The sequence below is a fragment of the Nomascus leucogenys genome, chromosome 7b, assembly GCF_006542625.1.
Source record: "Nomascus leucogenys isolate Asia chromosome 7b, Asia_NLE_v1, whole genome shotgun sequence".
Lineage (NCBI taxonomy): Eukaryota > Metazoa > Chordata > Mammalia > Primates > Hylobatidae > Nomascus > Nomascus leucogenys.
Genome location: NC_044387.1, coordinates 14,853,493 through 14,909,383, shown reverse-complemented (window position 1 = coordinate 14,909,383; position 55,891 = coordinate 14,853,493). Strand labels below are relative to the sequence as shown.

General features: G+C 53.5%; 1 protein-coding gene across 5 annotated transcripts; it reads left to right on the top strand.

The window, feature by feature from the left end:
- The first annotated feature begins 3,104 nt into the window (after positions 1-3,104).
- Positions 3,105-51,373, top strand: TOM1 (target of myb1 membrane trafficking protein). Of its 5 annotated transcripts, none has more exons than XM_030815671.1 (15): positions 3,105-3,281; positions 22,068-22,152; positions 26,093-26,171; positions 27,162-27,311; positions 27,638-27,772; positions 27,910-28,056; positions 31,173-31,289; positions 34,263-34,396; positions 36,885-36,918; positions 37,304-37,397; positions 38,234-38,354; positions 42,633-42,708; positions 49,075-49,134; positions 50,309-50,351; positions 50,434-51,373. In XM_030815671.1, exons 1-15 carry the CDS (start codon positions 3,230-3,232, stop codon positions 50,586-50,588), a joined length of 1,482 nt encoding a protein of 493 aa, XP_030671531.1. In that variant the 5' UTR covers positions 3,105-3,229; the 3' UTR covers positions 50,589-51,373. The 5 variants fall into 5 exon arrangements, with proteins under 5 accessions (XP_030671531.1, XP_030671532.1, XP_030671534.1 ...); XM_030815672.1 differs by having other exon boundaries at positions 50,309-50,348; positions 50,434-51,360; XM_030815674.1 differs by lacking the exon at positions 26,093-26,171 and having other exon boundaries at positions 3,163-3,281; positions 50,434-51,360.
- Positions 51,374-55,891: the final 4,518 nt, after the last annotated feature.

Here is a 55,891-nt window from a genome sequence, read left to right as displayed (position 1 = left end):
TAATTCATCAGAACGCTTTCCATTATCTCAAGTCCTGAGCGAATGTGATTGTAGGAATGCCCTCTGAGATCTTTGCATTGTTCAGATACCTGGCTGGCTTTCACTCTTGTCATACTATTGTCTTTAAATTTTGAAGGCAAGGTATCTTGATTTTTGTCTGTAAGCGCTTAAAGGATTTAATAGATTATATTTATGCAGATTGTCAATCTTAAGAAATTTGAACATTTTAACCCTCAGTAGGGCATGATACTAGTATTACTAAAACACTTAAAAAGTAAATTGAAACACTTTTTACTAAATGAGTTTGCTCCTTATTAGCACACTTTTTTAAGACACTTTTAATCAGTTTTGTACTAACATAATGTTTGCCATTTACATCCCTATCTACTATGTTGATAAAATCCATATACTGGCCAGGTGCAGTGGCTTATGTCTGTAATCCCAGCACTTTGGGAGACTAAGTCAGGAGGATCGTTTGTGGCCAGGTGTTGGAGACCAGCCTGGAGAATATAGCAAAACCCCATCTCTACAAAAACTAAAAGATATTAGCCAGGTATGGTGGCATGCATCTGTAGTCCCACCTACTCAAGAGGCTGAAGTGGGAGGACACTTGAGCCCAGGAGATTGGGGCTACAGTGAGCTACAGTTGCACCACTGTACTCCAGCCTGGGTGACAGAGAGAGGCTGTCTTTAAAAATAAATAAATAAATACATATACTTCCATTTCTGTTTGAATAGCTACATAGTAATCCGTTTGCATGGAATATTTTTTTTTTTTTTTTTTTTTTTTTTTGAGACGGAGTCTCACTCTGTCATCCAGGCTGGAGTGCAGTGGTGCAATCTTGGCTCACTGCAAGCTCCACCTTCCAGGTTCACACCATTCTCCTGCCTCAGCCTCCCGAGTAGCTGGGACTACAGGTGCCCGCCACGACGCCTGGCTAATTTTTTCTATTTTTTTAGTAGAGACGGGGTTTCACCGTGTTAGCCAGGATGGTCTTGATCTCCTGACCTCGTGATCCGCCCGCCTCGGTCTCCCAAAGTGCTGGGACTACACGCGTGAACCACCGCGCCTTGCCTGCATGGAGTTTATGATTCCACTTCCTGTTTGGGGGTATATGAGTTGTTTCTGATTTTTTTTTTTTTATCATGAAGAATAAAGTTTACAAGAACTTGCTAAAACCTTAAAGGAAGGGCCAGACATGGTGGCTCCTGCCTGTAACCCAGGGCTTTGGGAGGCTGAGGTGGGAGGATCACTTGAGCTCAGGAGTTCAAGGACCAGCCTGGGCAACACAGTGAGACTTTGCCTCTAAAAATAAATAAATAAAGGTTAATGGAAGAATCCAAAAGAAGTTCATGCTAAACACACTCCATATGACCAAGCAATAAGGTTAAGTGAAGAAAGACATGGAAAGTGCCTTGACCTGAAGGTCATCTTAAATGGCCTTCTCCCCGCTTATACTCCAAATACCATTACTGAAAGGTAGATTTATTTAAGCTTTCATATGCTAGTTACTGGGTTAGACAATAGTGGTGAGCAAGATAGAAATAGCAGCTCAGCCCCCAGGGACATCCAGACTCGTGGAGGCAAGGGCATTTGTGAACAGGTCTCATGAGTGTTGTGGAAACACTTCAAAGCGGTTTTTATATTGTACAGTAAAGACATCAGACCCCATGGCTGCTCAAACAAGTGAATCTACAGAGGCGATTAAGTTCTAATTTAGGTTTGTTTTTTTGTTTTTTGGTTTTTTTTTTTTTGAGACAGAGTCTTACTCTGTCACCCAGGCTGGAGTGCAGTGACACGATCTTAGCTCACTGCAATCTCTGCCTCCTGGGTTCAAGCAATTCTCATGCCTCAGCCTTCTGAGTAGCTGGGACTACAGGCGTGTACCACCACACCTGGCTAATTTTTGTACTTTTAGTAGAGACGGCATTTTACCATGTTGGCTAGGCTTGTTTTGAACGCCTGACCTCAGGTGATCTACCTGCCTCAGCTTCCCAAAGTGTTGGGATTACAGGCGTGAGCCACCACGCCTTGCTTAATTTAGGTTTTCTATCATCCAAAATTTGTACAGTCAATTTACTAGCCTTTCAGATTTAAAAACCCCAAACATCACAATAAATATTTAAGCACCCACAGTAGCCAGACTACTAAGGCCATGGTTATTGTATTTTTGGAGTACATGCCAGAAGAAAAGGTCGTAACCCATAGATAGGTATCTAGTGTGTAGGCGTCAGGAGACACACCACACACAGCCAGGAAGGCTGAAGAGATTAGAATCTCAACGCTGGGAAAGGCCTTTGAGATTCTTAGCTTGGGGTCCACGGTTGTACTTCAGGGACCCCAGAAACTCCCTGAGGTTATAAGCAAAATTGTATCGCTGCCTTTTTTCTTCAGAAAGGCTCATGGCTTTTGTCAAATTCTCAAAGGAGACTGTGACCTAAATAAAATATTTTTTAAAAATGGTTACGAGTCCTTGATCTAATTCCAGTATCTAGAGAAAATGGGAGCTATGTTTGGCTCACACAGTAAATTTATGGCACAGACGGGTATCAAAGCCCCACTCGTGACTACATCTGTGCTTTCTGCCATCCTGGGCGCTAGAGGGAATTGCGCTGCAATTCATTAAATTGCCTCTCAGTCTCGAGATGACAAACCCCTTGCCCTTGCCTCTGATTTAAGGTAAGATAATTTGGGCTGCGGGCAGGGTGCATCTTGGAACGGGGAGATCTTGACATCAAACAGGAAGAGTCCTATCGGGACAAGGAGACAACAGCCCAGAGAGGCTGTCACCCAGGGTAGGTGTGCAGTCACAGTGAGGTCCCAAGGACTAAGGGCTATGACACTAAGAGTCTCGGCTTCTGTGTAACTCACCCAAGTCACTTCCCTGGTCTACGACCCAGTCTCCCAAATGTGTAAAGGGTCCTTTAGACCTCGCCCTAAAAGGTCAGGGCGTGGCTTAAAGAGGACCGCGCTTCCTGGGCCCCGACCCCAGGCCCTACGTCGTGTGTGATGCCCGCCGCCGCCGAGGAAGCCGCAGTGAGGTCATTGCCCTCCACCTCGGGGGCGGGACCCTCGCGTCTCAGGGCGGGGCCTGTGGTCGAGCTTCGCGGTGCCACCGCCCCGCCCACGCCTCCTCGCCGGCCTCCGGGTGCGTCACGTGACGGGTCGGTGGCGCTGGCGGTTGCTGTCAGCTGATTCCCGGGGTTGGTGGCAGCGGCGGTAGCAGCAATGGACTTTCTCCTGGGGAACCCGTTCAGCTCTCCAGTGGGACAGCGCATCGGTGAGTCCCTGGAGCCCCCCACAGCTCCGCCCCGGTGCTCCGCACCCAGCTTCGGTCCCCTGGGAAGCCTCCGGGTGCCTAGTCACGGAGGCAGGGAGGGCAACGAGGCTGGCGTGTAGCTTTCCGACCTGGCCCCGCCCAGCTTTCCTCCCACTGTTGATTGACAAAAACTTGGGCCATTAGGAAGCCTTGGCTTGTGATAGATGTATACGAGAGCCAGTAGGTAAGGAGAGAGGGTGGGTCCGGATGCCCACGGCGCAGCCAATGTGCGTCTGCTGGGGTCCCCAATTGAGGGAGAAAGTTTTGGGGGTTAAAGGGACTGCGTGGTTGGCAGTGGCTGGGCCGCTCTGCTGGTCCCGCTGCCTGGGCTCTGGCCAGCTCCTTCCTGGCTCACCGGGTCCTCCGGACACGGACACCTGAGAAGGGCTAGAAGTCCCCTCTCCCAGGACCGCGAAGCCCGGGGCTTGGCGTCTTGGGGGGCGACTGGCCAGAGGGGGCCCAGCGCCGGACAGCCGGCGGCCAGGCCTCACGGACCCGGGTCTCAGGACGTGTCCGCCTGAGCTCTTTTCTCGACCCAGCCTCAAATGGACCCGCACAGACTCAGAACCTGAGCAGAAAGTGGTCAGAGAAACCCTCAGGGTCAGCCCACCTCGGTGCTCCGTAGGTGGGGCAGCCGGGCACTCGGGCCAAGCCGAGCCCACGGCACCTGGCGCCTGTCTGCTGGTCCGTGGTTCTTTGCACCCTGGTGACAGGATACTCACAGTTCTGTGACGCAGCCTCCCTGGGCCGAGGTTTCCTCACCTGTAATTGGCGGGCAATAATGGACCCCACCTCCGTGGGCTTGTTGTGAAGATTAAATTCCTTAATAAATGTGAAATACTTAGAACAATGCCTGGTACATGGCCAGTGCCATATAAAAAAAAACAGTTATAATGTTTATTATCATTGGGCTGGGCGCGGTGGCTCCTGCCTGTAATCCCAGAACTTTGGGAGGCCAAGGCGGGCAGATCGCTTGAGCCCAGAAGTTCGAGACCAGCCTGGGCAACATGGCGAGACCCCGTCTCTACAAAAAAAAAAACAAACAGAAATTAGCCGTGCGTGGTGGTGCGTGCCTGTGCTCCCAGCCACTCCGTAGGCAGATCTGGGAGAATTGCTTGCACCTGGGAGGTCAGGGCTGCAGTGAGCCCTGATGGCGCCACTGTACTCCAACCTGGACGATGCAGGGAGATCCCATCTCTTGAAACACATACACACACACACACACACACGCACACACAGATATAAATATACACATACATACATGTACATATTTATACACATACATATATATTATATGTATTTACACACACACATTGTTCGTGAGATCACCAAGTGAAGGTTAGGAATCCCTGGCAATCGCTGGGCAGTAGGTCTTATAGGTGCTCATTCTTGGACACCAACACCGTGAGAACCGACATGCCTTCACCCAAACAACCACACTTCTCAGGAGGATGGTCTGGGTGTTCCCGATTCTTGCATGAAGAAACCATCGCATTACTGTGAAATTATTCTTCATCTTTTTTGATGACGACTTTTCGTCTTAAGTCCAGACTGGGAAAACTTTTAAGATGAGACATTCTTTCCATTCTTACTGTCTTGCCAAACCTCACGAAAGCTTGTTGACCCGGCTCTGTGTTGTAATCGCCACGGTGGCTGTTGGTGGCTCTTCCGAGGTTTTGTAATCAATGCTCTCCAAGGGGGAGGTGGCAGTCCAGGATTTACACACCAGGAAGCTCCTGAACCAGGGAGAGGAACTGCCCTCTCAAAGGACCCCTGCCCTCCCCTGGACACACACCCACCCCACAGTGAGTCATGATTTTTTGGAGCTGCAAAGAGAAGGCAGCTCTCCTCTCATCTTTATTTCTCTGGCTACAGAAACCACTGCTTTTATCACATGCCAAGTTCAAGACTTACTACTTAAAAATAAACAAGTAAATAAAAGACCTGGCTTCAAAGTCAGCCACATACTCTTAAGGCTTTCTGGAAAAGCTCACCTGGGTTCTGGATTTCAGCTAGTCAAAGCAAACTTCTCTTCTTACCCTGAAGGGTTGCCTTTCTTGGGCAAGAAATACTTCTGTGCAAAGAGAATGCTACTAAATCATAATACCTTAGAGCACAAATAGAATTTTACAGGTAAAAGAGCCTTACCTGGGAATCTTCTAATCCAGTTGTTCTCATCAGAATTCCTAGGAGGGCTTGTTAAAACAAATAATATCTGGGCCTTAACTCCAGAGTTTCTGACGCTCTAGGTCTGCAGTGGGACTCTAGAATGTGAATTTCTTTTTTTTTTTTTTTTTTTTTTTGAGATGGCATTTCACTCTTGTTGCCCAGGCTGAGGTGCAATGGCACGATCTTGGCTCACTGCAACTTCCGCCTCCCGGGTTCCAGTGATTCTCCCGCCTCAGTCTCCCAAGTAGCTGGGATTACAGGCACACGCCACCACACCCGACTAATTTTGTATTTTTAATAGAGGTGGGGTTTCTCCATGTTGGCCAGGCTGTTCTCAAACTCCTGACCTCAGGTGATCCACCCACCTCGGCCTCCCAAAGTACTGGGATTACAGGTATGACCACCGTGTCTGGCCTAGAATGTGAATTTCTGATGAGTTGCCAGGTAATGCTAATGCTGTTCCAGCCCATCCCCTTCATTTTACACTGGCGGAGACTGAGGTCCAGAGAGGGGAAAGTGGAGGCTGTGACTCACCCAAGACCCCAGTGAATTGACAGCAAAACTGAGCCATTGAAATTTAAACCAAAGCTGAAGAGGCTCCAAAAGTAGAATTAAGAGTTTGAGTTAATCCCCTCAGTATTCCATATTCTTTTAGATAAAGAGGCGGAGGAGGTACTGCTCACTGGCTGTGATTACTGATGACGTAGTAGAGCTGCTTATAATTCTGTAAACCAGGCCCCCCTCCTTGCTGCAGGAGTACCATCTCTTCTCAAGCCTGCCGACTCCCATGCCCTTGTTGATAGTAGAGCTGTAGAGCCATATGGAATTGACATCCCTCAGATGGTGGGTTCTAATGATGCTAATCAGGAATGAGTGTCAGTCACCCGAATCACAAAGTTCTCATCCACCTCCCCTCCCAACACACACACACACACACACACACACACACACACACACACCCCTTTGTGCTTGCTGGCCCCTCTGCCTGGGTTGCTTACTCCTGTGACCCCACTGAGGAGCTCCAGATCACCCTTCAAAGTACAGGCCATCATCACCTCCTCCCTGAGGCCTGCCCCAAGCCCGACGTTGCTCTTTTACTCTCCCTTTATCCTAGGTCCTCGGTCCCCCTTGCTCTATGACCTTGGGCTCTGACTCTCCGCTTCCTCCTTGGTAGAATGTTGCTAACAGCATCTGCCTCACAGGGTGGTTGCTGGAATGAAACAAGATAGTCCTCTGAGAGTGCCTGGCACAGTGTGAGTGTATGGAAATATTAGCTCTTCCCGTCATCATCAGCATCATCATTTTTATTATTTCTTTTTTTTTTTTTTTTTTTTGAGACAGAGTCTTAAAAAAGGCTGGAGTGCAGTGGCACAGCCTCAGCTCACTACAACCTCTGCCCCCCGGGTTCAAGCGATTCTCCTGCCTCAGCCTCCCGAGTAGCTGGGATTAGAGGTGCACGCCACCCTGCCTGGCTAATTTTTGTATTTTTAGTAGAGACGGGGTTTCGCTGTGTTAGCCAAGCTGGTCTTGAATTCCTGACCTCGAGTGATCCACCTACCTCGGCCTCCCAAAGTGCTGGGATTACAGGTGTGAGCCACCACGCCTGGCCTATTTTTATTATTTCTACCCTCATTATACTAATATGCCACCACCCCACTCTGTTAGTGGTTGTGCATGTCTGTCTCCACAGCTAGGCTGAACTTCTTGAGAGCAGGAACTGTGCCTTATTTCTCCAGACCCTCAGCACCTAGCACAGTGCCTGGCACGTAGCAGGAAGGAGGAAGGGAGAAAAGGAAAGTAACATTTTGTGAGCAAACACCATAATAACTCTGCCAGGTATTCTGCTAGCGTCCTGGATATTAATCTCATGGTGACCCTGTGCGGTTTTGCTGTTTTTTTCCCATCTCACCAAAAGTCAGTCTAAGGGAAAGCATCGCTTTCCAGGGTTCCACAGCCACTCAAAGTCAGAATCCAGACCCAGGTCTTCTTTTGTACCCTCACCACACTGCCTTGAGCTGCCCAGTGCTTCTTTTGAATTGATGTCTGTCCCACCCTCCAAGAGCCACAACTCTTGTTCTACCCCCAGATAAGGACATGTACATGGGTCCTACACTTGCAGGCCCCTCTCCCTCATCGATGAGTGGGGGAGCTTCCCAAGGGCAGCACCCGTAGCTGAGAGGATTCCTGATCCTTTGTACCAGCTGGTGTTGTCACAGCCCTCTTCTTTCAAGGATTTCAAACCCGCCACCACACCTGGCTAATTTTTTGTATTTTTAGTAGAGACGGGGTTTCACTGTGTTAGCCAGAATGGTCTCGATCTCCTGACCTCGGAATGTAGGTTTTTCCCTTTGGTTTTTATCACTAACTGACACTGGAGTCAGAAAACTTTGCTATTTACTTTAAATGTCAGAACCATTTCTGGTAACCTAATAAGTGAGTTATTAAGGATTCTTTTTTTTTTTTTGAGATGGAGTCTCGCTCTCTTGCCCAGGCTGGAGTGCAGTGGCATGATCTCGGCTCACTGCAAGCTCCACCTCCCGGGTTCACGCCATTCTCCTGCCTCAGCCTCCTGAGTAGCTGAGACTACAGGCGCCCACCACCGTGCCCGGCTCATTTTTTGTATTTTTAGTAAAGACGGGGTTTCACCGTGTTAGCCAAGATGGTCTCGATCTCCTGACCTCGTGATCCGCCCGCCTTGGCCCCCCAAAGTGCTGGGATTACAGGCGTGAGCCACCGCGCCCGGCCTACTGGCTCTGTTTTATAGACAGATGTCAAGAATCCCATTTTCCATTTCTAGCTGTCAGCTCACCCCCAAGCACTTGGAGTCCATATCCTAGCTGATTGCCGACAGTAAGTTGCAAACAACAGAGATGGTAAATATGGGTCGTCCCTGGGGTTGAGCCTCAGTGGTTGGGGTGGTGGGAGCTGGGTGTGAGGGGAGAAGAGCCCAGAGCCTGAAGACTGAGCCCTGGAGGGGAAAAGTGAAAAAGTCAGAGAGAGCTGTCTTTGAATCCACAAAAGCCAAGCCGGGGGAGCCACAGGAAGGAATCACAGAAGTGAGAGACCACTTCAGGCCATTGGGGGCCAGTTGGGGAATGATGGGCTGGAAAGTGGACACTTAAGTGATGTTGAGGAGACACCAGGCTGGGAGGCGGGACACCTGGTTCCAGCTCTGGTTCTGCTCCTCACTGTGTCACGGTCCCTCTCCATCGCCCATCTCCCCTCTTGGCAACACAGAGGTGCTGTCATTCTCCTTCTGCTTCCCAGAGGATTGGTAAGGAATGACAGAGGGCATATATAGGGACAGGGAAGACTTGATGCCAGAGGGAAGAAAGAAACTGATGGCGGGCCAGGCACGGTGGCTCACGCCTGTAATCCCAGCACTTTGGGAGGCCGAGGCGGGTGGATCACGAGGTCAAGAGATCGAGACCATCCTGGCCAACGTGGCGAAACCCCGTCTCTACTAAAAATACAAAAATTAGCTGGATGTGGTGGTGCGCGCCTGTAGTCCCAGCAACTTGGGAGGCTGAGGCAGGAAAATTACTTGAACCCGGGAGGTGAAGGTTGCAGTGAGCCAAGATCACACCGCTGCACACTAGCCTGGTGACAGAGCGAGACTCAATCTCAAAAAAAAAAAAAAAAAAAAACTGATGGCTGCTGGGGAGGACTGATAGAACTGAATGTGCAAGGCTCCAAGGGCAGAGTGTGTGCTTACAGGAATAAGCAGTTCGGTTTCAGTATAAATAGCTATCCCTAGAGCCTTGCAAAGATGGAACTGGCTGCCTTGTTCGGTAGTGAGCCCCCCACCACTGGAGGTGTGAAGGCAGAAGCCGGGGTGGGGAGGGCGACTATAAAAAGGATTCCTGCGTCGGTTAGCAGAGTGGACTAGACCAGGGTCAGTGAGCTTTTTCTATAAAGGGCCAGATAGTAAATACTTGAGGTTTCGTGAACCAGATGGTCTCTGCTGCAACTACCCAGTTCTGCCATTATAGCACAAAAGCAGCTACATAGGCCATAGGTAAATGAATCAGAATGACTGTGCTCCAATAAAACTATTTATGGGCAATGAAATTTGAATTTCATGTAATTTTCACATATCATGAAATATTATTCTTCGGCTTTTTTTTTGCAACTATTTAAAAATATAAAGACCATCTGTAGCTCAAGGACCATACAAAACAGACTGAATTTGGCATATGGGTTCATAGTTTGCTGACTTCTGAATCGGAGCAGCTGGCCAGAGGCAGAATGATGGAGCACACTGTTCCTCAAAGTGGGGTACCAGAGCACCCACCCCGGGGATGCTTGAGGGTGCTTATCCCCACAGTGTGCCTGCGAGAGCCTTAATATCTTGAAGCTTCTGTTTCCTGATCCATAAGTACAGGACCCACGTTTCTGTCTTGAGGATGGCAGAGCTTTGTCTAGAAAGGGCTTTGTATCAGCTGTACACATATTAGTAGAGCCCAGGGTGAGCTTGAGTCACACTGAATGGTCTGAGGCCTGGTTCAGTCCTCACCAGCTTTGTTACCAGGAGCAAGTTACTTAACCTCTCTGTTCTTCGATTTCCTCATCTGTACAATGAGGATAATAATAGCACCTATCAGATAGGGCTGTTGTGTTGTTGTGCTGTAAAGCACTTCCTGCCAGACGGGAAGTGTCTGTAATTATTAGCTGTTGTGATTTTTCACTGGTGTTATCATTCCTGGGACCCAGTCTAAGTTAGTAGCCAAGCTGAGTGCCAGCCCAAGATTCTGACTCCAGTGCAGCCTTTGTGATGGTCTTTGTGTCCCTGGCAAATGAGCAGTCACTGGCTGGGTAGCTGCCACATTCACAGACAGGTCAGGTTTCAGGCTGTGGGGAGGAGCAGATTCTTACATGGAAATTAAGGCCTTTGCCTGCCCCTATGGATAGAACTGGTGAATAGGTTTTATTCCCTTAGTGAGCTCAAAGAAATAAGAGTATGGTCTCAGACTTCCACTCTTCTGGTTTTAGAAAAAAAAAAAAAAAAAAACCAAACCCTCAGTGTCTCCTAATTAGCTTGAGGCCATCACCCCATGAGAAGCAGGGGGATTCAGGACAGTTAACTCTTTACTGCCTTACTAAGGAGATCTTGATCTAGGTCAGTGCGCTCCAAAATTCTGTCTTTTTTTTTTTTTTTTTTCTTGAGATGGAGACTCACTCTGTCGCCCAGGCTGGAGTGCAGTGGTACGATCTTGGCTCACTGCAACCTCTGCCTCCTGGGTTCAAGCAGTTCTCCTGCCTCAGCCTCCAAGCAGCTGGGACTACAGGCGCCTGCCACCACGCCTGGCTAATTTTTTTATATTTTTTTAGTAGAGACAGGGTTTCACCATGTTAGCCAGGCTGATCTCGATCTCCTGACCTTGCGATCTGCCCACCTTGGCCTCCCAAAGTGCTGGGATTACAGGCGTGAGCCACTGCACCCGGCCCAAACTTCTGTCTTTCATGTAGCTCCTTTGTGATTTGTGTCTACCCCCATGCCACCTTCATTAATATTTTCACAGGGTTTTCTTTTCATTAGCTTATCTGTTAAAATTTGACCTCATCTTATGTAATTATATCCATGAAATCATGGCTTTGATGTTTGTGTTTTTTTCCTATCCTGCATTAAAGTAAATAATGCAGGAGAGGAAAAATTTAATGTCCCTCTAAAACTGTCTTTAAGTTTGCCCATGAGCCCACCTGGTGTGATCCCAGATAGCTCATTTTGATCACTGGGACGTAAGCAGCCTGAAATGGGGTCACAGCTTAGTCTCTGCATCAGAAGAGCTGGGTTCAGGTGCCAGCTCCGCCCCTTCCCGGCTGCGTCCCCCAGGTCTCCACCTCAAGGGACACGGGAAACTTACAAGTTGATAGAGCACTGCAAAGTGCGGTGGAGAACCACCATGCAAGCCCTGAGGAGGGGAACTGGGCCTCGCTCCTGCTGGGGAAAGTAGAGAAGGGAAGGATGGAGCCAGGGGAGAAGGGAGGGGGAGAGAAGAACCAGCCAGACCGCAGGGGCTGAGACAAACAGAAAATTTAGGGACAGACAGAGGGGTCTACTGTTTGAACTTGTTTGTGTTGGTGCAGTATAAACCCTGTAGTGGTTAAGTTTATGTGTCAACTTGGCTAGGCCACGGGAGACAGATATTTGGTCAAACATTGTTTTAGATGTTTCTGTGAACGTATGTCTTAGATGAGATTAACATTTAAATCACCAGACCCATGTAAAGCGTATTGCCCTCAATAACGTGGGTGGGCCTCGTCCAATCAGTTGAAGGCCTGAATAGAAAAAGAATGACCTCCCTAGAACAAGAGGGAATTTGGCCAGCAGGCTCCCCTTGCCCTTGCACTGGGACAGCATCTGTTCCCTGGATCTCCAGCCTGCCAGCACACCCTACAGATTTTCAACTTGCTAAGCCTTCACACCTGCATAAGCCAATTCCTTAAGTGCTCGCTCTCTTTCTCGTGTGTCTCTCTGTGTGTGTGTGTGTGTGTGTGTGTGTGTGTGTGTCTGTCTCTCTCTTTTTCTTTCTGTTAGCTCCTTTTCTCTTTTTTTTTTTTTTTTGAGATGGACTCTATTTCCCAGGCTGGAGTGCAATGGGGCAGTCTTGGCTCACTGCAACCTCCAACTCTCAGGTTCAAGCAATTCTCCTGCCTCAGCCTCCTGAGTAGCTGGGACTACAGGTGCATGCCACCACACCTGGCTAATTGTTATATTTTTTGTAGAGGCAGGGTTTCACCATGTTGGCCAGGCTTGTTTTGAACCCCTGACCTCGTGATCCACCCACCTTGGCCTCCCAAAGTGCTGTGATTACAGGCGTGAGCCACCACGCCCAGCCTAGTTCCTTTTCTCTAGAGATCCCTGACTAATACAAACCCCACTCCACCCCTGACCATCCAGATTGTCAGCAACACCTTTTACACTCCCAAGTGGGGAGTGAAAACAAATGCCATCTATACCTCAGCCAGCCACTTCAAGCCTCTGCCTTCACAGCCTCACTTCTTCTTACCTGGGGAGTTTTAGAAAACCTTTCTTTATCTCACTGACATTTCCTTTTTTTAGGTACTATACTTAGTTACATCGACTTTAAAATTGTGGGTTGCAGAAGCAATACCCTCTGTAAGGTATTTTAGGGTTTCTCTTGTGGTTATGGTTAAAAAAAAAAATAACAGGGGAGAGGCAGCCAGGGTTTTGAGGAAGGGTGGCTCAGCAAATTAGGAGATGGATGGAACTTTCCACGCTGGGTCTGGAAAGAGTTATTCCTTTGGAAAATAGTTTTCAAGACAAGTTTCTGGCTGAAAAAAAAATGGCTTCTGCATATTTGTGATTTAAAAATCTCTTATGGGGTTCTTGAAATTCTCAATCATGTTGTGGTTGATATGTTTGTAGAGGATAGCATTTATTTTGGTGCTTGAAATGTATACTCTCCTCCTCACATATCCCTGGAAAGTGAATGCTTTGGTCATCTTTATTCTATAGAGGAGGAACTGAGGCACAGAGAGGCCCAGGAGTCACCCAGGCTCACACAGCTTGGTAGGTGCCGGAGTCTGGGCAGGATTTGTCTGTGTCTGCATCCCATCCTCCCAACTTTTCCATCTCACTGATTCCCCCTTAGAACTGAAAGAGGCCGGGCACAGTGGCTCACACCTGTAATCCCAGCACTTTGGGAGGCCGAGACAGGCAGATCACCTGAGGTCAGGAGTTCAAGATCAGCCTGGCCAACATGGTGAAACCCCATCTTTACTAAAAATACAAACATTAGCTGGACGTGATGGTGGGCGTCTGTAATCCCAGCTACCCTGGAGGCTGAGGCAGGAGAATCGCTTGAACCGGTGAGGCGGAAGTTGCAGTGAGCCAAGATCGTGCCACAGCACTCCAGCCTGAGCAACACAGTGAGACTCCATCTCAAAAAAAAAAAAGAGAACTAAGAGACCTACTGGGTTTCCCTTTGAGTGAAAACATCTGTGTCCACCTAGAATGAATTCGTTCAGCAGTGGCTCCTTCTGTATTTCTGCCTAACCTTCTTCACCACGTTGGGTTCATCCTCGTGCTTGTGTTCTCACGGTAGGAAGCACAGGTGAAAGTACCAGATGTCTGTGTCTCTGTTACCAAGAAAGCAAAACCTTCCCCAGGAGCCGCCCAAGAGACACCCGCTTCTGTCTCAGCGGCCAGAAGTCCCAGGGCTACTTCTGGCTGCAAGGGGGTCTAGAAAAGCTAAATGCTGGGAGCCCGGGGGGAGCAAGCGTCTTTCACAACTATTGGAGTCAGCTCCATGTGGTGGGGTTAATAAACATTTCACATAGACACTGAGTGCAGTAATAGAAATACAGTATCTAGCAAGGACAGGTAAGTGTGGCGTGTGGGTTCCCACACTGCATTTCCAGATGGACAGCACGGCTGGCCTATATCCAGAGGGGTCTGTCAGAATAGTGAAGGCTCCGGAGATCATTACCAGAGTGGAGTGGTCACAGGTCCTGAGGATGTTGGAGGACAGATTAAGGAGGGACGTGGTACTTTTTAAAAGTATTCAAACGGGCACGGTGGCTCACGCCTGTAATCCCAGCACTTTGCGAGGCCAAGGCGGGCGGATCACGAGGTCAAGAGATCGAGACCATCCTGGCCAATGTGGCGAAACCCTGTCTCTGCTAAAAATACAAAAATTAGCCAGGCATGGTGGCGCACGCCTGTAGTCCCAGCTACTCGGGAGGCCGAGCGAGGCAGGTGAACTTGAACCCGGGAGGTGGAGGTTGCAGTGAGCCGAGATCGTGCCACTGCACTCCAGCCTGGGCAACAGAGTGAGACTCTGTCTCAAAAAAAAAAAAACTATTCAGAGGATTGCAAGTTTGAAGAAAGATTAGGATTTCCACACAATAGCTACTAAGGGATCAATGAGTGCCAAAGTGTGGAGGTGTTTCATTTCATTTACACCGTTATAAAGGTTTATTGTGCTGGTGAATACGGCCTCATCTTTCATTCAGTCATTCAGCAAACAGGTACTGCAGGTTTATCATGGGCCAGGTCCCAGCTGGGGTAGACAATTGGACCATTCGTGAGCTATAACCACCACCCTTAAAGAGCTCACAGACTCCTGGGAGAGAGAGATGTAGAAACAAAGAAATCGCCCAACAGAGTTATTTTAATCACTCCACTAAGCAGTGCTTAGAGTTGTGGTCTGTGGAAAGTGCTATCGGCCGCTAGCTGGAAGGAATAGGCCCTGGCAGGGTGGGGGGTGTCAGGGTGGACTCCACCAGACCTGACCTTTGATCTGGGCTTAGGAGCACGAGTTGAGGTGGGGAGGAGCACATTTCCTCCTGGAAGAAGGGCAGCATGTTCAGAAGCACAGAAGCCTGAGGAGGGTGATGGGGCGGGTGCGGGCAGTCATCTGAGCTGGTGACGAGAGGGAGTGGGAGGAAGGACTGGGCCAGGTCTCAGTGCCGGCTCCCGAGGGCTTCAGTGGAGCCCGGTGCCTTCTGGTCCATGCCGTAGTTGTCCACCACGGAGCAGTCCCGTGGGAAGGCCAGGGCAGCTGGACCTCACTCCTTAAAGCGGAATATTAATCACAAATACTTTGAGCTGCAGGTAACAGGAAACCCAACCAGCAGAGTCTGAAACCACCACCACAACGCACTTTGTCTACCTAGCAAGAAGCCTGAAGGTCGGCAGTTTCAGGGTGGGTTTGACAGCTCCACGATGTCTCAAAACAGCCAGACTCTTTCTTGTTCTGTCCTTAGCCTGGTAGCTAATCAGTGAAATACAGTGAATATTGCTCTGGGAAAGCAGGGTAGGCAGGGGCAGTCAGCATCGAACTGAGCACCTAGGCAGTGCAGAGTCTCAGTCTGTCATTCCAAAAGTATGTAATGCCCCCCCAGCTCTGTTGCACCAGAAGGGGGGCCCCAGAAGTGTCTGCCCCAGGCAGGCAGAGTCAGTCTTCACGGGGACAGAGCAGAGTGGAGAGCACACGAGTTTGGAGCACGCAGGCCTGGCTTTGCATCTAGCAAGTCACAAACCTCCGCACATTGGCTGCCTCCACGACAGTCAGGGATGTGGGGAGGTGACACAAAAGGAGGTCCCCCAAGCATCCTACACAGGCTGACGCTTCTTCACTGAATGATGGCTGTTTGTCATTGTTCTCCATGATGTTGTTATTGTCATGGTGCAGGATGAGGAGTGACACAGTCTACCCAGAAGGAGGCACCACTGAGGAGCCAACCCTGGATGGGGCTTAGAAGATGAGGGGAGTTCGGCTGGGCACGGTGGCTCATGCCTGTAATCCCAGCACTTTGGGAGGCCGAGGAAGGTGGATCACGAAGTCAAGAGTTCAAGACCAGCCTGGCCAATATGGTGAAACCCCATCTCTACTAAAAATACAAAATTAGCCAGGCATGGTGGCACACACCTGTAATCCCAGCTACTCGGGAGGCCGAGGCAGGAGAATCGCTTGAACCTGGGAGGTGGAAGTTGCAGTGAGCAGAGATTGCACCACTGCACTCCAGCCTGGGCGATAGAGTGAGACTCAGTCTCAAAAAAAAAAAAAAAAAAGGATGACAGGAGTTCGGCTGGGCGCGGTGGCTCATGCCTGTAATCCTAGCACTTTGGGAGGCCGAGGCGGGTGGATCACGAGGTCAGGAGTTCAAGACCAGCCTGGCCAAGGTGGTGAAACCTCATCTGTACTAAAAATACAAAAAAAAAAATTAGGTGGGTGCCTATAATCCCAGCTACTTGGGGGACTGAGGCAGAGAATTGCTTGAACCCGGGAGATGGAAGTTGCAGTGAGCCGAGATTGCACCACTGCACTCCAGCCTGGGCAACAGAACGAGACTCCGTCTCAAAAAAAAAAAAAAAAAAAAAAAGAACAAAAAAAAAGACGAGGGGAGTTCAGCTGACTCATTCCTCCTCTTCATCAGCCTGCCTGGCACTGTCTCAGCACCTGGTCTTTCCTGCCATAGAAACTTGACCTTTTGGAATTGTCAGCTGTGGCCTTCCACTGGATTATAAACCACCGCTGGGGCAGGCCCTTGCTGGATTTGCTCACTGACGTCTCCCTGTAGTCTGGACAAGTGTTGAGAATGTTTGAGAAGCACATAGCGTAGTGGTTATGAATATGGACTTGAGAACCAGACTTCTCTGGCTTTGAATCTGCTCTGCATCTCACAAACAGTGTGACTGCAGGCAAATTGCTGACTTCTCCATGCCCCTGAGTTTATTCGTCCTCTGTCTTAAAGGTTGTGGTGATGGGTGACTGAGGGTATGACGTGCTTATTAGTCCCATGCCTGGTGCATGCTGAGTGCCAGATGAGCATGTGAACTGGATGAGCCTGACGGAATGAGGAATGGCATTGCAGACAGGAGCTCAGAGGCGTGAGAGGACAAGCCACATAGAGGGAGGGGGTACAGCTGACTGTGGCTGACGCCAGCCCCTGGAGAGTTCGGGCTTTTGATCCTCAGGCAGTGAGGGTGATAGACAATATTTAAACAGAGGAAGTTGTGCTTGGAGTTATGTTTGAGTAGAGTGTGGAGGTGGCAGTGCAGGCCTGGGGAGGTGGCAGCTTGAGCCAGAGCTGTCTCAGTGATCATGAGACTGTTGGAATGTGCAGGGTGGGAGCGAGAGGGCTCCAGGCTGCTTCCCAGAAGGCTGGTGTGGAAAGGGGTGATACTGGCCAGACACAGTGGGCAGTGGCTCACACCTGTAATACCAGCACTTTGGGAGGCTGAGGCGGGTGGATCACTTGAGGTCAGGAGTTCGAGACCAGCCTGACAAACGTGGTGAAGCCCCATCTTTACTAAAAATACAAAACTTAGCCAGGTGTGGGATTACAGGTACCTGTGTGTTGGCAGGTACCTGTAATCCCAGCTACTCGGGAGGCTGAGGCAGGAGAATCGCTTAAACCCGGGAGGCAGAGGTTGCAGTGAGCCAAGATTGTGCCACTGTACTCCAACCTGGGTGACAGAACGAGACTGTCTCAAAAAAAAAAAAAAAAAGAAAGAAAGGGGTGATACCATACCAAGGCCCCCATCTCTGATCCTGCCCGTGGTGTGGCGTGTCTTTGGAGACTACTCATTCTTTCTCTTGGCCCGTCATAGTCATTGTAGCTCGGTTACTCATTGCTAGCCTTTCCTGATGTCATACTGACATTGTCTGGCTGCAAGGTCACAACATCCTGTGAGGCAGGCAGTCTTATCCTGATTTTACGGGTGCAAAAACAGAGACTCAGAGGGGCTGGATCTTTGCCCACGGTCTCTGAGTTAGGTCAGGCCAGACTCGTACCACTCCATCCTCATCTCCATGAAGGGCCAGGTGGGTCTTGCCATCGTGCCAGGCAGATTATCTGGAGCCCTCCAGGGAGGTGGTATCTGCACCAGGCCCAACAGGGAGAGGACAGACTGCTTGCTGTAAGGACGCACAGGTGCCCAGTGATCCGAAGCCACAGGCTTGCCATCCATAAACAACCGCAAAGCCACCTGATGACAGGTGGAGGATTGCAGGGCCTGGCTCTGTCAGGAGCTGGAAGACAAGAGCACAGCTGCTACCCGGAGGCCCTTGAAGGTTACAGCTCCGAGGTCTGGGAATCAGTTGTCATTCTCTTGGTAACTGGTAACCACTGTCAGTGTTTTTATTCCCCCTTCTTAAAATAGCAAGCTGAATTACTTCTGTAGTGAAGAACAAAAACAAAGCAAATATTGCCAGGTTCCTGTGAGTTTAAAATTCTGCCCTGATGTAATATGCCTACCCTGTGGGCATCTGAAGGAAATCCACATGATTCTCCCCAATCCCGTTGTCCACACCTGGACCTGGAGGAACCTAGAAGGAGTTGGCAAGTGATGATCTGGGCAGATGTGTCCCACAGCCTCCCAACAGCTGTCTTGTACTGAAATTGCTCAGATCGGCCTTGTCCCGATTTTGTCTCCTCCTCCTCTTCCTCTACCCTTTCTCGTTGAGGCCACATGTCCCCTCCCACCCCGCAGAAAACCTCCATCTTCTGATTGGCTCTGCCCACTGCTGTCTGCTGCCACTCAGGGCTCAGGAGCTTGCCTGCACTGATTGGGTCACATCAGACTCATGCACGGGGTGGGGGCGCGGGGTCCTTCGGCACCCACCTGATTCCCTGGTATGGGATTTCTCCTATTTATCAATGTACCCGCTTCCCTTTCAAAGCCACTTGCTTGCCTTTCCAAAACACAGCCTCTCCTGAAACACTGATGTTCCCTCCTCCGGGAGATGAGAGGTGCCCATCCTTTTCAGGAGGCACTGGGGACAGAAGGGGATCTGATGGGGGGGACCACTGAGAGGCCTGCCGGTGGAGCTCAGGGAGGAGAGGGCCGACTGCCTGCATGGTCAGGAAGGGCACTTCTGGGAAAGCAGAGTTCCCCGCCCCCGCTGAGAGATGCGGATGGCACAGAAGCCTCAGGCACCTGCGCCACAGAGTCAGCGGCTGCCCCGCCCTTACCTCTGTGTGCCCTTTGCAAGTTGGTGATCTCTCTGTGCTTCAGTTTCCTCATGAGATGAGGGCAATAATGCACACCTTACAGCGTGTGAAAATTAAATCTCATTCTTCATGTGAACAGCTAATGCTGCTTGATATTCTATGGCATATAACTTGGGAAGTTAAAATATTATTATTGTGGAAGGGCATGCAGGCCAGGTCGAAGACTAGGGAGACACGGAAGGATTTGGGCAGGAAGGACACTGTCATTTTCAGGTTTCAGAAAGTTCCCTCTGGGCAGCGTGGAGAATGGGTGGGAGGAGGGAGGCAGGAGGAGGGAAGAAGCTGAGGCGGTGGTCTAGCGGGAGGATGGTGGCCAGGCTGGGGCAGGGGCAGTGGCAGAGGGGATGGTGAGAAGGGGATAGTGTGATGGACAGAGATTTGGCAGCTGACTTGGCAAGACTTCGCGGCCTTTAGGTGTGGGTAGGGAGGGAGATGACACTAATCCTCTGGCCTGTGTGACTGGGGCTTGCTGAGATGTGGCCTGTGGCAGAGGAGCAGGTTCTGTAGGTTAACACTGACTGACATGACTAACCCCTGCCCCAAAACCCTCCAAAGCAGGGCATGGCCCTCTGCTCAGAGGGACACTTGTTCAGCCCGCTCTGTTCTTCCCAGGTGGCTCTGTGATTGTGGAACCCCAAAGGGCAGGGGTGTGGTACAAAGAAGCCACACTCAGTAAACCTTCACAGGATGGACGACTCTGTCTTTCAGCCCTGTCAGAGGAGCCTTCCTCATCCCCTCCTCCAGGCCTGATCTGGGGGTAAAGCAACCGCCCTCTGCCTCAGCCGCCTGTCATGTGTCCTGGGCCACCCTGGCATCCATCTGGCTCAGGACCTGAGGGTAGAACTGAAGTTGGGCCAATTGCAAAACCAAGGTCTCAGAGCCACAGTTTTAGAGTTGGTTGAGCCAGCCTGGCTAGAAGAGGGCCCTGTCCAGTCCCACAGAAGCTGCCCTCCTCTGTCCTCCAGCAGACTGGGTTTAGCATGCACTGTGGCTTCTTTTGGGCACCTTAAGGCAGGGACCATGCCCACCGAGTCCACTACGGTATCCCAGTGCCTGGAACCGGCCTGGCTTACAAATAGCTGTGTAGCAAGCGAGGAGTCACCCACCCTCCCCAAGCTGGGGCACAGCCGTGAGGAGACAGCCTCCCTTGCAGGACAGCGTGACATCACGTGGAATAACAAGTTCTACATGCCTACTCTGGCCCACACTCCTGATAGATAATAGACAGCCAGCAGTACTGTGTCCAAGTGCCAGGCCTGCCAGCCAGCAGGTGTGCCGAGGCCGGCAGGATGGCTGCAGCAGGCGGATGAGTACTCTGCATGTGACACTTGCAGGGGAGGGAGCCTTGGGTAGTGCCCTGCGTCAGAACAGGGTCTCACCCTTAAAATGCTGAGCAAGGCCTATCTTATCACACAGTCCTCCATGTAGTCACAATACATACCAGCCAGAGTGATGTGCATAATAGAATGTTACCTGCAAGAAACAGGGCACAAAATTTCCTGTGTGCATGTGGTTGACGCGTGAAGATAGCATCTAGGAAAGCGCAGAGAACAAAAAAACAGGCCATGCGGCACCTCCCTTTCCTAAAGACTGTTTAAGAGGGTGCTAGCATTGCGAGTTCCTGCATTCATCATTCATGTAATACCAATTAGTGCCTCCCACACTACGGTTTACAAAAGGCTGCCAAGCCCGGTACTTGCTACCGTGCAGACCTGCAGCCAGTGGTCCCGGCCATGGCCCTGACAGGCTTCCAGAACCCTGCAGCTGACTCCCGGCCTGGAAATCTTACCCTAGGAACTGCCACAAAGTGAAAATTTCGTGGAACTGAATAGAGGTGGTGGTGGTTGTATTTAGTACACAAATGTACCAGATGCCACTGAATTATACACGGTAAAATGGTTAGTTTTATTTTATGTGACTTTCGCCTCAACTTTTTTTAAAAAGAACCACCACCACCTGCTGAGTGTTTATTTTGGGCCCGTACCGTGCTGATACCTTGCCGTGCTGATACCTTACTGTGCTGATACCTTGCCGTGCTGATACCTTACTGTGCTGATACCTTGCCGTGCTGATACCTTGCCGTGCTGATACCTTGCATGAATCATCACCTCTCTTTGGGGCAGTTCTGCCGGGTGGCTCGGCATCGGTGCCTTCCGTGGGTGCCTCAGAAGGGTACAGGAGGGCGAGGTGACCTATTAGTAATGGAGCCTTTTCTTCCTAGGTAAAGAAGGCCTCTGTGGGATTCTAGAGGAACTTGGTTACAGGGGATGCCTCTAGGAAGAGGGAGCTGGGGCAGGGGACAGAGATAGATATACCTAGCTCCATTGTATACCACTTGAGAACTTTTAGATTTTGTATCCTGTGAATGGTTACCAACTCAAAAGATAATTCTTTTTTGTTTGTTTGTTTGTTTGTTTGTTTGTTTTGGAGATGGAGTTTCGCTCTCGTTGTCCAGGCTGGAGTGTGATGGCTCAATCTCATTGCAACCTCTGCCTCCTGGGTTCAAACCATTCTCCTGCCTCAGCCTCCCAAGTAGCTAGGATTACAGTCATGTGCCACCACGCCCAGCTACTTTTTTGTAGTTAGGAAAGACGGGGCTTCACCATGTTGGTCAGGCTGGTCTCAACTCCTGACCTCAGGTGATCCACCCACCTCAGCCTCCCAAAGTGCTGGGATTACAGGCGTGAGCCACCACGCCCAGCTCAAAAGATAATTCTAAAGTCAAGGGAGAACATCTTATCTACAGAAATGAAGCAAAGCACTGTCTCCATATTGTCCTGTCAGGAATAAGCACATGGAGGCCCGCCTAGATTCCCCTCTGGCGCATCCCTTTGGTGCACTCAGAGTCACGGTTTCCTCATCCATTGAAGGGCAGAGGTACTCCCGGCCTCAGTGGCTACAAGAATCTAGTGACGATGGGACGATGTGTGTAGAGCAGTCTCACACAGGGCCAGGCCCTGTGCCCAGGAAGCGTCTGTCATCTTCCTCCTCCCCATCTCATCCGGCCCTGCAACCCCCTCCTCTCCCACCCACGGTTTGAGTTTACCCATTCAGGACCCCCTCATGCCTTTATGACTCATGGTTTCTTCTCAGAGAAAGCCACAGATGGCTCCCTGCAGAGCGAGGACTGGGCCCTCAACATGGAGATCTGCGACATCATCAACGAGACGGAGGAAGGGTAAGGGCCCTCCAAGGAGAGGTTGTGGGGCACAGGCAGAGACGGCCATCCACCACGCAGCACACACCTGCACCCTTCCAGGGAGCCCCTGCCCCAGCCCCATTGCTGCCATAGCCACCAAGTCTCACCCAACCCACTTGGCTGCAGAGGTCATCTGAGCCCCATCCAAGGTAGGAATTCACAGCAGGAGTAGAGCTGGCCGCTGGGGGCTGCCACCCCACCCCGCCTCTCTTAGTGGCAGCCCAGATTCCACACGGATCTGGAAGCCCAGCCTTGTATGCAGCATCTCCCTCGGACGAGGCAAGCTGGAGACTCTGATTGTTGACCCCAAGCGTCATCTGCATTCTGCAGGCGGGAGTGTGCGCTAGACAGACTCCGGCTTTTCTGTGAGCAGAAACAGACTTCCATTTCCTTAAGATTTGACACCAGCCTGGAGGGTAGGGGAGAGCACAAGGATGGCAGGGAAAGTGAAGCTGAACCGTGAGCCTGAACAGCACTGGCATTTGCCAGGCATTTCTGGTGTTGGGGTCACGCTATCGTCTTGCTCAGTGCCAAGGAGCCCTGCCAAGGCACGTGGTGTGGGGGAGGGATTGGGGTCTTGGCCTCCGATGTCTGACTCGTTGTCACTGACCAGCCGTGTGACCTTCAGAAGTCACTTTACCTCTCTAGGTCTTTGTCCTCGAAGGTGCTCTGTTAGATCCTTCCAGCAATAAGCCCGAGTCCCTGGAGGGAGCAGAAAGAGGATGCGAGGGTCCCTGTCCTCTCAGGAAAACCCAGCGAAGGCTGGGGAGAGGCGTGGGGGCCATGGGGAGCAGGAGGTGCTGCCAGACGGGGCCTCCATCCTGAGAAATCAGTGGGGACCCTCCTTTCCCTCTCCAGTTCTCGCTGGGATCATCCAGCTCTCCCGCGGCCAATGCAGGGTTCCTCTCAGCCCGGGAGGGCTTTGCGTGGAGAGGGGCAGGCTGGATGCAGGTGGAGGGCAGGGAGTGCCCAGCTCTGAGCTGGAGGGAGGCTGTGGGCATCTGAGTCACACAGTCAAGGCCCAGTCAGGAGAGGGCAGTGGCTGCCGGAACCTGCTCCCTGGTCTTGCCAAGGACTCATGAGAGTGAGGGTGAGGGAAGGAGTGGTGGGCAGAGGTCAGAAGAAAGAAAGCAGGAGGCAGAAAACCTCACCAAGTCTCTAGACAGGCCTGGGAGCCTCATGGATGTTGCCCCCATGTCCCTTATAAACATGGGAGGAGCGGGCTCAGCGTTGTTCAGGTGCATTGCTATTTATTTGAGCACCTTGTGTGTTCCAGGCACCACAAGAGGCACTGGGGACCCAGCAGTGATCAAAGGCAGGTGTGACCCTTGACCTCACCAAGCATGGCACCTAAACTTAGCCTCATTACTAAAGTGTCTCCCCCATTGGGTTGTGGCCTCCTTGTCATACACTTTGTGCTCCTAGCAGAGTACCAGACACCATGGGCCCACAGCAGTGGCAAGGCCAGAACTTCCGATTCCCAGTGCTTCCCTCTAGGGAGGAAGGTGTCCAACAAGGACACTGTCCCTGCGCTCTAGGAGGCTTCTTCTCTCCCAGGGTGGGCCCCCAGGTCAGTGGCGCGTGGCGGAACACGCCAGGGAATGATTCTGATTCCCTTGTCTCTAGGCCACCCTAGAAGAGGTGGAAAGAAGTCGCTAAAAAGTGCTGAAGTAGCCCGTGGGTCAGTGGCCAGGCTGAGACCAGGAGCCAGGGACAGGCGAGGGGCTGCCCAGGGAGGCAAGGGTTGGAAACTGCTCTCAGGCTTCTGGGCCAGGACCCCCCTTGGTGGGCCACCATCCCTTTCCCCACTGTGTCCCTTCCACCACAGGCCTGACCGCATCCACAGCTCTAGCCCCCAGGCAGGCTCCGTCCCTAGGAAGCCTTGCCTCTGCCTTCGCTCCTGCTGAGAACCAGTGCCAGGGTTCCAGGCTCTCCTGCTTTAGTCCTGGATGGGGTCAGCACTGACAGCCAGGCAGACAGCAGGATGGGCCCCAGGGGCCACTGGCCAGGCTGGGAAATGTTACTTACGCTTCAGTAGTGTGATGGGCTCTAGAAAGAGAAGCTGTCCAAAGAGAATAGCATCCCTGCCCTCTGGCAGGCTTCTTCTCTACCCAGGGCGGGCCCCCAGTTCAGTGTGGCAGGGCAGAACAGGCCAGGGAGACTGGAGGACCTGGGAAAGTGTCGTGGATGGGGTGGATTTTAACCAAGGCTTCGCCTTGTGGATGTGGACATCAGGAGCCTTCAGGGTGCAAGTGGGGGCCGTGTACAAAGGCTTTTAGACAAGAGCAGTCAGGGCAGCACTGAGTATACCTGTATAGGGCCGAGGGTGGAGGGTGGTGGGAATCACAGAGGGGACAGGGAGATCAGGCTGGCACCCCAGCTTCCAGGGGCCTCCCAACGCCGTGACCCCTAGGCTTCTTCAGCCCTCCCCAACCTCCCCCACACTCAGTGTGGCCTCCTCTTAGTTCCTCCAAGGCACCAAGCTGCTCTGCAGCCAAGACCTTGGTCCAGGCTCTGACCTTGACCCAAACTGCTCTGCCCCCACTCCCCCCAGCTGGTCCTTCCCATCTTTCAAGGCCCAACTTCAAGACCACCCCCTCGGAGATCTTTTCTGACCACCCCCATCCTCACCTCTGCTCTTTTTCCAGGACCTGCTTATTCCTTGCTCTTCTTTGGATCTCCCCGCAAGGTGGGGAGGAGGCAGGGCCATATGGTCTTGTTTGCCACCGTATCCCCAGCACCTAGCATGGTGCCACGCACGTATTGGGTGCTTAATAAGAGTTGAATGGGCCAGACATGGTGGCTCACACTGGTAGTGTCAGCGTTTTGGGAGGCTGAGGCAGGAGGATCACTTGAGCCCAGGAGTTCCAGGCTACAGCGAGCTGTGATTGCGCCACTGCACTCCAGCCTGGGCGACACAGTGAGACTCTGTCTCAGAAGAAAATAAAAAAAAAAAGACTTGAATGGAAGGATAAATGGACAGATAGAGCAGCTGGCCAGGACGGGGCATCAGAACACTGTGCTAGCTGGGCTCAGGGACTCATGTCTGTAATCTCAACATATTGGGAGGCTGAGGTAGGAGGATCATTTGAGCCCAGGAGTTCGAGACCAGCCTGGGCAACATAGCAAGACCCCATCTCTATTTTTGTAATGAAAACACTTTGCCTCCAGGTTATTTGTTCTTAAACTTGAGCATGCATAACAAACCCCTGGGGAGTGTGAGAAGCGTTCAGATTCAGGGGCCCCACTCCCTGAGAATTTGGTTCATGTGGTCTAGGGTGGGGACCTAGGTTCTGCTTTTTTTTTTTTTAATGTCCTTTGTTTTTTTGAGACAGGGTCTCACTCTGTTGCCCAGGCTGGAGTACAGTGGCGCAATCTCGGCTCTCAGTCTGTTGCCCAGGCTGGAGTACAAGTGGTGCAATCTTGGCTCACTGCAACCTCTGCCTCCTGGGTTCAAGCGATTCTCCCGCCTCAACCTCCCAAGTAGCTGGGATTACAGGCTCATACCAACACGCCCGGCTAATTTTTATATTTTTAGTACAGACAGGGTTTCACCGTGTTGGCCAGGCTTGTCTTGAACTCCTGGTCTCAAGTGATCCACCTGCCTCAGCCTCCCAAAGTCCTGGGATTACAGGCGTGAGCCACCGCACCCGGCCAGGTTCTGCACTTTTAACAAAACACTCTCACCTTTTCTCAAAGTGACTCTGCTGCAGGAGGTCCAGGGGCCACAGGTTGTGAGTCCCTGCTAAGCAATGGGCTAGGAAGATTCTGATGTGATCAGAACCTGGCTGGATACACAAGACAGGTGGGGCACAGGGAGGATGGGCCAATAAGAACTGTTCCAGCTCTCCAGGGCCTCTGGTGTTGGGTAAGGGGGCTCTATTCCTAAGCCCACCCTTTTTCTTGTCCTCCTTCTTAGTCCCAAAGATGCCCTCCGAGCAGTAAAGAAGAGAATCGTGGGGAATAAGAACTTCCACGAGGTGATGCTGGCTCTCACAGTGAGTGCCCCATCCGTCCGTCCTGTGGCAGGACTACGGTCCACTGAAAGTCACCTCCCCTCAGACCCAGCAGGACTCCCAGCCTCCTCTGAGCTCCTCATTTGAGAGCTAGAAAGGTCTGTAGGCAACGCACTGTCCTGTCTACACTGCAGGCGGATGCAGAATGGCAAGAGGCCATTTGGAAAGGTTCTCCCCAATCCCCCAGCATGGGAACAGACGCTTACATCACTCCAGAGCCACTGGCAGGGAGAGCCTGGGCCAAAGGACCTGCGGGTGACATTGAAGCTCAGTAAACCCAGGCCTCCGTGGGGGCAGGGAGGCTGGCCGACTGAGTTGGGTGCTGCCCAGCACTTTGGTGCTCTGGCAAATGAATGTAAAATAAATACCAGTGGCTGAGAACAGTCTTGCCCACACCACTGAACCAGCCCAGATCTCAGGACAGTCAGACACGCGTGGGCCTCCTAGCTGTCAGCATGGGTTTGGCTGGGGAAGATATAAACGCTGTCCCACCCTCCTCCACAAGCAGCATTTATATCCAGGTGAATTGGCTTAAGTGAAAAGCAAAGGCAATTCCTGCAGTGGGAAGTGGAAAGTGGGGAGGGAAGTTCAGTGCCTTTTCCTTGGGCCACAGGCTCACCAGTCGATTGCCATCTCAGATGCTCCTTGATTTCCTCTTGGAGAGCCCGTTCTCTCTAGACCGTGTTCACCTCAGAGACAGCGTCGGGATTCTACGTGCACTGACGCCAGTCAGGGAGGGAAGTCCGGCCCACACACCACACCTCTGCCCACCCTAGGCCGTGCCCTCCAGTAAACAAGTCCCCCAGTCCTGGCATTGTCTCAGTTCTCCACATTCAAGGGTCTCATTCCAGGAAGTCCCATCTCTTCTCCTGGGCCTCCCCTCTGGGTCACAGGAGGAGCCACAAGGGTGGGGGTCCTGAGCACCGCCTCTCCTCTGACCAAGGTGCTCGACGGCACCTCTCGGCCCTCCAGGTCTTAGAAACCTGTGTCAAGAACTGCGGGCACCGCTTCCACGTGCTGGTGGCCAGCCAGGACTTCGTGGAGAGTGTGCTGGTGAGGACCATCCTGCCCAAGAACAACCCACCCGCCATTGTGCATGACAAGGTGCTCAGCCTCATCCAGGTGAGTGCCAGGACAGGGCAGGGCAGGGCCAGGAAGAGCTGTCAGCGCAGGAGCTTCCTGCCCAGTGGAGAGTCGAGGCCATCGTGTTTGTCCCAGGCTCCACTTCTCATTTCGGGGGATCTCGGTTGTCTGCTGGTGGGAAGTTCAGTGCGGGGGGAGGGAGGCTTGCCAACTGCATGCTTTGCTGTGGAGTGGGCAGGGCAGATGTAGTAAAAAAAAAAAAAAAAAAAAAGCAGGGAAAGAATGTCTGTTCTCTGTCTGGGTGCCAGGTGGCAGGCTCACAAGTGAGCTGTGGTTACCGGCTGTGTCCCCTTGTCTCCTCTCAGTCCTGGGCTGACGCGTTCCGCAGCTCGCCCGATCTGACTGGTGTGGTCACCATCTATGAGGACCTGCGGAGGAAAGGCCTGGAGTTCCCCATGACTGACCTGGACATGCTGTCGCCCATCCACACACCCCAGAGGGTGAGAGAATTGCCGTACCGGGAACCAAGGGAAGAGAGGCGGGACTCATCCCCAGAGACATCACCAGGCTGGCCCCTGACTTCCTGGGCTCTTGATGTTCCCAAGAGCCCTCACTGATCCTGCTTTCCTCCCACTAGACCGTGTTCAACTCAGAGACACAATCAGGACAGGATTCTGTGGGCACTGACTCCAGCCAGCAAGAGGACTCTGGCCAGCACACTGCCCCTCTGCCCGCCCCGCCCATACTCTCCGGTGACACGCCCATAGCACCAACCCTGGAGCAGGTAAACACACCTGGGGTCAGGACCGTCAGGTCCAGGCAGGTGGGCCACACACGTCAGGGAGGGCCGCCTGTCAGAATTTACCATCCACGGAGCCTCCACTTCTTCCTCACAGCATCCCACAGGTTATGTGTGATTCTTCCTGTTTGAGCGATGAGGCTCAGAGGGGTCCATTCACTTGCCCAGAGCACACAGTCATCAGAGACAGTTGGGATTCAAGCTCACGTCTGTCTCACTCCTGGCAGGCACTGCCCTGTATCTTGGCCGTTTTCCAACCTGTGTTTTCTGCAGGGCCCTCCGACAGCACCATGGAGAGGTGTCCTGTAGGCGGCCCCTTCAGGCCAGCTCCACCTGTGTGGTTTCTTACACACAGCTTTCATTTGAGCTGGGCATGGTCACGTGCATCTGTGATCCCAGCTTCTCAAAGGTTCAGGCAGGAGGATGACTTGAGCCCAGGAGTTTGAGACCAGGCTGGCAACATAGAGAGACCTGTTTCAAAAAAAAAAAGGCTTCATTTGAACAGAAGTTCTGCCTGAAAAGTTTCCAAACATCTGTGCAAAAAATAAAAAACATATGTACATTGTACCATGCTGCTTCCCATGAAGTCTCAAGAAGGTCTGAAGCTTTTTTGTTTGTTTTGAAACAGTCTTGCTCTGTCACCCAGGCTGGAATACAGTGGCACGATATAGGCTCACTGCAACCTCTGCCTCCCAGGTTCAAGCAATTCTCCTGCCTCAGCCTCCTGAGTAGCTGGGACTACAGGCATGAGCCACCACACCCAGCTAATTTTTTGTATTTTTAGTAGAGATGGAATTTCATCATGTTGGCCAGGCTAGTCTCGAACTCCTGAGCTCAAGTGATCTACTCGTCTTGGCCCCCTGAAGTGCTGGGATTACAGGTGTGAGCCACCGCACCCTGCCAAGAAGGTTTGAGGCTTAGTATGAGATTCTAGGGGACAGGTTTTCCCAGCCCTCTGACTAGCTTTGAAGGATTACCTACCTCAGAGCAGGTGGCACCCTGGGCATGTCACTTCCTTCCTCCTGTGGCTGGAGGTGGGGCGGCTTGCCCACTGGGCCATGAGCTGCTTGTGGAGTGCCACGGCTGCTGTATCTGCTGAGTGACTTCTACAGCCATGACCAGCTCGTAGAGCTGGGGGCTTGTCATTCTAGACTTTTGGCTGCTGGGGTGGGGGCAGAGGCCTGCACACTGTGGGGGCACCCACGTTAGAGGTGTTGTACACACATCAGACCCATCACATCTGCGGAGCGTAAAGGTGGAGCTGCTGAGTGTGCTGGTGAGTTAGACACGGATGTGTGATGGAAAGAAAAGTGAAGCTTAACTTTCCCAATAAGCGTCCCCACTGCCCACTTTATGTATCATTTGAACTCATTCTCACCCTAACCTATTTGAAGAGAAACTTCCGTGATTTGTTTTCCCATAGCAAGTTATGAAATCACCCCCCAGAGTTACAGATATTACTAGAAGATTTTGCTAACTGGACAAAATTATTAACGCACTGCCCGTTTGCCCCAAGAATACCCTTGTCTCTAATCCTAATGTAACATCATATACATTTCTGTTATGTTAGGATTGGAGACAAGTTCCATTTAGAAATAACTCCAAGAACAGTTTTTATGTTTTATTTTCATGATGAAAATCGTCAGGTTTACTTCAGCCTCAAAGAGCATGTTTATGTAACATTAAATGAGTGCTGACAGCGAGCTGCACTTTTTTTTTCTGAATGGGTTAAAAGTGTGTAAAAAAATTGTAAAACCACCTTGTGATTGTCTAACTCAGTTACAATTTTAACCAATTGCCTGAAGTCTGGCATCTATGTGGATTAAGACGCTAATTACTTCTGATGCAAGAAGGTGCTTGCTAAACAAAACTAATCTTTGTTTAATTCAAGAGTCCCCTTTTGTCTCTTGGGACACGTTAAGACATCAGGTGTGCAGTGATGTTACTCCCAGACTCCTTTGTAATTAAGTCCCATCTGATTTGGGTACTTGGGGTAATCAGTAGTTTTTCCACTCACTCATACCAAGAGTGCTCATTAAGTAAGCCAAAGAGATCAAACATTTTGCAGGTTTTGGAAGGTGTCAGTGAACCATAGTGGATATACTACTAGTCTCTACACTCCATTTCTTCATCTATAAAAGCAGGGATATTGATGTCTACCTATGGTAAAAAAATCAAGTTAGCAATATATGTTCAATGCTTGGCACTTATTAGGTAGTCTATAAATGGTAGCTGCTGTCACAGTCATGAATGTATGTAGTGACACTCTGAAATCAACTATAACTCAGCCACATGATTTAGAATGTACCAGCATTTCTCAAAACGTAAAAAGGTTCTTCAGTCAAATAAATCTTGGACGCTTTCATACTGATCTTTCCCCAGGCATTCCCAGTGTGCATGAGGGTATTAAACACCCTACAAGGTCCCACAGCATAAGATCCTTATACCAGTGGCCTTTCACAAGCCAACCTCTTTGAGGAGACTGCAGCTTTATTGAAAATGTTTCCCCAAGCCCAACTCCTTGGAACCCTTTGACCACCGAAAACCTGCTCACATCCCTTGGAACAAGTGCTAAATCTGAGTTTCATATGCAAGGTGGAGGACAGGGCAAGGACTATCCTTAGATGAGCCTGGGACACCAAAATAGATCAGAAACAAGACAAAATCCCAGTCCTCTAGGAGGAGAAAGAGGGAGAAGCCCAGTCCTCCTAAGAGATAGAGAGAGAGCAGAATCCCAGTCCTCTAGTGGGAGAGAGAGAGAGGGCCTGCAGCCTCCCTCCTCCCCTTGTGGGGAGCCACCCTCCAGGGCCTTGTTAGCTGCTGTGTTAGACCCAGGAGATGCTGGAGTCTTCCAGCCACACTTGGTGGCTCATTCCAGTGTGGAGATGGTGACGGTTGGTAGCGCCTCTGTGAGGGGTCTGTAGAAGGGGTGGGGCAGGCCTCTAGTACAGAGCTGTTGCTTTGGGAGCCGGGAGAGAGGCTGCTGGGAGGTCGGCTCCCCGGTGCCGCACCCAGGGTTGGTGGTACTGGGTTCTGTCCCTGTGAGTGACATGGGCTCCAGACCCCTGGCTTCTCTCACCACGACCAACCGTGTGTTTCAGATTGGGAAGCTACGCAGCGAGCTGGAGATGGTGAGTGGGAACGTGAGGGTGATGTCGGAGATGCTGACAGAGCTGGTGCCCACCCAGGCCGAGCCCGCAGACCTGGAGCTGCTGCAGGTGAGCAGATGGCACCACCCCCTGGGGCTCAGATGACTCCTGCCAGCTGCCCACATGCATTCTTTCCCAATCCTCATGACAGTCTTCATGGCTTACTCCATACTCCTTGGTCACAGTTGGGGACATGTTACCACCAGGGACTTTGGATGCCATCAGATTGGAATCAGATCGCAGCTCTACCACTTTCTGGTTTGAACAAAGTAGCCCCCCGGCCTCAGTTTCCTCATCTGTAAGATTGCTCTAACAATAGCCTTCATGGCACAAGTTTGAGGTGAGCGTTAAATAAGGCATTGCGTGAAAAACACCCAGGCTTGTGCCTGGTACAGAATAGAGCACCCAGTAAGGGGTCCTGAGAAAAAGCTGGAAGGTGAGATTTCCACCATTCAGCATCCGAGACTCAGCAGGCAGGTGTGAGAGGGTGATGCCAGCCTCGAGATGCGCCAGCCACTGGTCTTGGGGAGCCAAGGCAGGTAGAGCTAGTGGTTCCTGCTCCCATGTGTCACGTGGTATTCCCACGGCCCCAGCCCAGACTGGGGGTCACTGGAGCAGAAGGGACACTGAATTTGGCGAAAAGCACCCTCCCCACGGAGGCCGGTCATAGAGGCACCAACAGAGCTAGGAATCCCCAAGGCCCAGGAGCCAGCAGAATCCATGAGGGGACAGAGCGCTTCGTGTAACTGTTTGAGTTCCTACTGCTTGTCCACCAGGCCTCAGACTCCTTGAGGGCAGCGCTGTGTCTTCCTCACCACGTGTCTATGTGCCTGACCATGCCGACTCTGCAGGGGTCCTCATTTGGTGGTGCAGGGTGGGGAGAAAAGGAGCAGCCTCAGAGTCGAATGAATACACAAACTTGAAACCCAGTAAGGGCTCCGGAAGAGAGAAGACTGCGCAGGCAGCTTTGTACGCCGCAAGCCAAGGCTGTGAGACGTGAGCAGTTTGGGGACTCAGAAGCCTGAGCAAGGTGGACGCAGGGACAGCTCCCATGCACTGGGCACTTCCCGTGCCCCGGGCTATATGTGGACACTTGGTTCACATCACTCATGTAATCCTCACCACTCCCATTTTCCAGGTCAGGAAACAAGCATAGGGAGATCAGATAACACGTCCAGGGTTATATGGCTGGTAAGTAGCAGAGCTGCGATTTGAACCTGGGGGCCTGGCTCCAAGTGCTGCTCTTCTGCTCTTGAGAGGGGCCAGCAGGGAAGCAGAAGCAAAGCCGCCGTGTGCTTGGTCACGACAGCAGGAGGGGAGCCCACAGGATGTTGAAAGGCACCCGCCCTGTCCCCGTGCTAAGGGCGATGAGGAAATCCCGGAGGCCTGACCTCGGAGGGGGCAGGGGACAGGGTCCACCTGACAGCCAAAATAAACACTGGGCAGTGCCGAGCCTCAGCGTTGCCTCCAGGAGAAAGGCATGCTGGCACAAGGCCACAGTCGGCAATGCCAGGCAGATCCCTGGACCTCAGGACCCAGGCACCTGCCATGACCCAGGCACCTTCACCTGGTGGCAAATACCTGAAGAAACAATTGACCAATCTTAAAAATGAAAACCCATATGGCTATGGTTTTTGGTTTTTTGTTTGTTTGTTTTTTTTTTTTGAGATGGAGTCTTGCTCTGTCACCTAGGCTGGAGTGCAGTGGCGCAATCTCGGCTCACTGCAGCCTCTGCCTCTTGGGTTCAAGCTATTCTCCTGCCTCAGCCTCCCAAGTAGCTGGGATTATAGGCATACACCACCACACCCAGCTAATTTTTGTACTATTAGTAGACACAGGGTTTCACCTTGTTGGTCAGGCTGGTCTTGAACTCCTGATCTCAGGTGATCCACCCGCCTTGGCCTCCCAAATCTCAAAGTGCTGGGATTATAGGCACGAGCCACTGGGCCTGGCCAGTTTTTTTATTTTTCATAAGTTTAAATATGACGCTTACTGGTTAAAAGTCAGTGACGTGATAACCAAATGCAGTGTAGGATCCTAGAACAAAGGACATTAGAGGAAAAACTAGTGAAACCTGAATAAAGTCCACAGTTTAGTTAATAGTGTTTTACCAGTTTTAATGTTTAATAGTAGTTTACCAGTTTTGACAAATGCCAGACTAAGGGGAAGCCAGGGTCAAGGATATATGGGAACTTGTGGTACTATCTTTGCATCTCTTCTGTAAATATAAAATTATTCCGAAGCTAAAAGTTTGTTTAAAAAGACAAAAAATCAGCCAGTGAGAAAAGTGAGGCAAAAACTCAAAATCGAGGTTTGTGGCTAATGGTTGCAGTCATCTAGTTCATTCTGTATGCTTTGGTTGCAAAAATCACAGCATACCCACAGAAGTTGCGGTTTGTTCAGCCAGCCCCCTTTGCAGACTCAGTTTTTTTGACTAAGCAAAGATGGTGGCACAACCTTTATTCTGGAATCTGCACGAAGCCAAGTTAAACCGGCAGCACAGTTGGACATGTTGATGGTTTCCTGTGGATTAAATTTTATCATCTAACACTTGGAAGTGAAGTTCAAGTTCATGTTTGTAGAACCCAAAAAGCTGTTCCGTGGACCCTTGAAGTCCAGTTTGGGCACCTCACCCTCCTCCAAGGCTTGCGCAGGGGCTGGAGGCCCGTGCATTAGAGATGGCCTCACTTGGCCGGGCGCAGTGGCTCATGCCTGTAATCCCAGCACTTTGGGAAGCCGAGGCAGGCGGATCATGAGGTCAGGAGATCGAGACCACCCTGGCTAATATGGTGAAACCCAGTCTCCACTAAAACTACAAAAAAAAAAAATTAGCCGGGTGTGGTGGCAGACGCCTGTAGTCCCAGCTACTTGGGAGGCTGAGGCAGGAGAATGCCGTGAACCCGGGAAGTGGAGCTTGCAGTGAGCTGAGATCGCGCCACTGCACTCCAGCCTGGGCAACAGAGCTCTGTCTTAAAAAAAAAAAAAGAGATGGCCTCACTCTGAGTCACGTGACTGTGGTTGCCTCACTTCCTTTCCCGGCAGGAGCTCAACCGCACGTGCCGAGCCATGCAGCAGCGGGTCCTGGAGCTCATCCCTCAGATCGCCAACGAGCAGCTGACCGAGGAGCTGCTCATCGTCAATGACAATCTCAACAACGTGTTCCTGCGCCATGAACGGTAGCCCCAGCACCTCCCCTGGCCTCTGGCCTACTGCCCCAACCCTCTCCCTTCCCTTCTTCCCTGTTCTCCTGGTCTCATACCATCTGAGCCTTCTCTCGTCCTCCTCTCAAACACAAGGCAGGCTCCTAAGGGCGTGTGCCCTCAGCTATCTTCTTCCAGGACGTTTATGAGGGCCCCTCCTTCCAGCCGCCCTGCATCTCCTTTCCAGGGTTAGCCCTGCTGCCTGTGCCCAAGTCCAGCCCTGGGAGATGGTCACAGGTCACAGGTCACAGCTGAGAGCATGGCCCTGCAGCCAGACTGGCCTGGTGTGTCCTTGCTCACTCCACCACTTCCTGGTTCTGGGGCCTTAGACAAGTGACTTCACTGCTGCAAGCTACACAAAACATTTCTGGCTAACTTAGGCAGAAAAAGAATTTGTTAGGATAATAATCTTTGTTAAATGGGTAGCTTTCAGAATCCAGAGAAAAGTGAAACTGATGTCTCCCAACAGAGCAAGAAAGATGGATCCCAGGGCAGCTCAGATGTCTCAGGAGCAGAAACTCCTGGACCATCTCCCCAGGGTGCTGCCATCAATAAATGCATCAGCTCAAACACTTGTCCACAAACACCTGCCCACCTTTTTTTTTTTTTTTTGAGGCAAGATCTTGCTCTGTCACCCAGGCTGGAGTACAGTGGCATGATCACAGCTCACTGCAGCCTCAACCTCCTGGGCTCAAGCAATCCTCCCACCTCAGCCTCCCAGGTAGCTGGGACTACAGGCATGCACCACCACACCCAGCTAATTTTTCTTTCTTTTTTGCAGAGACAGGGGTCTCACTGTGTTGCCCAGGCTGGTCTCAAACTCTTGGCCTCAAGCAGTCCTCCCTCCTTGGCCTCCCAAAGCATTGGTATTACAGGCATGAGCCACCACACCCGCCTGCCCACCTTGTATCATTCTGTTCAAAAGTCACATCCCCAAGAGAGACTTGGATTGGCTTAGCTTCATTGTGCCTACCAGCTGGGGTAGGGGAGAGGGCTCTTTGATGGCAGGCAGCCCCACCGGGATGATGTGAAATGGGGGAGGAGCAGTTCCTCTAAAGAACACTTAGGTGCTATTACAAAAGCAGGAGAAGGGCTGGGCGCGGTGGCTCACACCTATAATCCTAGCCTTGGGAGGCCGAGGCGGGAGGAGCACTTGAGGTCAGGAGTTTGCAACCAGCCAGGCCAACATGGTGAAACCCCGTCTCTACTAAAAATACAAAAAAATTAGCCAGAGGTGGTGACGGGTGCCTGTAATCCCAGCTACTTGGGAGGCCGAGGCAGGAGAATTGCCTGAACCCAGGAGGCAGAGGTTGCAGTGAGCCGAGATCGCACCACTGCACTCCAGCCTAGGCGACAGAGCAAGACTCTGTCTTAAAAAAAAAAAAAAAAAAAAAAGGGAAAGAGAAGGAGAAGGATTGCTGGGTCTGCAGAAATTGTGTGCCCATCACACCTCCTCTATATCTGTAAAATGAGGCTCGTGGCGTAACTGAGAGTCCATGAAACAGTGTCTGTAAAGCGTTTAGCAGTCCAGGGTGTCTGATAACTGACATGAGTTATTCCAGCCTCCTCCAGCCCCTTGTTCATTTTTTGTGTCTTTCTCCATCAAAAGACACTCACTGATTGATTCTAAATCAGTGGAGAGTAGGGGGTACCCTGCAGGTCACATCTGCCTAGCTTCTCCTGCTCATTGGCCCAGTGGAATGAAAGGCCTCTTCCCTGCCATTTTGCGATATGGGCTGTGAGGTGACTGAGGGGCCCCGTCTGGTAGCAGCTGGTACCCTTGGATACCCACAGTCATTAGGCTTAATATCTGACAGTGCTTTCAAGTTCACAGTCACTTATACCCATGTCCTAATTTGGGCTTCACCACTTCTGCGAGGCAGGTGCCCGCAGATACTAGACAAGGAGACTAAAGTTCAAAAGGAACATAATTTACCCAAGGTCATGTGATAAGTGACAAGGCCACAACTCGAACAGACCCCAGACTAAAGTCTTCTCGATCTATCTCACCGGCCCCTAAGTAGCTCCATAAAGCAAGGTTAGAGATATGTGTATCTTTCTTACAGCACTGAAGAGAGCCACTAACCGCCCCCACACACACAAATATGTAATTGAAACAAGTTTCATAAGACAGCCCTTACCTTTACTGCGTGCCATGCATTCCTATTTTCTTTGCTGTTCTAACCTATTCCTGTTTGTTTGTTTCATGCTACTCATGACTAAGGTTGCCTTATAATTGATCATCCAAATTGGGACACTTTTGCAAGGGAAAGAGGAGCAGTGTTAGTTATCCAGGGACAGCAGGCATGAACTGGATCTGTCCAGGGCACACCTGACGTGTCGTCACCCTGATCATAACCCACCGTGTTGATGTTGAGACCCACAGTTTGAAAAGCTCTGCCTGGCCGTGTGCGGGTGCCTGTCTCAGTCTGTCTCCATAACTCGTGTCTTTTCTATCTTGTAGGTTTGAACGGTTCCGAACAGGCCAGACCACCAAGGTAAAAGTCTTTTCTGTGACTAGATCAGGCCCTGTTCATGGGAAGAAGGAGTGCCATTCTCACCTCCCTCCCCCAGTAAACTGGACAGGGTGGTGCTGTCTTATCCAGGCCCATAGAGAAATCCCCTTCTAACTTTTTATGCCCCTGTCCCTTTAAGATAAATAAGGCTATGCCACCACTTGATGCCCAAGGGTCTCCCCAACCTCCCAGGGAGTCCAGTTGAGCTGGAGCCAGAGGGGAGGAAGGAAATTCCCTGATGCCCAGTCCTAGCTCCTGGGGCCCTGGTGACAGATCCTTGAGCAAAGCCTGCGGCCCCAGTGCTTGGGGCAGAAAGGAACGAAGGTGCAGACAGAGGGGATGATTAGGGCATCTCCCTTCCCACCAGGCCCCAAGTGAGGCCGAGCCGGCAGCTGACCTGATCGACATGGGCCCTGACCCAGCAGCCACCGGCAACCTCTCATCCCAGCTGGCAGGAATGAGTAAGTGTGGTTTGGAGGGCTCCAGCTGAGGGTACATGATGGTACTGTGGGCACCCCTGCAGTTTTGGGGGGTGCCCTTGTTATATACCCACAGCAGAATGTCAGTCTGGACCCCACCTTGCTGGGGTCCCAGGCTGAATCTTGCTGCAAGGTGGGGCACTCGGGGTAACTGCCCCTGGCAGCCCCACAAGTCCTGAGCCGCCTTGGATCTCAGAAATGCCACCATCCTAGGACTGGCCCTCTACACTGAATTCTCCATGGCTTCAGTCATCTGGGTGAGCTTGGGCAAGTTCCTTAAACCTCCTGAGCCTCTCTTTCCTCCTCTGTAACAGGAGTAGGGAGCTCGTGTATGAGAAGCGCTTAGACCATGCCAGGCCCAGGTTGCACTCTGGCTGAGTAGTTGGCCATTGTCACTGTTATCACTGTGATAGGTTTTAATGTAATTTACTGTCTGCTTCATGCCAAGCCCTAGGCAATCATTAGCACCCCATTTTGCATCACTAATGCTATACTTTTTGAAAAAATCGACTACCCATCTGATTACTGTCCTCCTGCCCAGCCACTTCCCCTAGCAGAATCAATGGATAGCATTTTGCCTGTTCTCTAACGCTCACGGCAGCCCCAGGAGGGGTGAGTCAACTAAAGCTGGAAAGAGGAAGCCGCTTGCCCAAGGCCCCACAGCCAGCAGCAGGTGGCCTGCCTCGCACATTCCCCCACCCACACGTGCCGCTTCCCCAGCACCGGGCCCTGGGCCTGGCAGCAGGCGGCTCAGCAGCAGCTCACACACAAGCACAGCATGTGGATGGGTCCTTCACGTGGCCTTTCTGTCCCTGCAGACCTGGGCTCCAGCAGTGTGAGAGCTGGTCTGCAGTCTCTGGAGGCCTCTGGTCGACTGGAAGATGAGTTTGACATGTTTGCGCTGACACGGGGCAGCTCACTGGCTGACCAACGGAAAGAGTGAGTGGCCTGGCCCTGCCCTGGTCCCCTGCAGTTTGGGTGGCTCTCTCGGGGTTCTTGAACCCGGTTTGATGGTAGCACACCATGAGGAAGGGCACACAGCCCCCGCTGCACCCCCTTAGTGTCCCCTAAGTCAGTTCAGCATGGCCTGGGAGCCCTGTGGTCAGTTGACAGACTGCGTTCCCCACAGGCCGTGCTGGGTGGGGGAGGGGGTCCTAATGACCCACTGTATGCCAGAATCTTACACAGTCTGATCAGAGGGGGAAACTGAGGCACAGAGAGGGGCAGGCTCATTTGCCCCAGGTCAAGGAGCTAATATTCGGCAGCACTAGGTTAGGACCCTAGGGCTGTCTGGTTCCAAAACACGGTGTCTCCGCCCACCCCCTCCTCCCTGCACTGTGTACGGCTTAGTAAGCCCTCTAGGAGCAGGGAAGTTTCCTGATAAATCCTCAGGGACTTTCAAGTCAAGTCTTTTTCTGTTGTTCCATAGCCACCGTTAATTTCCAGAGAAGATTAAGCAGGTTCTGTCAGCCTTGCCCCAGAGCTGGGGCTCTGCCCTTCCCTGTGCACCGTGCATTTTCGGGGGGTGCTTTCAGCAGCATAGGCACGTGGCCTGAGTGTGTCCACCAGGGTCCGACCCCTTGCCGGGACCTGCGGGAGAGCTGGCCCCATACAGGCTTGTAAGAGGAACAGTCTGCTTGATGTTTTCTCCAGCCTTTTGCCCACTATGACCCCCAGGGCTGAGCTGTGGTCAGCCAGGATTCTTATAGCTAAGGAAAGTTCTAGATTATGGAATCCTCCCACTGACCCCACTCAGCTCCTTAGAGGTCATTCTGGTGTCTTTTGGAACTTTGTCAATGGGCCTCCAGAGAGCCCAGGGATAACCTCTCCACACCCACAAATCCAGGTCCAGGCTGCAGCCTGCTAGGTCCTTAGGGCTGCCCTGGCTGTTAGCTATATCTTTCTTTAGTCTGGGCAGAGTCTGTACTTTTAAGCCCAGGTACCCTGGGACCAGCAGCTGTTGCCATGGAGTTAGGAGTGCTGCCGAGTGCTACCCTGCAGAGGCAAGCTAATGAGTGTGATGGGACTTGCAGCCAGGCGGGCCCGTCCACAGAGGCCCCAGCAGGCAACACCGCTGGCCATACTGGAGAGCCCTGGTGCCTGCCCTGGTCACCAGCCTGGCTGAGGTTTGCTGTTGCGCCATCATTCCTCTGGGGAGCAGGCCCTGGGGGACAGGGAAAAGCACACGAGGAGCTTGTCCTCTAGGGCCTGCAGTCTCGCAGGAGAGTGACATGCACCGGGACCACCACTGTGAAGGGCTAAGTGCTGTCCTGGAGGGGGCACCAGGCTCTGTGGACACAGAGGAGGGGACCTGCAACTCTGTGGAGGGCACTCAGAGCTGGACCAGGTGCTGGGTGATAGGAAGGCCATTTCAAGCACTAGGAACAGCATGTGCAAAGGCTCAGAAGCAGGGCAGGAGAGAGGTGCCCTGGCTCCTGCACAGCAGCTGGGAAAGACGCCTTTCACACAGGGAAGGGGGCAGGATGCTGAGAGGGTGGCGGGGCCCACTGGGCTACACAGAGGCAGTTGATTTTATTCTAACATGAGCAGGAGGGAGCACGGGAAGGATTTTTTTTCTTATCAGATTTTCATCTTTGAAACTGCCTTCAGCTGGGCACAGCTGAAATGACATCATGCACCTTCTCAGGCCATTGGTTCTCCTGCAGGCCCTCCCCAGGGCTTGGTTTCCACCCTGGCAGAAAACATCCAGCAGGGTCAGGCGTGGACCTGAGCATCCATTTCCTCTTCCCTTTGTTCTCCTGCCTGGCTGGCCCCCTTAAATGTTTCTGGTGGATCTTCCAGCTCTGGTCACCTGACCGGCCTTTTCTGCCTGCTTGGTGTCCAGCCCGCTCCTCCCTGTACCTGCCTGGCTCCCCACTTCACACCAGCCTGCAACCAGCTCTGCCTTGGCTCGCAGGGAAACCAGCTCCTTATCAGCCGCTGCTTCTGCTCCAGCCTTGACCACAGCTGGCACCATCACAGCCTTTCCTGCAGCCAGTCCCGTCCACTCAGTGCCAAGGAGTAGTAGGGCTTCCGGGCAAGCCGCAGCAGAGACGCCTTGGCTAGGCCTTCACAAAGACAGGGGTGTCCTTCCCGCCCTTTGCCCGCATCTTCGTCAGTGCTGCTGTACACAGAGGCCTTCTCTGCAACGAGCACTTAGACAAGTGTCACCCCAGTGGCCCAGGTCCAGCACCTGCCCACCAGTCCCACCAGGACCACCTAAGGAGTGACCCTCCGCCCTCCTGCGCTGGGCAGGGGGCAGCAGGCCCCGGCCCAGGGGCCACCACCCAGTACAGGAGGTGCGGGCTTTCTCCAGGGAAGTGCTTGGCCCTCCACCACCACAGGTGTGGCCTTCAGGGACAGCCGGGCTTCAGGGCCACGTGTGGGCAGGAGAGAAAGGCAGGTGTGGTGAGGAGCGCTTAGGAAGGGCAGATAGTTCTTTTTTTTTTTTTTTTTGAGCCAGAGTCTCGCTCTGTCTCCCAGGCTGGAGTGCAGTGGCGCTTGCAGAGTGCAGGCTCCGCCTCCCAGGTTCACGCCATTCTCCTGCCTCAGCCTCCCAAGTAGCTGGGAACTACAGGCGCCCGCCACCATGCCTGGCTAATTTTTTTGTATTTTTAGTAGAGATGGGGTTTCACCATGTTAGCCAGGATGGTCTCGATCTCCTGACCTCGTGAGCCACACACCTCGTCCTCCCAAAGTGCCGGGATTTCAGGTGTGAGCCACTGAGCCCGGCCCAGATAGTTCTTCTGAGTGAAGGGAAAGCATCTGTTTCTGCGTGTTCTGGGGCTGGGCATGCCTTCTTCAGCCTTGCCCACAATGCGCCAAGCATGTCTTAGAGACAGCAACATGCCACCTCCAGACCCTCAGCAGGCCTTCTCTGGGTCAGAAGTGAGCAACCTGACGCCCCACCTCCCCCGCCACTGGCTTTAAGGTTGGCTCCAGCAGGGCCCTGCCGTAGTCACTGGCCCACTTGCCATGGATGGGAGCCGTGTAACCAGGGAACGCCCCAGCTAGTGGTCACACTCCACCAGCAAACTCTGCCCCTGGTGGGAAGGAACAGACAGCAGCACTCTTCAAAACGACTGCGTGGGAACTGGGGGTCGTATTCAAGAAGCCCCTTTCAGTGCCAGCCTACTCCATTCCTAGGAAAGCAAGTTGGTATTGCAAGAGTTAAATGTGATGCAGTCCCAGTTCCTGAAGCCGACAGTTAGACCAGCCCCCACTTCACTAGTGTGTCAGGTGGCCTTGTTCCTAACAGGAATCACAGGCCTTTCCCTTTGTGACCAGAATTCTGTGGCTTACTTCTTCGCCTCAAAGCTGCACTGAGCCAGTGCTGAAGTCCTCTCTGCCGGCAGTTCAGGGTGAGAATAACAGGGCTCTTTCCCTGCAACAGGGCTGGGTCTCCAACACCTGCCCTGGACACCCCCACTGTAGCAGCTGGGAAAGACACCATAGCCACCTCTCCTCCTTAGCCAGCTTCTCCTCTCACTCAGGCTATTCTCTTGCTCCCCAGGAGCCTTAACCTCACACACAACATGCCCCTCCTTGCCTCTCCTCATCTGCCCAACAACTGCAGGGTCAGCCTCTGCCACTGCCAGCCCATCAGCCTTGCGTGCCCTCCCAGTTCCTGCCTCCCCACCCTGCCTAGCTGGCTGGCATCCCCCAGAGGACATTTAGAAGAGCTGTAACCAAGCCACCTCCCATGCTGCTGAGACAAGGTGGGGGCAGAGTCATCTTTGTGCTGGTGAGCCCAGTGCAAGACAAGATGGCACCTCACCCAGCAGTTTATAGATGTGTTTTCAGCAGCAGAATGGAATCCCCCATTCAAATACAACCTCATACAGAACCACAGCCTATAAAATAGGAAACAAGACCTGCTCAAGAAAGGGTCTGCTGGGAATTCTCCATGAGCCTAGTGGCACTGGAGCTATTTCTCAGTCTCCTGAGTTTGGCCAATCCTGGTCATAGCCATTGGTGGTCTTGGTCTCAGTCTTTGGCCAGCAACACCCTCCCTAACCTCTCCAGCCTTTGCTGCTGTCTGTCATGTAGGTCACTTGTCAGATCCTAATTTCCAGAGGCAGGAAATGAGACCCTTTCTACCATTTCCAGGCAGGCCTGGAGGGTGGGAGCCCTCAACTTGTGCCCCCCAGCCCACTCCGTTCTCGCATCAGCCATCGGTAAGGGCAGTATCCAGTGGATTGGTGGTCTCTCTTTCAGGGTAAAATACGAAGCCCCCCAAGCAACAGACGGCCTGGCTGGAGCCCTGGACGCCCGGCAGCAGAGCACTGGCGCGGTAAGCAGAGGGGCCGTCCTGCAACCCTGGGGCCCTCCTGAAGGAGGTTAGGGAATGCTCACCCACTGGGTGCCATCGTGGGCCAAGCACTGGCCCAGCACCTCCACAGACCCTTCCTCGTTTGGCCGTCAGGTCAGTTCTTTTTGGTTAATGTGGTTATTCCCAGTTTACAGCTAAGGAAACCGCTAGAGAGGCCAGGCCATTTGCCCAAGCCCACAAGCAAGGATTTAGACCTGAGCCTGACTTGAAACTGGAGACCAGGCTGGGCATGGTGGCTCACACCTGTAATCCCAGCACTTTGGGAGGCTGAGGCGGGTGGATCACCTGAGGTGAGGAGTTCGAGACCAGCCTGGCCAACATGGTGAAACGCCGTCTCTACTAAAAATACAAAAATTAGCTGGGCGTGGTGGCGCATGCCTGTAATCCCAGCTACTCGGGAGGCTGAGGCAGGAGAATCGCTCGAATCCAGGTGGCGGAGGTTGCATGGAGGAGAGATTGTGCTACTGCACTCCAGCCTAGGCGACAGAGCAAGACTCTGTCTCAAAAAAAAAAAGAAACTGGAGACCAGTGTCCCGGGCTTCACATTCCAGCTCTACTAGTTACCAGCTATATGTCCTTAAGCAAATAATTGGCCTTTCTGACCCTCAGTATCTTTATCTGTACATTGGGGCTCATCCTAGCACCTATACTTGTTTATAATAGAAGTGTGAGAGGATGCATTTAGGGAGCTTTACATGGTTAGAGCCCGTTCAATAGTATTCCTCTCTGCCTCTCTAGAGACTTTTAATCTGCAGGAGTGTGGGCAGAGAGGAATAAAAGCGGCGGGGAGAATTGCAAGGGTGCTCTTTGAATTCCGTTTAGTTCCTTGACTGTGTTGAGTGACAGCCACTTGTCCAGCACCGAGCACACTTTGTGGGTGACCCCCACACACTTTGGCAAGACCTCCAAGCACCATTCTCTCATGCATCTCGACGTGTATCTGGATGCCTTTCAGGCAGCGTGAGAATTTCTGCTCCAGCAAGTGAGCAGACAGAGCAGGTCTCATGGGAGACAGTTAGAAACGGCCGGATCTGGGAGTCCAGGGAGTCCGGGGGAGTGAGGGTGGTGAACCCAGGGCCGAGGAGGCTAGAGGAGGCTCAAGGCAGCATGGGGAGTTCTGAGGCCAGCATGGGGTTGGGGGTAGGAAATGAAGCTCTATGGGTATAGCAGGGACCAGAGGACCTCAGCGCGGCTAGGAGCGCTGCAGATTGCATCCTAAGTGAGGTGGAGGCTGCAGGGAAGTCTTGAGCACAGGAGGGACTTGACTTCCAATCTAAAAGATCAGGATGGAAGCTAGGAAAGCAGGGAGGGCCGGGCACAGTGGCTCATGCCTGGAATCTCAGCACTTTAGGAGGCCGAGGTGGGCAGATCACTTGAGGTCAGGAGTTCAAGACCAACCTGGGCAACATGGGGAAACCCCGTCTCTACAAAATATTTAAACATTAGCCGGGCATGGTGGCGCACACCTTTAGTCCCAGCTACTCAGGAGGCTGAGGTGGGAGGATCGCTTGAGCCCAGGAGGTGGAGGTTGCAGTGAGCTGAGATTGCACTACGACACTCCAGCCTGGGCAATGGAGTGAGACCCTGTCTCAAGAAAAGAAGGAAAGCAGGGAGGGAGAAGTTGCGGAAACCGTCCAGGTCAGTCCACTGTGGGCAAAGTCCTCCTGACTCCCAAGGGCACTCTGTCTCTGCTCCTGGGTCTCCCAGCATCTCAGGAGCCATTCCCAAGTCAGAACCGGGCAAGGTAGAGGACACTGGGGTGGGCCACCTGGGCCTCTCGTGGACAGAGGTTGACTCTACCACCCAGTGGGCAACAAGAGAATCCAGTACCTCCCATGTGTGGTGTGTGACCTGCCACCAAGCACAGCACGTTGCACACCCATGTCACATCCACCGCACACGCCAGTCAGAGCCTCCAGTCGTTTTTCGGGTATAAGCCATCATTTGCTGAGCCTGTGCTCTGGGCCAGGCCTGCACTAAGCACTTTGCATCCCCTCTCTTAGTGAGTCATCACAGAAACCCTTAGGGTATGTTATTATCCCGTTTTACAGATGAGAAAACTGAGTTCCAGGGAGAGGTTAAGTGAAACCACAGGTGTAATGTCCTCAGCATGGTGCCTTGGTACACAGTACAGTGTTATGGCACTTAAGCTTTACAGTACCGCCATGTCCTGACCCCATTTACAGATGAGAAAACTGAGGCTCAGGACTGGGAGTTACCCTGCCCAGGGTCTCACAGGTATTGTTCTGCCTGGCTTCTAAGCCACGCTGGTAACCTTAGAGCTGTGAAAAGCCCTAAGGTGCAAAGGAGAGTGAGTGGAGGTGTGTGTCTCCCTCCTCGGCCTCCGGCTGCCAGTGTGTCGGGATTCATCGGAACCGACACGCTGGGAGCCTGCTGTAGGAGCTCCCCTCTCAGGCCACCTGGCCTCTCATGGTCAGAGGTTGACTCCACCACCCAGTGGGCGGCACTCCCAGCCAATCTGCTCCTGCTGCAGCCCAGAGACAGGGTTCACTTCCCTAGGGGCACACAGCAATTCAGGCGTGACTAAAACTAGAGCCCAGGTGTCCTGGCTCCCACACCACCTTGCAGCCCGCCCACAGGGAGGAAACGCACCACACAACTCCACTGGCAGCAAAGAGAAGCTGATAAACTGGTTATCACTGATTTATCTCCGATGACCTGGGAGATTTAAGCCACTTCCGCCAAATCAGGGTATGATTTCTTAAAACTCTGTGAGCAAATGCCTGCTCCTGGGGTGCTGGAGTCTGGCTGGTGGTAAGGCCTTCACCCACTAAACCGTGAGAACATGATTCCCAAGAGCAAAGTACAAAACAGCATCAAAACCAGGCATGGTGGCAGTTACCTGTAGTCCCAGCTACTTGGGAGGCTGAAGCGGGAGGATCACTTAAGCCCAGGAGTCTGAGGTTATCGTGAGCTATGACTGTACCACTGCACTCCAGCCTGGGCAACATAGTGAGAGTGTATCTCAAAAAAAAAAGAAACAGAATCAAGTGCCAATTGTGGGCAGCCCAGGTTTGCGCCCTGGGATTCAGAGCAGGACTCACAAGTCATGTGACGAGGTGGTGTTGCATGCCGTGTGCCAGGTTTCAGTTCCTTCACTCCCTGACATGCCTGCCGTGTGCCGTGTGCCATGTGCCAGGCCCCACGCTGGTCTGAGTAGGGTGGACCAGCCAGGCACAGGGCGACGGGCTGGGAGCAGGACTCTCATCTCCCTCCACTCTGGGGCCCTAGGAAACTGCATGTGTGCCGTGGATGAATGTGAGATTGGATAAACTGATGTTTCTAAAACCTGGGTGCCCGTCAGACCCTACTGGGAGCCTCCAGACCATCTGACACCCGCCTGCCCTGCTGTCCTGGGTGGCCGAGGCCCAGCCTCCGGGATCTTTGTGGAGAGAGTTGAGAATCTTTGTTTAGTTTGCTGTCAGCTCTGCCCCAGCCTACCCAGGGCGCTGGCATCCCAGAGCTGTTGTGGTTCACCCCGCGGTGGGTTCATCCCTCTACACCAGCCACCACATCCACCACACACACCTCCACACACCACACCTCCACTCATACACCTACACACACACCCCTACACACACCACACCTCCACACACCCCTACACACACCACCACACCTACACACCCCATACCACCCTACACACACACCACCACACACACATCTACACCCACCACCATGCACACCCTACACACACCACACCTACTCATAAAACCCTACACACACCACCCCACACACCACACACACCACCACACACACACATATACACCCAACCCACCACACGCCACCCTACACACCACCACATGCATCTACACCCTACACCATACACCTACACCTACACACCTACATTCATACACCTACATACCCCCTACACACACACACACACCTACACACCCTGCACCACACACACCCCCTACACACACACACCACACCACACACTACACCCACCACAGACATACACACCACACATCTACACCCACCACACACACCTCCACACACACCTCCACTCATACACCTCCACACATCACATCTACACACACCTACACACACACCACACACACATCTAACTTACACATACACACCTACACCTACATTCATACACCTACCTACACACCCCTACACACAGCACACCTACACACTCATACACCTACACACCTGCACACACACCCCTACACACACCACACACAATCTACACCCACCACACACACCTACACACACACACCACACACATCTACACCTACACATACACACTACACTCATAAACCTACATACCCCTACACACACACCTGCACACACACCCCCTACACACACACCACACGCACACATCTAACCCACCACATACCACACACACACCTACACACACACCACACACATCTACACCTACACAACCTACACCTACACATACAAACTTACACTCATACACCTACACACACCACACCTACACTCATACACCTACACATACACACCCCTACACACACACCACACACACACATCTACATCCACCACATACACCCACACCACACACACCTACACCTACACAACCTACACCTACACATACAAACCTACACTTCTACACCTATACACACCACACCTACACTCGTACACCTACATTCACACCCCTACATGCACACCTACACACTCATACACTGACACACCTACACACACACCCCTACACACAAACGCCTCCCAAAGTGGCAGCAGGCCTCCTGACCTGAAAGGCGCACCCCTGTTAGAAGCTGCGCCCTCCAGTGGCCCTGGCGCTGCCATCCCTCCGCCATCAGCGTGACTCTCTCTCACCCAGATGGGAGGCGGCTGCGGGAAGAGCCTCAGTGACTGGATGGTGAGACAAGGCATGGTGAGCAGGGGCCAGGCCCGGCCGCCCGGAAAGCTGGGGGTGCTCGCAGGGCTCCTGCCAGGCATGGGCGTGGGGCACCGTGCTGCTGTCCAAGGGAGTGGGACCCAGGAGAAGACCCAGAGGAGCGAGGAGCGGCAGCTGAGGGCCTTGCGGGGCCCCAGGGCTCAGGCTGTTCCCGGGTTGGCCCGGCCAGCCCAGCTTCCGCAGCTCCTCTGTGCCCGGTTCCTACTCTTGAGTCTCGGGCAAGGACAAGGTCGCCCGTCTGGCAGCTAAGAGGCGATGGGGATAGCGGAGCGGGAGATGGAGCCGGTGTGGGCAGCTGGGCACTTGCTGCTGCCACTGCTGCTGGGAAGTCAGCTCCTGCCTTCTCTCTGGGCTCTGCTCCGGCCTGGGGGGTCCTCAGGTGCTGGGTGACGGAGCTTGGAAACCAAACTGGCCTGGTTGGGGAAAGACTGTCTCTGTCTTTTCCAAAGTTGCTCACTAGTAACTAGTGCTATTAGTGCCACTACTGATTAATAGTAAATAGGAACTGGCCTATTGGTTTCTTGAGCATCTCCTCCATGCCAGGCCCTGTGCTAAGCTTCTGACATCCCATTTCATCCTCACAGCCACCTGGACGGTAGGTACTGCTGCTAGCCTCACCCTAAGGACAAGGGAAATCAGACACAGAGAAGTTAAGTAACCCACCCAGAATCACGCTGTGTTACGGGCTGAGCTAAGGTCCAGCTCTTTCTGACTCTGAAGTCTGTGCCCATGACCTCCAACTGGAGTCTGCCCCTGCAGAAGCCATCAGAGAGGAAAGCCTCCAACTCCTGCCCCTGTGTGGGAGCCATCATGGCACAGCCCATGTCTTTGTGGCCCAAAGTGAAGTGTCCCCATTTGTAGCCGCCCCTCTGGGTCTACCCACCTGGCCTTGTCTGGTCAACTTGGCGCCTCTGCTCTCAGGCCCTGCCATGCCCCCCCTTCTATCATGAAATCTGCGTCTGCAGAGGCACCAGGGGATGGAACCTGGGGACCTCTGGCCCGCTAACCATGTCCCCATCCCAGCCTTCATGGCTGGAGAAAATGCCCGGGGTCCGTCCCTGGGCTTGGCATGTGTTTTGTCAGGTGCTCCTGAGCACTTGCAGCGTAGCCCCTGCCCCCAGCCATTGCCCAACGCCCCTCCTGCAGCCTAGAATCCTACCCACAGGGTCCTCTCTTCAAGGGGAAGGAGCTCCCTCTGACCCCTGGCCCTGCTCCAGCTGCTGGGACCCTGGTCCCCTGCTTAGTCTCCTGGCTCTGCACCTCCATCGCCCACAGCCTGGCACAGCGGGCCCAGTGGTGGGTCCGGGCAGCTAGGCAGCTGAGGCTGGGCTGGGAGGCTGCCCAGGGCCACCGAGTGGCAGGGCGCTGAGCTGACACATCTTCCGCCTTGTCACCTAGGGCGCTGCCTTACCCTCTGCCCTTCCTTCCAGATCCCAGTCACCCAGGCCTGCCTCATGGAGGACATCGAGCAGTGGCTGTCCACTGACGTGGTACGTTGGGGCCCTGTCAGCCGGACGCAAAGGCTCAGGCCCACTCCTCACCCACACAGCAGGAGGACCCGTTGTTCTCACCGAGAAATGACCCATGGGGCCAGGGTAGACTTGTATAGCATACAGCATCCTGAGAGCAGAGGGGCGCAACTAAAGTCCCCATCTCCTGCCACCTGCCCACCTCGTATTTGGCACACCCCCCAGAGAAGTCCTGGGCACAATAGCCTCTCGGCTGCTTCCCAGAGCCTGCTCCCAAGGTGAGGTCCCGGTGGGTGTCAGCCCACCTTAGGGACATCAGGCCAGGCTAGAGAGGCTAACTACAGAAGCATAACAGGGCCAGGCTCTTACCTGCAGTAGCTCAGGAGACTCCAGCCACTTGCAGAGGGAACCCGTCACCACCCTGTTTACAGATCAGAAGACTGATAAGCAGCTGTCCTCTAAAGGGAAGCACCCAGGAGGAGGAGGGCAGGTGCCAGTCATGGGGACCCCAAGCCCTGCCACCCTCCCAGGGAGCAGAAGGGGGCAGGGCCAGACTCAGCTTCTCCATCCAGGGCTCCTACCCCAGCATCTGCCACCCCTTCTCTGGGCACCAAGGCCCACATGGGCACTTCAGGCCCAGAAGCCACCTTCTGCAGGTGAAGAGACCGTTTCTGCCGAGGACTAAGCCACAGGGCAAGGACTCAGGCTTTCTGTCTGGTGGCAGAAGCCTCACCCCTCCCTAGTTTGCAGTGTTAGCATGAATGGCCCTCAGCCTCTGGGCGTCAGCCTTTCCCCCCAGGGGTGAGGACCGCCCACCCCTTGTGACCCTCCAAGGCAAGGAATCAGCACTCATCAAGGTCCCACTGGGCACCAGGTGCTGGGCTTGGCGTGCTGTGTGTTATATCCCATTTCAGCTTCCCAGCAACCCTCCAAGTTAGCTTCAGCCCCCACCCCGCCCCCATTTTACAGAAGGAAAACACAAGGCCCAGGAAGTCAGGTGCCACCCAAGGAAGGCCCTAAGGCTCAGGGAGGAGCCCAGGTCCAGGTCCTGGGACCTGGGTGGCGGGGGCGTGCAGAGCCTGAGCTGGGACCCAGTGCTGAGGTTCAGCAGGGCCCGAGCTGCAGCCCCACTGCCCCAGGCTGACTGTACTGGGGGCCCGGCTAACCTCTGCCTCCTTTCCTTCTACCTTCCCAGGGGAATGATGCGGAAGAGCCTAAGGGGGTCACCAGCGAAGGTAGTAGTCCCCTCCCCTGCCCGCCCTCTCCTTTCCCCAGGGCTCTGGCCTCAGAGCCCACCCTCACCCTCTCCCCTTCCTCTAGAATTTGACAAATTCCTGGAAGAACGGGCCAAAGCCGCGGATCGATTGCCTAACCTCTCCAGCCCCTCAGCTGAGGGGCCCCCGGGTCCCCCACCTGGCCCAGCACCCCGGAAGAAGACCCAGGAGAAAGATGATGACATGCTGTTTGGCTTATGAGTGTGGGGTCTGGCACCCTGCAGCCCAGGTCCCCACTGCTCTCACACCCTTAGGCTGGGACCTCCCTCCCTCCTCTGGTGTTAAGGCTGCTTTGGGGGTGGCTTGTTACCCCCTTTTTCTCCTCTTTGAAGATGGAGCTGCCCCAGCTATGGCTGGGGGTGTGGAGGCAGTGGGATGAACTGGGGGACAGGTCCACGCCGCAGTGGGATCTGGCTGCTCTGCCTCCTTTCCCACCCCAGCTGACCACGAGACTTTGCTGAGAAGTGGAGGCCCCAGGACAGGCTGGCTGGCTGGCTGGCTGGTTGGCTGGTTGACCCAGTGTGACTCTCCTTCACTGAGTGATACCCTGCTCCCGGCCCATGCCCCGAGGAGCCCTTCAGAGCCCACACTGCCAGTCGAGGGCTGGCTGGAGGCTGGCCACAGTGGAAATTCTGCCAAGCCTCTTGTCCCTTCCCTGCTCTGCTGCATGGGGCCCCATGGCTTTGGCTGGCCATTGGGGGCAGGGTGTGGAGGTGTGGAGGCCTCTGAGGAGCTGCAGCGGCCCAGGTACGAAGCTGTAACTCTGCATGCTGTGGGCGAGATCTCATCAGCCCCAGGCTGCAGGTGAGGCTTCAGGGGATGCTGGGGCCCCGCCGCCCCTCCACTGCCTTGCCCTCCATCCTTCCTCTTTTCCTTCTGGCCAGGCACCACAGCACTGGGGCTCACCTCTTGGTTGATCCTCTTGTACTGGGAGAGGTGCCTTTTGTGTCCCCAATTAAAGGTAGAAAACCACCCTGCTAGCAGCATTGTCAAGTCTCCTGGTGAGAAATGACTTCTTGGCCTCACAGAGGCAGCGACTACTTTGGGCAGGGCTGGGGGCCACCCGAGAGGTGAGCATCTGTAGATGGTGCAGGCAGAAGGACAGGAGCAAGCACCTAGCTACACTACGCAGGTGCCGCCTCCTCCCACCTCACATGGCAGGCTCCAGCCACCACCCCTGCCCGGAGGATGCATGCCCTTCCCAGCTGACATCCCTCCCTCCTTGAGGCACCTTCATGCTGCTGTTCCACGAGGCCAGCTCCTGCCCTGCACAGAGCACACTAATCACAAGGGCAGGGACCCGTGTGGACTGCGTGGGCATGTGGGATTCCCAGGCCTCAGGAGGATGCTGGCCTTCCGAGGCTGGGTGCCAGGCACAGCCTGGGGTTACGCACTGGCTCGTAGCATCACAACAGCCTGGGAGAAGCAAAGTGAGCATCCTCGATGTATAGATGCGGAGACTAGGACTCCGTGAGCCGCCCAGCTCAGAGGAGGAAGCTCATGCAGTTGTCATGTGCCAGCACTTCCTCATGAAGAAGCACATCCTCCCCATTTTCCAGGCACCGAAGCTACGTTGGGAAGACATGGCACACGGTTCCAGACGCTGGGCCCCAGGTCAGGTGCAGGGGTTCAGCTCTTCCCTCCATGGCAGCTCAAGAGCCCCAGGTCTTGGGGTGCCACCTTTTCAGGTGTGGGATCTCTAGGCCAGACTCCCCGGGAGTCACTGCTGAGGCATGTTGGAGCCTCCTGGCCCAGGACACGGTCGGGGAACTGAGCGGCGCTGGTGTGAGGCCGAAGCAATTGGGTCCACAGGGTCCTGGGCTCTTGGGAGAGGGCCGAGGTCTGTGTGAGCAGCCACTGGTTCCCATGGGCAGTGGGTAGGCAGCACCTGCCATCTAAGGTATGGTCTGGAGCTGGGCATACAGGAGACCAGGCCCAGCCCAGCCCTCAAGATGGAGTTGGGGCAAGGAAAGCAGCTGGGGGCAGGCACATTGGCACCAGGAAGGGGAGGGGGAGGCCCTGCCGCCATCAGGATGCTCATGGTCCAGGCCAGGCTCCCTCTGCCACATCCAGGGCATCTGTGAGCTCCTGCCAGGTGCCCTACCCTGGCCCGGCCCTTTCCGTACCTCACAACAGCCCCAGAGGGTCAATGGTGTTGGCCACCAGTTACAAGTGGGGAAACTGAGGCTGGGGGAGGAAGGGACTTGCCTGGTCATACACTAAGTAATGGAAGACTGGGACCCCCAACCTTCCTCACTGCTGCCTCACCTGCCTGCCCCACCCACACCCCACTGCCTGCTTCCCTCATTCTCTCCCTACTTAACTGGGGACCTCTTAGAGGGGAGTTGTGATTTTACAAGGATCAAAGCCGAGGCCTCCTCTCCCGTGTTAGCTGGGAAACCCAAGGAAACTTCCACAGAAGGCTCCCAGGGCTGGGAGGGTCTCAGGTCCCTGCTAAGGGGTGAAAACTGCCAGGTCGTTCATTCCTCCCTGTGGGTGCATCCCCTGGGAGCCAGCTGCACACAGCATAGCACTAGATGCCCGCCAGACAGAAGTGAGGCGGCCAGGTGCCAGCCCTGTGGGGTCACGTGGGAGGGAAAGGGACGAGAAAGACAAACTCAATCATTGTTTCGCGCTGTGAAATGAAGAAGATGGGACGGGACGCCCAGGGCCAGGAGGCTCTCTGTGAGGACGGCCTAAGGCTGCAGAGGTAAGATGGGGCGGGCTGGGCCATGGAGGGCCTTGAATGCCAGGCAGGAGGCAGCCCCTGCAGAGGTCTCGGCTCGGTTGGCTGGAACAGTTCTGGACTGCCTGAGGGCCTCCTTCAGAGAGAAGGCTGCTGGGGCTGCGTGGGGGCTGGGGGGCCCTGGCGGGAATTCATCAGGGCAGTCAGGCTGGGTTTCCTGGCAGCAGGCACTGTTTGAGGCCTGGGCCAGATCACTTTACAGCTGCAGGAAGTCTTGGCCCCAAGAAAAGGAGGGCCAGCTGCCTGGCGGGAGCCTTGGGCAGCAGCAGGGCCTCCACCTGGCACCACAGGGCAGGATTAACGAGGTGCCGCAGCTCCTGCTGGGCCCAGCTACATCAGAAGGCACTGGGCCGGGGGCATGGGGGGGAGGGATTGAGTGGAGCTGGGAGGGGCTGGTGGGCAGGGGAGAGGGCTCCTGGGGGGCAGCCCCAGACCTGCCTTTGAGGAAGCCTTTGGCAGAGCCTCCACCAAGCCCTCTCCCTCCTGGCTCCCTTGGGCCACCACGATCCCACCCTGGGCCTGAACACCGACCCCTCCACCTCCTGCCCCAGTGTCAGTACCCACCTCCCAGACCGGCCACTTCTGGGCTGTGGGACCTTAGGCAAGTTACTTAACCTTTCTGTGCTTCCGTTTTCTCACTGGTAAAATCGGCAAATAACAGTCGCTGCCTCACAGGGTTGTTAGGGTTGACTGAGCCGACAAGTAACTCAGCACCTGCCATGTAGACAATGCTCTGTACATGTTATTGTCACGGATGGTTCCCCGCTCCCTTCCAAAATGGCCTCTGCTCCAGACACCTGGCTCAGAGCCCTGCCCCTCAGACTCCTCAGTAATTCTAGGAACCCCTGCTCTGCCTCTGAGTTTGCCTTCCCAGCTCCAGAATAACATCTGTCCCTACTCCCCACTGGGGGAGAACCAAAGGACTGTGTCTGTTTTTCCTCCTGGTCTGGGCTGCTAACCCTAAGAGGGTCAGGGCTGTCTTGATCGCGGCAACGCGGCAGGGTCCCCCTGGCGTTCCTGGATTGGATTCTGCGGGCTCTCAGTAGGCGCTTTAGGAAGCCTTTGCCCACTCCAAGGTGGCTGGAGGTAGGCCCAGTTCTGAGTCCTGAGCACGGGCTATGGCCCCGGCTCAGGGTCAGTGTTCCAAGGCGACCACGAGATGGCAGCAGCGCTGCATGTACAGGGCTTGCCGGGGCACTAGGGTGGAGTCCACCGCGGCCAAATCAGCCCCTCCCAGGTACGGACACCTGGAGAAAAGGGCGGGTGCTGCCGGCTCCTGCCTGCCCCGCGCGAGCTCACAGGCGCGCGCACACACACACGCACACGCGCCCGCTGTCTGGTGGGGCTGAGTAACAATGGTGACGGGGCTGGGAGCTGGAGTCCGAGGGTCTGGCTTCACCGCCGGGCTCTGCTGTGGGACTGCGCAAGGGATTTCATTTCTGGAAGCCTCAGATCTTCTTACACCTCCCGATTCACAGGGTTGTGGGGAGGATTTGGTGAGACAAGCTGGGAGCTCAGCCACGGGAGCTTTGGGTGGGCAAAAGCGAGCCCGGTCCCCTCCCTTTACAGAGCCCCGGTGTGCCATTGCTGGGGCCCCTGCTCCCGCGCCTTCTCGGCCGACACGCTCAGATCCGTGTGCGTTGCCGTTTCTGTCTGCACGTGTAGACAAATCATGAGCTCGCCCAGTAACTCCAGCTCTACCACAGATTCCTTCTCTTTTCCGCCCTTCCCCTATGTGTAACTCCCTTCTCCAGCAGTGAGAAACCTGCTTCCCGCCGTCCTTCATTCCTTCTCTCCCTCCATCCCCGCAGTAACCAATCTCTGTTGCCACCACTGCCCCGTCCTGCCCAGTGCCTCCCACCCTCTCCGCGTGGACCGCCACCACCCTGCCCCACAGACAGGCCCCTAGACACACAAATCTTCTTTCTCACAGTTCTAGAGGCTGAAGTTCAACATTAAGGACGTGAACTCCATCTACTCAGTTGGTTCCTTCCAGCCCCTCCTTGGCTGTAGATGACCATCTTCTCCCTAGGGCCTCACATCATCTCCCCTCTGCATCTCTATGTTCAAAAGTCCCATTTTTATAAGGACACCATTCATCAAGGATTAGAGTCCACCTAATGATCTATTGTACCTTAATCTTTTTTTTTTTTTTTTGAGACAGTTTCACTCTTGTTGCCCAGGCTGGAGTGCAATGGCGCGATCTCGGCTTACTGCAACCTCCGCCTCCCAGTTCAAGCGATTATCCTGCCTCGGCCTCCCGAGTAGCTGAGATTACAGGCACGCGCCAAACCCCCCTTGGCTAATTTTGTATTTTTAGTAGAGACAGGTTTTCTCCATGTTGGCCAGGCTGATCTCGAACTCCCGACCTCAGGTGATTCACCCACCTCGGCCTCCCAAAGTGCTGGGATTACAGGCGTGAGCCACAGTGCCTGGCACCTCTTTAAAGGCCCTACCTCCAAATACAATCGCATTCTGATATACTAGGGGTTAGAGATTCAACATACGAATTCAAAGGGACGAAGCAGCCCTGTATTGCCCTCTGCTGCCCTCTAGGCCCTGGGTCCATTCTCCCAGACACACTGCTCTTTCGCAGGTGGCCACAGTGTCTTCAGAGGGGCTGCCACATGAAACACCCGCCTGCACTCCCTGTCCCCTGCCCTATTGGGAGTTTGAGGGTGGCTAGATTCATCCTAGGGCAGCCTAGCCTTAGATCCAAGGATTAGCCATGGGACCAGGAGCGAGCAGGGGTGCTGGC

Excerpts from the sequence above, each read along its gene's own strand:
- TOM1 (XM_030815671.1), top strand. The coding sequence starts at position 3,230 with ATGGACTTTCTCCTGGGGAACCCGTTCAGCTCTCCAGTGGGACAGCGC. Across the intron at positions 3,282-22,067 it reads TCCAGTGGGACAGCGCATCG|AGAAAGCCACAGATGGCTCC; the intron begins GTGAGTCCCTGG and ends GTTTCTTCTCAG. Across the intron at positions 26,172-27,161 it reads AGGTGATGCTGGCTCTCACA|GTCTTAGAAACCTGTGTCAA; the intron begins GTGAGTGCCCCA and ends TCGGCCCTCCAG.